The sequence below is a fragment of the Theropithecus gelada genome, chromosome 18 (genome assembly GCF_003255815.1).
Source record: "Theropithecus gelada isolate Dixy chromosome 18, Tgel_1.0, whole genome shotgun sequence".
Lineage (NCBI taxonomy): Eukaryota > Metazoa > Chordata > Mammalia > Primates > Cercopithecidae > Theropithecus > Theropithecus gelada.
The window spans coordinates 43,139,307-43,200,254 of NC_037686.1; the positions used below are offsets into that span (position 1 = coordinate 43,139,307).

Consider the following 60,948-nt stretch of genomic DNA (forward strand, 5'->3'; position numbering starts at 1 on the left):
CTCTACTAAAAATACAAAATTAGCCAGGTATGATGGTGCATGCCTGTAATCCCAGCTACTCAGGAGGATGAGGCAGGAGGATCACTTGAACCTGGGAGGTAGAGGTTGCAGTGAGCTGAGATCGCGCCATTGCACTCCAGCCTGGGCGACAAGAGTGAAACTCCGTCTCAAAAAAAAAAAAAAAAAGAAGGAAATGATAACACATCCCATGACATGGATGAACCTTGAAGACATTATGCTAAGTGAAATAAGCCAGACGCAAACAGATAAATACTGTATGATTCTACTGATATGAGGTATCTAGGATAGTCAAATCCACAGAGATAGAAAGTAGAGTGGTGGTTGCCAGGGGCTGGAAGAGAGGGGAGAGTGGGTAGTTGTTGTTTAATGGGTTTGCACAATAATGTGAATATATGTAACACTACTGAACCGTACATGTAAACATTGTTCAGACAGTAAATTTTATGTTATGTGTATTTGACCAGAATTTAAAATAAAAATTTTAAAAAAGGGAGCAGAGTGGCCCAGGAAGATAAAAATAAGATGTGTCAATTAGGGGGGCATTTTAGATCTTAGGGGTATAGTTTCAAGAGCTAATGGAAGTGCAAGTCAGACTGCAGCAGGTTGAGAAGCAGGTGTGAGGTGAGGAAGTCAAGGCTCTCTCTCTTTTGAGAAGTTTGGAGAAGCAGGGATGGAGAAGTTGTGGGGTGTGGAAGGAGAGGTTGGAGCACGTTAGAAGCTGACAGAAAGGAGGCAGCAGAGGAAGAGAGATGACACTCAGTGGTGTGAAGAAGCAGGATCCTGGGAGGCCCAGGAGGGCAGGTCCTGGCCTTGGGCAGGAGGGACAGTGGCTTCTCTGCTGAGGGGAGGGAAAGCAGTGGCAAGGCTATGGACGTTGCTACATTTATAGGTAGGAGGGTGATGGAGAGAGAAGGTGTGAAGCTCTCAGGCTTTTTCTATGAAATGGGAGGCAATGAGGGAGAGACTCTGGGCAGGGGAAGAATTGAGGGGTGCTCAGGGCCCAGCTGAAGTTGGAGATTGTGAGTGTTCTCAAGAAGACTGAGAAAGTTTCCCCTGGCAACTAAGTAAAGGTGAAGACAGGTTGTAACATCCAGCCAGACTTGGGGTATTGTCTTGAGAGATGTTACAGAGTAACATCTGTACTTCTCCATTGGGGTACTGGGAAATCAAAGGCAAAAGTAGGCTTTGGATAATGAGCTAAGGCATCTGGGGTTATTTGGGGAGATAGAGACGTCTGGAGGAACTAACAAAAAAAAAGACTGGGGCCGAGCACAGTGGCTCACACCTATAACCCCAGCACTTTGGGAGGCCAAGGCAGGCGAATCATGAGGTCAGAAGTTCAAGACCAGCTTGACCAACATGGTAAAACCCCATCTCTACTAAAAAATGCAAAAAATTAGCTGGGCGTAGTGGCCGGTGCCTGTAATCCCAGCTACTTGAGAGGCTGAGGCAGGAGAATTGCTTGAACCCAGGAGGCAAAGGTTGCAGTGAGCCAAGATTGCACCACTGCACTCCAGCCTGGGTGACAGAGTGAGACTCTGTCTCAAAAAAAAAAAAAAAAGAGAGAGAGAGAGAGACTGGGAGAAAACAAAAATTAAAAATATCAAGGGACTGATGTTTCTAAAAAATTAAAAATATCAAGGGACTGATGACTAAAAAGTCAAAGGCATTTCAGTGTTTGTAATAGGAATGAGAGAGCTGGAAGCCTGGAAAGTTGGAGAGTTGTAGACAGAAAGTGAAGTTTTAAGTGAGCAGTTGCCTGAGATGGCCGAGATCCAGTGTGATCCAGAGGGAGTCGCGCAGTGAAGGTCACTGGTTTTTATGTGAGTCAGGTTGGAAAGCAAGACATCAGCCAGGTCAGTATGGAACATCAGAAATTGGATATCCTACCACAGCTCAGATCCAAATCAAAGCCAGTGTATTTCCCCTCTATGGGCCACTCCTCCCAGAAGTGCCATTTCTTTAAATGCCACTACTTTAGATCCATAATGTCATGAAGAGAACATGGAACTTGGAATCAGGATGCCTGGATTCAAATTCTCCTCTACCACTTGCTAGCTTTGGACCATGGCATTTCTCTCAGTATCTCTTACAAAACTTAAATTTATCTCTGTAGGGCCGTTCTGAAGACTAAATTTAAAGAGCACATGAAAGCACTTAAGAATATAACTAGGAATAGAATAAGAGGCCAGGTGCAGTGGCTCACGCCTGTAATCCTAGCACTTTGGGAGGCTGAGGCTGGCAGATCACCTGGGGTCAGGAGTTCAAGACAAGCCTGGCCAGCATGGTGAAACCCTACCTCTACTAATAATACAAAAATGAGCCAGGCATGGTGGCAAACACCTGTAATCTGCTACTCAGGACGTGAGGCAGGAGAATCACTTGGACCTGGAAAGCAGAGGTTGCAGTGAGCCAAGATTGCGCCACTGTACTTCAGCCTGGGCAATAGAGCAAGACTCTATCTCGAAAAAACAAAAAGAAAAAAAGGAAAGAAAAGAGAAGAAATAGAATAAGTGTTCAATAGATGTCAGTGGAATCTGAAAAGAATTTTTCCTTTTTCCCCTATAATGCATCTGTCACCAAGACCTGCTTCCTGTCTTTGCATTGCCATCTCCAGCCCTTATTAATTGTCATACTTCCTAACTGGCCACATTTCTGTCTTCCTCCTCTTCCAATGCTTGCCCATCTTACGAATGGTTGCTTAACTTACCTTTCTTTCGTTCTTTTTTTTCTGCTCTGTTGCCCACACTGGAGCGCAGTGGTGTGATCTTGGCTCAGTGCAACCTCCGCCTCCCGGGTTCGAGTGATTCTCCTGCCTCAGCCTCTCGAGTAGCTGAGATTACAGGTGTGCACCAACATGGCTGACTAATTTTTGTATTTTTGTTTGTTTGAGATGGAGTCTTGCTCTGTTGCCAGGCTGGAGTGCAGTGGCACGATCTTGGCTCACTGCAACCTCCGCCTCCTGGTTTCAAGCAATCCTTCTGCCTCAGCCTCCCGTGTAGCTGGGACTACAGACGTGTGCCACCATGCCCAGCTAATTTTTTGTATTTTTATTAGAGACAGGGTTTCACCATATTGGCCAGGATGGTCTCGATCTCTTGACCTCGTGATCCACCCACCTCAGCCTCCCAAAGTGCTGGGGTTACAGGCGTGGGCCACTGCACCCGGCCAAAGTTTTGTATTTTTTTTTTTTTAGTAGAGACAGGGGGTTTCACCATGTAGGCCAGGTTGGTCTTGAACTCCTGACCTCAGGTGATCTGCCCACTTCAGCCTCCCAAAGTGCTGGGATTACAGGCATGAGCTACCACACCTAGCTAATTTACCTTTCAAAAACAGTACTTTGACCATATCATGTCTCCAGCTCAAGGCAGTACAAAGAGGCACTGCACCTTAAATCAGAAGTCTGGGTAAACATTTCATTTCTTCCATTTCAGGTTCTTCATCTTTCTTGAGTGTGGGGAAGTGCCATACAAAGCCAGTACTGGTGTCATGCCAGCTTAAGTTCCTGGAGCTGGATAGCCCAGATGAGGACCTGGAATTAATCCCCCATCAAGGTATTCAGTTGAGGCATTATTGTTGGGGGGCCTGAAATAATTTGATTCACATGTAGATTGAACCTGATGGCTGCCCCTGTATCTTGCACAATTCTTACCATACTGTGAGGCTCAGATGACATGAGGGATGTTTTGTTCAAAGTCTGAAGTCCAAAGTCTGAACCTCCTTCTTACCCACCAGCCTCCCACTCTGCTCCCTCTTCTAAGTCATGGTCAGATTTCACAGCCTGCCTCTCCAGAGTCTCCAGACTCTCCAGGAGTTGGTCCTGTTTTATTCCCACCCAGTTCTATTCCCCACTGAGCTGTTAATTTCTTTTCAGGTGTTAGTTTTGCCCTGGAAATTGCCCTTAGGCTCTTTTGTACTTCCCAGGGTTGTAAAAAGCCACTTGCTTAGAGTGTTCATTACTAAGCGAATGAATTCCTCTGCCACAGCTTGAAAGCTAGAAAGGGCCTATTGGTTACCTAAGTAAGTTCAACATTTTTCCTTCTTGGAAGGTGAAGTGAGGCTTGTACAGATAAGTGAATGAGTCCCCTCAAGACTGACTGCAGACAAGGGCCACACTGCCGGCCAGAACTTTCCTTTTTCACCCACCACACTGGCAGGGCAGTCATCAGTCAACGAAATGCCTTTCTTCAGCGTCCTGTGTGAGATGCTGCTCAGATCTCATAGTTCATTACTCAGCGCCTTCATAGTTGACTCACTGACTGCTCTGAGACCCAGCACTCTGGGAATATCAATGCAACCCTTCCCTCAACCTTGCAAAGCTCTAAATCTAATCTCTGTCCTCATTTGCCAGGGACCTTGAATGTGTTCCTTTATCCTTCTGGTTTCCTCTCCTCCCCTGACTTACAGGGAATACAAAAGAATTGATTCTTATGAAAAGTGCCAAGTAGACACTACTACCCAGTTATCTGAAATGTAACTCACTTGAATGTATAATGAAAGCTCCTTTCTGCATAGATTAACCTCTGGACTGAGGATATGATTGTATGATAAATGATTAACATCATTTCTGGACAAAACATGTGCAGATTTAAAGTTTGAAGTTGAAGTTACTTAACTATATAAAAAAAGTTGTTGACAACATTCACCACTAGTGTATTAATGAATTTTTCTTTCTTTATTTATTTATTATTTATTTGAGACAGAGTCTTGCTGTGTTGCCCAGGATGGAGTACTGCAGTGCAATCTTGGCTCACTGCAACCTACACTTCCTGAGTTCAAGTGATTCTTGTGCCTCAGCCTCCTGAGTAGCTGGGACTATAGGTACATAATTTTTGTATTTCTAATAGAGATGGGGTTTTGTATTTTTAGTAGAGACAGGGTTTCACTATGTTGGCCAGGCCGATCTCTAACTCCTGGCTTCAAGTAATCTGCTCACCTCAACCTCCCAAAGTGCTGAGATTCCAGGCATGAGCCACTGCACTCGGCTGGATTAATGGATTTAATAAATACTTCATTAAGTAACTTTATGAAAGGGAGTGTGCTAGGCATTGAAAAGGATATAAATTCAATAACACTGTCCTTGGCCTTATGGAGTTTGCAATTTGGAATAAGAAGTAGGCTGTATGCACAAGTTACCGTAATACAAAGTAAAAGGTGACAAATGCTTATAACGGGGAGGTTCACGGAAGTGCCAGGAATAGGGGGAAAACATTTCAGGTAGGGAATATCAAGGAAGGCTTGTGTAGTACATGTTGTTTGTCATTTTATCTGAGTTTTGAAGGATAGCTGTAGTTCTGATAGGTCGAAATGAATTCCAGACAGAGAGGTGGATGTGAAATCTTAGAGCTTGTCCTGTTAGCAGGAATTTGGAACATAAGAATGTAAGCAAGACTAGATTGTCAGGTTGGGGCTCAAATATGGAAGGAAACCTTCAATACCATGCTAAGTAATTTGGTCTTTGTTCTGTAAGCAATGGAGAGTTAGTGAGAGATTTTGGAGATTGCAAAGGAACGGGGTGACAGTAGTGACATGATCAAAATATGCTTTAGAAGTATCATTCTGGAGTGAATCAGGAACCAGATGACCATGTAGGAGGGTAGAACAATACCCTAGACTAGACCAGGGGAATGGGAATGGAAAGGAAGAGATGGAACATAGAGCTCTGCAAGTTTGACAGAGAGAGGGAGTCATTTTTCTACAGTTTTAAGAGTTGTTGGTTTTTCAAAAAGATGTGAGAAAATGGGAAGTGACCATTCTTTGGTCAGGCAGAGTAACAGAATCAGGGAGGCCAGGCATGGTGGCTCAGGCCTGTAATCCCAGCACTTTGGGAGGCCAAGGCAGGCAGATCACCTGAGGCCAGGAGTTCAAGACCAGCTTGGCCAACATGGTGAGACCCTGTCTCTACTAAAAATGCAAAAAATTAGCTGGCCACAGTGGCGCATGCCTGTAGTCCCAGCTACTTGGGAGACTGAGGCAGGAGAATCACTTGAACCCGGGAGGCAGGGGTGGCAGTGAGCTGAGATGGTGCCACTGCACTCCAGCCTGGGTGACAGAGTGAGACTCTGTCTGAAACAACAATGACAACAACAAACCAAAAAATAGAATCAGGGAGAGTCTTAGAAACGCAAACAGACTGCTTGATAAAGGGCAGCCCATGTGTTCTGCAAGCTTGCATTGTCCTGGGTTGAAAGTCAGGTCAGAAGGAAGCAGGTGATGAGGCACTGGTGAGCTTCCCTTTGGAAACAGAAGCAAACTATATCTAGCAAAGTTTATCTATAGTTTACCACTGGTTTCCGTGCTGTGGGAGTGGTGATAAAAAATATCCCTAGGAAAAGGGATTGGTCATTCTTTTCTTTCACTTAACTTTGACTTTGGCGATAACCCTTGGGTGAGGAGGGGAACCCTGGCTTTAACCCTGGAGTTTGCAGCAAAGATGGGAGGAAACTCCAGCAGCTGAGTAGGCCCAGGTAGGAAACAAGCTTTAGGGTTGAGTAGTGGAAAGGTCTGTAAGGCCTCCCAACCTGGGAAATAGATACCCTTGTTAAGGATTGAAAAACCAGCATGTGGAAAGGTGAAGGGTTCTACTTTGGACAAATTGAATTGGAGGTGCTGGCTGTATGAAGACACGGGTAGCCAGGCCTGGACTGATGAGGCTCATTGGTTTGAAGCCCAGTTTGTGTCAAATGAAAATAAGATCTAAATTGGGTCGGGCATGGTGGTTTGAGCCTGTAATCCCAGCTACTCGGGAAGGTGGGGGGATCGCTTGAGACCACGAGTTTGAGACCAGCTTGGCAACAGAGCAAGACCCCATCACACACACACACACACACACACACACACACACAAATCTAAATTAGGAAGGATAGTCTTGATAGGCAATATATGAGTGCTGTGACCTCTAATCCTATCAGAGACAGAGGGTCCTGCCCCAAGGCCCCTGCCGACTCAGGTCACATTTCTGTGTCAACACAGAGTCCTATGTCAGGGATGGATAGTCTGTCATCGTAAGCACTGGCATAGGTTTTCTTGAAGGAGAAATGATTTCACTGAACAAGATGTTCCAGATTCCTGTTGCAGGAAGGATTCTGCTCATGTGCAGTGGGGAGAGGTTTCTAGTGAGCCAGCTGGTTGCTCTCATGCTCTCATACAGACCATATTGACTGACATTTTTTTTTTTTTTTTGAGATGGAGTCTAGCTCTGTCGCCCAGGCTGGAGTGCAGTGGCCAGATCTCAGCTCACTGCAAGCTCCGCCTCCCGGGTTCACGCCATTCTCCTGCCTCAGCCTTCCAAGTAGCTGGGACTGCAGGCGCCCGCCACCTCGCCCGGCTAGTTTTTTGTATTTTTTAGTAGAGACGGGGTTTCACCGGGTTAGCCAGGATGGTCTTGATCTCCTGACCTCGTGATCCGCCCGTCCTAGCCTCCCAAAGTGCTGGGATTACAGGCTTGAGCCACCGCGCCCGGCCCATACTGACTTTCTAGGGAAGGAATTAACATGGCTTCTTGGCGCTTAAGTCTGCCTGTGGTTGTTGCATATGCCTAGCTCAGACTTCTTTCTCTTCTTCTTCTTCTTCTTCTTCTTCTTTTTTTTTTTTTTGAGACAGGGTCTTGCTCTGTCATCCCAGGCTGGAGTGCTGTGGCCAATCTCAGCTCACTGCAGCCTTGACCTCCCAGGCTCAAACGATCCTTCCACCTCAGCCTCCAGAGTAACTGGGACAACGGGTGTGTACCGCCACACTTGACTAATTTTTTTCAAATGCCCAGGCTGGCCTCAAACTCCTGAGCTCAAGCCATCTGCCCTCCCTGGCCTACCAAAGTGCTGGGATTGCTGGGATTACAGGCGTGAACCACTGTGCCTGACCAAGCTCTGATTTCTTTAAGGGTGTCAAGTGAACCCATTCAGTAAGAGGACTTGAAAAGCAACAGGTGAGAGAAGAAGTGGAAGCACAGGCTATGGGGCCAAGTAACACCCACCTGGATAATAGGCTCTTGGCCATCCTCTCATTCCTCTCTGCTCCTTGTTAGGTTTGACACAATCTCTTCTCTTAATCAGTTGGCTTTTAACCCAATTTACTTTTGCCTTCTGCTTCCTCACTTTCTTTCCTTCTTTTTTTTTTTTTTTTTTTTTTTTTTAAAGACAGAGTCTTGCTCTTGTCACTCAGGCTGGAGTGCAATGGCACGATTTTGGCTCACTGCAACCTCCGCCTCCTGGGTTCAAGGGATTCTCCTGCCTCAGCCTCCCTTAGCTGGGATTATGGGTGCCCGCCACCATGTTTGGCTAATTTTTGTATATTAGTAGATGGGGTTTCACCATGTTGGCAAAGCTGGTCTTGAACTCCTGACTTCAGGTGATATGCCTGCCTTGGCCTCCGAAAGTTCTGGAATTACAGGTGTGAGCCACCGTGCCTGGCCTGCTCCCTCACTTTCTCTTGAATATTCTCTTTAAAGACATTTTTCCAAGCAGGGGGCCTCTCCTTTATGCAACAGATTTTTTTCTTCTTCACTTGCTTCATCTCTCCCTTGATTTACTGAGAACCCATTTCCTATAGTATTCGCTGCTAACTGTGTCTGGCTAGACATGATGTCCAAAGACATAATTCCTGTCACCAAGGACTTTACAATCTAGTAGAAGAAATAAGATTTTTACGTATTTCACCATAACACTAAAGTGGAGGAAATTGGAAAGTATCATATGATAGGGTGAAATAATACTCAGGAAGTTCAAAAGAGGGCAGATTGCTTTTGGCTGGCAAAGTGGGGAAGACTTCCTGGAGGAGGAGACCTTTATACTGAGCATTGAAAAATGGAGACAATCTAGACATTTCAGAGACAGAACATTTCAACTGTATTACATAATCAGATGTATGCACATGCCATGTTTCTCAGTCTCCTTTCAGAGTGCATAAATCACTGATACGGGATTTGTAAAAGGGAAGCTGGTAAAATGTGCATGTTAAAATATAGCCGGCTATTATTGTTCCATCCTCCACCTTCAGAACCAGACAGCTCTTTGGCTATCAGCTGTCAGTGTGATAACTGTCTCATGGAGGTATAGTAGAAAGAATGCAAATATCTTTCTGATGGATTTATATTTAATAAACCTTCCAATGCTGATATTTTAGATTTTATAATATATATGGATGATAAAATGGTGAATTTCCTCATATCTCTATGTAGCAAAGGGGAAGCTGGATTTAATCCTAGGTCACACAGAGAAAAAAGTGTTGAATCAGGATGACAACAGAAAGAGCTTGTGACAAAGATTTCACTAGTCTATGGTGAAATGAGAAAAATAAGGAATCTTCCATGAGTTTTTCATTAACTTAAAATGTATTAAACACAAGAATTATCTTTTATCCAGAGATTAAATTTCTGGTCTTAACATGGCTTATTAAAATGACATGATAGTGATGGTTTATAGGATGGTGGGACTAGAAATTAAAAAACTCCTTCTTTTCTCAAAATAGAAGACTTCTGGCCAGGTGCAGGGGTTCACGCCTATAATTCCAGCACTTTGGGAGGCCGAGGTGGGCGGATCACCTGAGGTCAAGAGTTCAAGACTAGCCTGGCCAACACGGTGAAACCTCGTTTCTACTAAAAATACAAAAATTAACTAGGCATGGTGGCAGGTGCCTGTAATCCTAGCTACTCAGGAGGCTGAGGCAGGAAAATCGCTTGAACCTCGGAGGTGGAGGTTGCGGTGAGCCAAGATCGTGCCATTGTTCTCCAGCCTGGGCAACAAGAGTGAAACTCTGTCTCAAAAAAAATAAAAATAACAACAACAACAACAAAAATAAAAGACTTCTAACCCTCTGAAAATCCCACAGAAAAAAACTGGGGACGAGGGAATTTTACTGGCCTATGAAGTCTTAAAACTCAACGCTCAAACTAATAAACTTGTTGATTTAAGGAGCAGAGGGGTAGTTTTTTGCATACGGAGTCAAATGATGTCAGAACTGAAGGAAACACAGAAATCATCTGGTTTGTGCCACCTCTTCATTTTAAGATGACGAATTTGCAGGACATGGTGGCATGTGCCTGTAGTCCCAGCTACTTGGAAGGCTGAGGCAAGAGGATTGCTTGAGCCTAGGAGTTTGAGGCTGCAGTAAACTATGCACTTCACACCACCGCCCTTCAGCCTGGTTTATAAAGCGATCCTTTCTCTCTCTAAAAAAAAAAGAAATGTGCGGCCCAGAAATGTTAAGTGGCTTCCCCAAAGTCATTTGTCCTTTATTTTTGTTTTCAAGTGGCCCTATTTATAGTGACTGTGATTTGTGTGTAAGCTTAACTGACAAAAGAAGGTCGGTGAGCTCGTATCAGGATATTTATTATAAATTCAAATTATGTATAATAAACTTTTTTAAAAGTCTCACATCACTTTCTCTAAGTCTGTGCTATTATTGATAAGTACTCATGAAATAGTTGTGTTTTCTTGTTCTGCATCTAAGAAGGATCTCAAGAACTTACAAGATCATGCAGAGCGCTGACCTGTCAAAATGCCCTTTCTGTGCTTTCTCACCTGTACAAAAGCAAAACATCCATACCACTCATTACTCTATACCAGTAATTATAATGCAATGGGAGATAGGACCTACTCCATGGGCTTCAAGGTTTCTCAATGCATTTGGCTGTAATTTACTCACTACCTACTCCGTGTTACATATTGTGCAGGCTTACAACAGAGGGTCAGCAAGACCAGTTTTGCCATCCAGAAGGAGAAAGTCTCCTGGAGGAAGCTCACTTATGAAGAAACTTGGAAAGCTGATAGTGAACTATAGACCGATATTGTAGAGGTCCCAGGGAACCACCATGCTGGTGTTTGAGCTAAGGAATGACTCAGTGGGGATGGTGTTCTAGGGATATTTGGCAGGGATGTGATGGGCAGATGGAATGCAGAGGAGCCTAGAGTAAGCGATGTTATAATCAGTGTGTGGTTACTAAGGACTGCACTGACTGAGAAGGAAGGGAAGAAGAGAAAACATCACACTTTTCAGAGAAATGATGCCCAGAAGTTGATGACTAATGGGATAAGAGAGAGAAAAAAGAAGAGTGAGTCAAAAATGACTCCAAGTTTTAGAATTTTAAGCTTGACTGATTGAGAAATTGGTGATGGCATTAGACCAAGACAGGAGAATTGGGAAGGAAGCCCCAACCTTAAGTTGAGCTGAAGAAACTGAGTCCTTATTGATATGAATGTGTCCTGTACTTTCAGGATTCTACTTTTTTTTTTTTTTTTTTGAGGTAGAGTCTCACTCTGTCGTTGCCCAGGCTGGAGTGCAGTGGCGTAATCTTGGCTCACTGCAACCTCTGCCTCCCAGGTTAAGAGATTCTCCTGCCTCAGTCTTCTGAGTAGCTGGAATTACAGACGCACACCACCACCCCCTGCTAGTTTTTATACTTTTAGTAGAGACGGGGTTTCGCCATGTTGGTCAGGCTGGTCTTAAACTCCTGATCTCGTGATCCTCCTGCTTCAGCCTCCCAAAGTTCTGGGATTACAGGCATGAGCAACCGTGCCCGGCCAGGATTCTATATTTTAATGAGTTCATCTGAAAACCAATTTATGTTGTTAATGGTAGTATGATGGCTACTTGTATGTGTTAACTTCACAGGGTCATGGGATGTCTAGACAGTTGATTAAACATTATGTCTGAGTGTGTCTGTGAAGGTGTTTCTGGATGAGATTAGTATTTGAGTTGGTGAACAGATTAAAGCAGTTGTTCCTCCCCAGTGCGGGTGGATATCATTCCCCTTTGAGGGCCTGAGTAGAACAAAAAGGCAGAGGAAGGCTGAATTCACTCTCTGCCTGACCACTTGAGCTGGGACATTGATCTTTTACCTTCAGTGCTTCTGGTTCTTAGGCCTTCAGATGCAGACCTGAATGTACACCATTGACTTGCTGAGGCTGTTAAACCACATCACTGGTTTTCCTGGGTCTTTAGCTTACAAATGGCATATTGTGGGATGTCTCAGCCTCCATAATTACATGAACCAACACCTTGTAAGACAGAAAGAGAAAGAGAGACAGCGAGAGAGGAAGGAAGGATGGATGGAAAAAAAGGAAGGAAGGTGAAAAAGAAAAAGAAGGAAGTAAGGAAAGAAAGAAAGAAAGAAAAGAAAGAAAGAGAAAGAAAGAAAGAAAGAAAGAAAGAAAGAAAGAAAGAAAGAAAGAAAGAAAGAAAGAGAGAGAGAGAGAGAAAGAAAGAAAGAAAGAAAGAAAGAAAGAAGCACTGGGTGCAGTGGTTCATGCCTGCAGTCCTAGCACTTTGGGAGCCAGAGGTGGGCAGATCACTTGAAGTCAGGAGTTTGAGACCAGCCTGGTCAACATGGCAAAACCCTGTCTCTACTAAAAATACAAAAATTAGCTGGATGTGATGGTGCACACCTGTAATCCCAGCTACTTAGGTGGCCGAGGCACGAGAATTACTCGAACCTGGGAGGCAGAGGTTGCAAGAAAGAGTCTATCTATCTATCTATCTATCTATCTATCTATCTATCTATCTATCAACTGTTCTACCAACAGAACAGTTGGTTCTGTTTCTCTGGAGAACTCTAATACAGGTAGCTTTTTTATTTTATTATTAATAGATAATTACGTCATAGATAAGCAAAAAACAATCTGTAATTGGCTTAGGTTATTCTTCGTAGCTGCCTATGTGAGGAAGTGACAAGGTTTGTGTTTCTGTTTTGGGAGGTGAGTGTAGCAAATAGGCAGATGCATATACCTGTGTAGCATCCATGTTTTTGTCTAGAATGACAAAGGTTCACATCTCTGGTTCTATTCTTATTTTGAGATGGAGGCTTGCTCTGTTGCCCAGGTGGGAGTGCAGTGGCATGATCTCGGCTCACTGAAACCTCTGCCTCCCGGGTTCAAGTGATTCTTGTGCCTCGGCCTCCCAAATACCTGAGATTACAGGCGCACGCCACCACGCCTGGCTAATTTTTGTATTTTTAGTAGAAACGGGGTTTCACCATGTTGCTCAGGGTGGTCTTGAACTCCTGACCTCAGGTGATCCACCTGCCTCGACCTCCCAAAGTGCTGGGATTACAGGTGTGAACCAGCCGTCTGGTTCTATTCTTGAACCTGAAGAGCTGGAAATTTGGGTGTGGACTGGCTTGTCAAGCTGGAAGGGGAATAAATTGGAATGGGACAAGAGCAACAACTTTGAGCAGCCTATGACTTTTGCCCCAAGAAGTAGTGGCCTGTTCCCAGATTTTAGGCCTGGAATATCCTCGCACCACAAAGCAAAGCCAGAGTGTGGCCCTAAACTGATATCACCGGTAGATATTTGATCTGGGTAATTGAGCTCTCTATTCAGCTTCCAAACCACAGGCTATTCTGGGTTTGCTATGTAATTCTGCAACCCTTTGATGTTAGGGTTGTTCTGATATAATTACAGAGAGGACAAACAATACACAGTTGTGTTTATAACAGTGCAGAATATATTGTTGCTAACTTTTGAGGCCCTTAAATCCAGTAAACTAGGTTCCACCAAAAATACATTAGTCTAGCCTGCTTTCTTTTTTACCAGCACCTACCCTGTCATACAAAATTGTGAATAGCATTTTCAATCCCTTGTAATCTTTGTGTCCTACAATGCTTTCTTCGGGAAACCCCACCTAAGAACAACTTTATTTATTTGTTCTATTAAAACGGTAGTATACCAGGGTGGGTGTCTTCAAAATGTACAGTGATATTGCTTGAAAACTCTGGGGCTAGAGGTTTGTGAGTGACTGCCGAATGCTGTCCTTGAAGTCACTTTAGTAAATAAGTAACGAAAAGTCAGAGTAACCAGTAAGGATGCACATAACTAGGAAGGAAATTCTCCCCTTCTGTTTTTTTGTTTGTTTGTTTTTTAATTAAAAAGTTACATAACCCATTTCATAATTTACCTTGACATTTCGCATTGTCCTTTTTAGATAATGCAAATAGAACTAACTGGCTTGTCTCTTCCAAGTGAGGATAATGTTGGGGCATTTCTGAACAATTAATATTATGGTTCTTTCCTGATATTCATGTTAGGAGCTAACTTTATGTATATGGGTGAAAAGTCAATGCTTTGATTTGGATAACTCTCCACCAGCTGAGAAGGGTGATTTGTACATACAACCAAGGAGTAATAAATAGGACACTGAAGGATATGACTGTAACATGCCGATGAACCAGAGAGAAGAAGCAAATATGTAGCAGCACAAATCATACAGTTGGTATATCTATGGGATATGCCATGGCAAAATTATACAAGTGTAATTTATATTACAGAGCTGGAAAAATTCTTATCTTGACACTTGAAAAAACAGTACAAGCCAAACACAGTGGCTCACACCTGTAATCCCAGCACTCTGAGAGGCTGAGGTGGGCGGATCACTTCAGCCCAGGAGTTCAAGACCAGTCTGGCCAACATGACAAAACCCCATCTCTACTAAAAATACAAAAGGTTAGCCAGGTGTGGGTGTGTATACCTGTAGTCCCAGCTACTGAGGAAGCCGAGGTGGGAGAATCACCAGAGCTTGAGAAGTCAAGGCTGCAGTGAGCTGAGATTATGCTGCTGTACTACAGCCTGGGCAATAGGAGTGAGACCCTGTTTCCAAAAAAAAAAAAAAAAATTCAACTGAGCAAGTGACTGAGTATCTCAAATTCCCCCCTGAAGGAAGCCATGTGGTTTTCCTCTGCTGGACTCTAACTGTGTAGCCTTGGACTAATCTCCAGGCCTCAGTTTCCTCAATTATAAATAGAGTTGTGATCCTCCTTCTTCAGTGTTAAAAACATTGAATTGTACAGTAAGTATTATGGGCTGACACAGGTTCCCCAAATTCATATGTTGAAGTCCTAACACCCAGTACTTCAAAATGTGACCGTATTTGAAGATAGAGTCTTTAAAGAGTTAATTAGGTTAAATGAGGTCATTAGGCCCTAATCTAATATGATAGGCTTCTTTACAAGAAGAGAAGAAGATTAGGAAACAGACAGAGGGAAGACCATTTGAAGACACAGGGAAAAGACTGAAGCCAACGAGAGAGGCTTCAGAAGAAACCCACCGTATGAATACCTTGATCTCCAGTATCTAGCCTCCAGAATTGTGGAAAATAAAGTTCTGTTGTTTAAACAACCCTGTCTGTGGTACTTTGTTATGGGAGTCTGTGATAATCAATTTTATCTGTCAACTTAGCTGGGTCACAGTATTTAGATATTTAGTCAAACCTTATTCTGGATGTTTCTGTGAAGGTGTTTGTTGAATGAGATTAACATTTAATCAATGGACTTTGAGTAAAGCAGATGACCCTCCAAAATGTGGTTGAACCTTATTCAATCTGTTGAAGTCCTTAAGAAAATAAGAACTGACCTCCTCTGAGTAAGAAGAAATTCTGCAGACTGCCTTTGAACTTGAACTGCAACTCTTCCCTGGGTCTCCAGCCTGTCAGCAGATTTTGAACTTGCATATACAAAATCGTGTAAGCCAATTCCTTAAAATATATATTTCTTCCTCTCTCTCTCTCTCTCTCTCTCTCTCAATACACATTTTCTTGGTTCTGTTTCTCTGGATAACCCTAACATATGGACCTAGCTAACTAACACAGTGTGTGAATTATATCTCAAGTCTGTGTTAAAAGAAAACTTAGAAGGCTGCATCCAAAATGTTAACAGTAATTATTTGATGGTAGAATTTGTTTTAGGTTTATTTTTTGTTTAGTTTATCTGTACTTGTGACTTTTTGTGACCATGTGTTGTTTGTGTAATGATCACATAAGAAAAGATTTCCATTCAGAGGAATATTTAGAAGCAAGATTAGCTAATAGAAAGCTCAGAGGACATGGGGGTATGGTGAGACGACATGTAACACCACTTATTATGAAGATTTGAACAGCACCCAAATCAAATTACATCTACTACAGCAAAAAAGAAAAAAAGAAAGAAAGAAAAAAGAAAAAAAGTTCAACATGGAACACAGCTATGATATAGCTACTAACACTCTTCCCTAGAATATATGTAATACAGAAATTTTATTTTTCCTACAAAACCTATTTTTTCTGCCATTTTCAGTTATTTTTTCATTCAATAAGCTAGCAAGCTTTTACTGAACATGTGCTGTGTCCAAGGACTGCACTACATGCCGGGGATTGAAAACAAACAGACTCATTTCAATTAAGAAGTGTACACTTGACCGGGCGAGGTGGCTCATGCCTATAATCCCAGCACTTTGGGAGGCTGAGGGGGGCGGATCACTTGAAGTCAGACCAGCCTGGCCAACATGGTGAAACTCTCTATCTCTACTAAAAATACCAAAATTAGCTTGGCATGGTGGTTCGTGCCTACAGTCTCAGCTCCTTGGAAGGCTGAGGCAGGAGAATTGCTTGAACCAGGGAGGCAGAGGTTGCAGTGAGCTGAGATAATGTCACTGCACTCCAGCCTGGGCGACAGAGCAAGACTCCGTCTCAAAAAAAAGCAGTGTACACTCTAGTGGAGGGGACAATATGGTCCAACGTGATAAGGGCTCCCATGGAGAAGGCGAAGAATGCTGTTTGTGCACAGGAGAGAAGCTGCCAGCCTACAGGGGATGGAGACGGGAGGAGAGGCTTTTTAATCCTTAGGACAACCCTGCAAGCTATAATTGTTACTCCCATTTTATAGATGAGTAAACTAAGTTTCAGAGAGCTTAAAAAATTTGTCCAAATCTCTCAAGAAGTAGAAGAAAGGGATTTAAGCACAATTCTGACACTAAAGCCCATATTCTTTCCACTATACCACATTCTGTGTATCTAATGCATTGTCGAGTGGACAAGCAAACAAGTAGAATACACTGAAATAGAACCAATTTCGTTTTTACTTTGAAGTAAGGATGTAGCTTTGTAGATGCTGTATGGTTTGTTTTAGTCTTAATTACCTTGTTCTGCTCTTTTCACTAATTCTTGTAATTGCCAATAATAATAGTAACAATAGTTAACATTTATTGAGTGCTTCCTGTGTGCCAGATACTATACTTGGAGCCTAACAAAGTTCTCTTAATCAATCCTCGTAACAGCCTGATAAGGTAGGCTGTGGTGTTGTTCCTATTTTATAATCAGGGAGACTGAGGCTTCAAGAGTTATCTGGCAAGTGGCAAAGCTGGGATTTGATCCCAGATCTCATTCCAAGAGCAAGTTTTTAACCATTTTGCTGTAGTACCCCAAACCAGACAACTGGCAGCCTCAAAACTCATTGCTGCTTGCTGGATATTTTTTAATTAGAAGGAAATCCTGGAAAGTAACTGATATTCCACATCACAAGAGATGACCAAGAAGTTCTCTTCTGTCTCTGGATCTCCTTAAGAGAGTTTCAGTGATTGGGCTCTGGAACTCTAGGTTGTTCTGAGAGACAGACACTGGTGGGTGGGATGTTTGGATTTGGGACCAAGGGTAACAAAATGGAGCCTTTTGCAGATTCTGTCTGGATAGCGGCTCTTGCGTCCCATCCCACTGAAGCTACTCATACCCTCCCCTCTCTAACTCTCCCCACAGGAATCTGGTGGCCCCTTGAAGGGCTGTACTCTGTAAACAAACCAAACAGCATCCATAATGATAAACCACTAGGGAGGGTTTGGAAGGGGTGGAAGAAAGAGCCAGTCATGCTTCCTTAGCCAGTACAACCCTTTGCTGCCCACTGACTGTGATGCTCTTTTCCTGAATCTGCAATAGGAATGAGCTCACACAAAGGGCAGGCAACAGAGACAGCCTGTCCTGTAGCCCTGTTCCCGGGGCTCCAGGTCCTGGGGAATTTCAGGCAGACAAAAGGAAGGAGAACAAGCCCATGGCGAAGGCTTTGGTTGAGAGCAAGAGAGAGAAACACCCACAGATCCCCTAAGCTTCAGTGTCAGGTAGATCCATCCAGGACACAGGAAAAGATAACTTTCAGGATGTTGTTTTCTACCTGTGGAAGTAAGTGCTCACCCTTTATCTGACTGACCCAGGTTGGACTTCCACCAGGGTAGCCCAGAGGCTATGGAGCTTAGATTACAGGACTATGTCTGACTTTGGGAGGCGGGGACAGGGGTGTGATAAGCCCCTGCTTCAGAAAACACTTGAACACTGTGGCAGAGGTAATGAACATCACAGAGCCCCAGTTCCCTGTTGATGGGGACAGATGTATTCTCTGTTTTGGTGTAGGGAGGGTGAGGGGAGAAGAAACTTGCCCCACCTCTGATGTATCTGTGGAGCATCACAGTACCAGGCTGTGAGCAGGTCAGAGGCGAGTTTTAGGCATTGGTGCATTCTTCACCTGATGCCCCTGCCCTAACGTGGTTCCCCTGCCCAAGGCAGGTAGAGAACTCTGGAATCTATAGGAGGCTCTACTTCATGCAGACAAAAGAGATGAAAGAGCATTTGGTGCAGCATCTGTGGGCTTGGCCTGGGTCTGGCAAGTGGTAGTCTTCCGGGCATGGCGTGAGACCCTTGGGGCACATCTTGGGCACTGAGAACTGTGATGACTTTGGACAGCGAGGAGCTGTGCCCACTGAGGGGTGGTGAGAATGTGGCCTCCAGGGAGGGCGAAGCCTCCAGTGGCAGCTCTGCTGGCTTGGGAGGGGGCCCAATGTAGTCAGAACAGGTAAGTGCTTAGCACCCAAAGCCTGAAAAAGGAACACTGGGGACCAGGACCTGTGACACCATCTAAGCTGGGATACAGGACACTGTGCCAGCCTGCCCTGATTAGGACAGAGGGGTTTGAACTAGGACATGACTTGTGTTCCTGAGACTAATAAGGATCAGAAGGCTTTGTTTGCTGATAATCCATTGCACCTGATGCTTTCATAGCTTTCTTTTTCCTGGATACCTGTTTAGATATCTCAAAATCTATTTTATACTGCAGGCGGGGGATAAGCTAGATTAAAAATTATGGAACAGTCCTGGTAAGTGGGATGATTTATCCCTAGAAAATATTTACTGAGTCTGACTAACTGACAGCCTGTTGGTGTCCTACATTTTCACAACATTTAAATGAGGGATGGTAATGATCAATGTTGTGTATACAGTCTTAGTAAGTATTTGTTGAATAGATATATAAGCACACATACAAATCAGTTTAATTCAACAAATACTTGCTAGATGGCTAATAAGTGCCTTCATGGGAATTAGTGTCTGATTTTGTGACTTAATTTATTGACAGTGACATAGTAAGAAATATCTTTTATGTTGTGACTCAATACACACACACACACACACACACACACACACACATGCAGACCTGCAACAAAAATTTCATGATCTAACTTTTATCTTACTAGGTGAAATGCATTCTGATATTTTTCTATTCTATTCTTTTTTCTATTTTTTTTTTAAAGCTGATTAAGGCCGGTGTGGTGGCTCACACCTGTAATCCCAGCACTTTGGGATGCCGAGGCAGGGAGATCACGAGGTCAAGAGATCAGGACCATCCTGGTCAACATGGTGAAACCCTGTTTCTACTAAAAATACAAAAATTAGCTGGGCATGGTGGTGCACACCTGGAGTCCTAGATACTCAGGAGGCTGAGGCAGGAGAATCGCTTGAACCTGGAAGACGGAGGTAGGAGTGAGCCAAGATCTTACCACTGCACTCCAGCCTGGTGACAGAGCGAGACTCCATCTCAAAAAAAAAAAAAAAAAAAAAAAGTGCTAATGAAGACCCACTGATTGGATTTTATGATCCATCCGTGAGTCAGAGTCTGCAGTTTGGAAGACACTGGTGATACATGAAGTTACTGAATTTCTAATCTCATCTTTACCTGGCTAAGAGTTGAGGAAATGAATACAGAAGCTGGTGATTATGGTAGATGCTCACTCACTTCCCAGTGTCATATACAAATGTGTCTATCAGCCGGGCGCGGTGGCTCAAGCCTGTAATCCCAGCACTTTGGGAGGCCGAGGCGGGTGGATCACAAGGTCAGGAGATCGAGACCATCCTGGCTAACATGGTGAAACCCCGTCTCTACTAAAAATACAAAAAACTAGCCGGGCGTGGTGGCGGGCCCCTGTAGTCCCAGCTACTCGGAGGCTGAGGCAGGAGAATGGCGTGAACCTGGGAGGCGGAGCTAGCAGTGAGCCGAGATCATGCCACTGCACTCCAGCCTGGGTGACACAGCGCGAGACTCCGTCTCAAAAAAAAAAAAAAAAAAAAAAAAAAAAACCAAATGTGTCTATCAGTGGAGCTAAGTGACCAAGAAGGAAAAAAAATGAGTGACTTCTCACTGAGCCCAAAGGAAAGTAGGGAATCAATACTTTTTCTTTTGGCTATCTTCCCACAAACTTGAGATCAGCATGGTAGGTGATGATGAATGTCTGTGTCATAACTGAAAACAAAGAAATGCTACCCCCCTGATTTACGAATCCTTAATTAAAGAGTTTAGGACATGTGTGATTGTTAACCAAGAGAAAACACATCTGAACAAAACCCTTGAAAATACGATTTCAACTCCCAACTAAACATCTCATTTGCAATATTAGGCAAAACCAGATCGTTTTTATAGTTAGAGCTGACACTGTTGGAGCAATCCAGAAGATGCTAGTTTTGGAGAAAGTCTCTGATGTTAAATCAGATTTTTAGAATTCTGACTCCACCCCATCAAGGATTGACCACTCCTGCCTTGTTATTTCCCCCTTCACCTTTATATATATTTTAAAAATGATTACACCTATGACATCCTATTTCTTATACATTACTAGCTTACAAATTTTTCTCCCTCCCAGATTATAAACTTGCAGATAAGAAATTGTTTCTTTTACATCTTTATATTCCCAGTGCTAGGCACAGAGTAAGTGCTTTGTGAATGTTTGTAGAATAATTGAATGATAATTGGTTCAAATTGTTTGGAATGGTATTAATAACAAAAAGTACAGATTAGTTTACTTATGAAGGAAAATTGAACTGCAAAAAGAGAAAGAGAGAACTTTCTGAAATAGAACTTGGGATTCTTACACATCATAAGTTGAATAAGGTTCAGATAAAGGCATAGTACTTGTGTTTTTACACTTATGTAAGAAGTACGCACAGGACCCTCGCCATTCTTTTTTCTTTTTTTACTTCGAGACAGGGTCTCCCTCTGTTGCTCAGGCTGGAGTGCAGTGGTGCGATCTTGGCTAACTGCAACCTCCGCCTCCCAGGTTCAAGTAATTCTCCTGCCTCAGCCCCCTGATCCTTGCCATTCTTATGTTGAATTTTGCATCATAGGTCTTCGACCTGTGAGAAATCTCAATAAATCACCTAATCCAGCTTCCTACTTTCACAGAGAGGGGTTTTTTTTTTTATTAATAAAGCAAACATATCAAAAAATTAGAGATTTATATAAGTTTAATCTCAATTGTGGAAGTATATCTGAGATATCTATACCTGATGAAAGCTGAGGGTAGCAGACCCAGGACCAAGAATGCTTTAAATTTTTCAGATGACAGATTCATTGAGCAGCAAAAATTCTTGATTTTGTTCCAGGTGGTTTAGTTGATGACTCATTTATTATTAGTTTAAGCAAATTATGGCTATCCATCTTCCTTTTGCTAAATATCTGATTTCCTTTCCTCTCTTTGCAATTGGAAAGAAGTGCCTATGTGGCTAGTTGTAGCCAAAAATATGTAAGAGGAAGTGTGCTGAAGGACTTCTCATAAACACTTGGCTTTTCTGATTAAAAAATGTGGTTAGTGTTGCTCTTTCCCACTCATCCAACCTTGAATGTAGAATGATATCTGCAGACATGGTAACTATGGCAGACAAGCAGAAGGAGGAAGACTTGGCATAATGATGACAGCAGAGTAAGTAAAAAGATGGAAAGAATGGAGATCTTTGATGTCACCCCTGAGCAGCCGACCAATGCTAATGACCCCCATGTTTGGGTTTCTGCATCGTGTTAAAAAACTGAAAATATATAAAAACAAAAACAAGATTCTTCTATGAGTTAGGTATCCTGATACTTGATTGCAGTTAAAACCTTCCTAATTGATACAGCCAGTAGGAATACATCAATGACCAGATCTCAGTCCTATCAAAAGAACTTACTAGGAACTAGGCACAGTGGTTCACACCTGTAATCCCAGCACTTTGGGAGACTTAGGCAGGTGGATCACCTGAGGTCAGGAGTACGAGACCAGCCTGGCCAACATAGTGAAACCCCATCTCTTTTAAAAGTACAAAAATTAGCTGGGCCTAGTGGCAGGCTCCTGTAATCCCAGCTACTCGGGAGGCTGAGGCAGGAGAATCGCTTGAACCCAGGAGGCGGAGGTTGCAGCGAGCCGAGATTGCGCCATTGCACTCCAGCCTGGGCAACAAGAGCGAAACTCCATCTCAAAAAAAAAAAAAAAAAAAAAAAGAACTTACTAGGATGGAAAACAATTGGATTTATCTAAATAAAATATCAATATGAGGACTTTGGTTTTTAAAAAGTAATTAATTCATTTACTTTTCATTCAATTAAAACTGGAATACTAAAGGATCAATCTGAAGATATACACAGAACTTCCTTTGAGAATCACTGAAAAAGTAGGTAAGGAAAAAGAAATTGATGTTCCTTTAGTGCTTACCACTGGCTGGGCTCAATACCAGATATCTTCACGCTCAGTTTTCACAAACCTCACAAGAGCTTCTCCCCATCTTACAAAAGATCACTGAGCCTTAGACATGTTACTATAACTTGCCCAAAGTCACACAGTAAATCTTAGAGCCAGAAATTGGGTCTAGAGAATTATTTTAATGACTTTCAAATGAATAATGTTATGAGCCTAAAGGAAAAAAAAAACTGAGGCAAAATTAATAGAGTTCATCTGGGCCAAGGTTGAGGACCACTGCCCTGGGCACACTTGCCTTGGGGAGTCCTCCATTAACCTTTTGTCACAAGCAGGTTTTCTTTTTTTTTTTTGAGACGGAGTCTCGCTCTGTCGCCCAGGCTGGAGTGCAGTGGCCAGATCTCCGCTCACTGCAAGCTCCGCCTCCCAGGTTCACGCAATTCTCCTGTCTCAGCCTCCCGAGCAGCTGGGACTACAGGCGCCCGCCACCTCGCCCGGCTAGTTTTTTTGTATTTTTAGTAGAGACGGGGTTTCACTGTGTTAGCCAGGATGGTCTCGATCTCCTGACCTCGTGATCCGTCCGTCTCGGCCTCCCAAAGTGCTGGGATTACAGGCTTGAGCCACCGCGCCCGACCCACAAGCAGGTTTTCAAAGGCCAAAAAAAGGGAGAGTTGGGGGACAAAAAGTGGACTGATAAAGTTGTTTGTCAGAAATTCTCACTGGTTTAAACAAATAACATGGATTAGATTGGCTACACATTGTTGAACTATGGGGTATGGGTATGGTGTCCTGTGTGTGGCATTGCTAGGTTAATTTATAGCTACTTGTGGCAATAGCAAGCAGTTTCAAGAGATGATTACAGGCCGGGTGCAGTGGCTCACACCTGTAATCCCAGCACTTTGCGGGACTGAAGCAGGCGGATCACTTGAGGTCAGGAGTTCAACTTTTCCCTGGCCAACATGGCGAAATCCTGTCTCTACTAAAAATACAAAAATTAGCTGGTCGTGGAGGTGTGCGCCTGTAATCCCAGCTACTTGGGAGGCTGAGGCACAAGAATCCCTTGAACCTGGGAGGTAGAAGTTGCAGTGAACCGAGATCACACCACTGCACTCCAACCTGGGTGACAGAGGGAGACTCTGTCTCAAAAAAAAAAAGGAAAAAAAAAAGAGAGATAATTACATAGCTTGGCTGGGGGTGGGAAGAAGTAGGACATAATTGCTGTCTCATTTTAATGCCTCTCTGGGCCTGATAATTTAAGAGGGGTCACATTCCTCAAATAAGAAGTATTCCTATATATATTCTTTTCTTTCTCAATGTCTTCTTCACTTGCGCTAAATTGAAAGCAACCTGACGAAAAAGTTAAATTATTTAATATGTAAAGGAATAGCATTTTGATTACTTTGAAGTATGGACAGTATCTCAATTAAGTTAATAAAATATTTGTAGGTTACTTATGTGAATCTTAATTTCATAAACAGATAAGCTTTGTTTCTATGATCTACATGGATTTTACTTTAGTAAATAGATAAGCTTTGTTTCTATTGGTACACCAGTTTTTTTTTTTTTTCCTAAAGGATATTCCTCAAATACTTGAAGGTGCTAAAAATTTACATCTTTTAAGATATTTACACCTTTCCCACATCAAGTTTGTTTGTATACCAATTACTGCTCTTTGTCAGTTGCAAAAGTCAAACTTCAAATTAATCCTTGTCTGAATTACCATATATTCAAAATTATGAGAGTCAATTAACTTTTATTACATATAAAAGATTATTATTTGGATGAAGATGAGCGTATCTAAAGTGAAGAGATGGAAGCTAATTGGCTCAGACCACGACAGGAGATCTTTGAAATTGTCTTTCATTCTCCAAAACCATTGCTTACATAAAGCTGTCTTGACCTGTACTGTTGTGGTGGTGGTTTATGAACAATAACAGGGAGGCCGAGCTAAGCAGATGGTATTGGAGAGACAGGGAGACCCTGCCTTCGGGGCTGGGGAGTGGAACGTGTGCAGAAGACACGGCCAGGGGAAATAAGTCTAGAAAGATAAAATGGGGCAGAGCTTGGAAAGCTTTGAAGATCTGTATGAGGAGCCTGAACTTAAAAAGTTCTTGAGGATTCTAGGAAGATTGATTAGATGTGAAATGATGTGAAGTGCACAGAGAATAAAATCAGGGCAATTTGTTTTGATTTCTTAATTAATCTATAAACTTCTTAAGGGTAGGGTTTTATTTTTCATCTATTTGGTCTCCTTGGTCACATTATGCCCAAGATGTACATTCAGAAAATATTCTAAAGGCTGGGCATGGTGGCTCATGCCTGTAATCCCAGCCACTTTGTGGGTCTGAGGCAGGCGGATCACTTGAGCTCAGGAATTTGAGACCAGCCTGGCCAACGTGGTGAAACCCCATCTCTGCGAAAAATACAAAAATTGACCAGGTGCGTTGGCACACACCTGTAATCCCAGCTACTCAGGAGGCTGAGGCAGGAGAATCGCTTGAACCCAAGAGGCAGAGCTTGCAGTGAGCCAAGATCTCACCACTGCACTCGAGCCTGGGTGACAGAGCAGGACTGCATCTCAATAAAAAAGTGTATATATATATACACACACATATATATACACACACACCCACACATTTACATGTACGTATATTTATACATATATATATGTGTGTATGTGTGTCTATATATAAAATTGTTTATTGAACCCAAACCAATGAAGTGACAGGATTACCAAAAAACATATGCTTGAGGTTGAAGCCATGAGACTCTGGAATTTTCACAAATCTTCTAGGGTCTCTCTCTGTCACCCAGGCTGGAGTGCAATGGCACAATCTCAGCTCAATGCAACCTCCACCTCCTGGGCTCAAGCAATCCTCTTGTCTCAGCCTCCTGAGTAGCTGGGACTGCAGGCATGCACCACCACACCCAGCTAATTTTAAAATTTTTTGTAGAGATGGGGTTTTGCCATGTTGCCCAGACTGCTCTTGAACTCCTGGGCTCAAATAATCTGCCTGCGTTTGCCTCCGAAAGCACTGGAATTACAGGCGTGAACCCCTGCACCTGGCCTGAAAATCTTCTTGCTAATTGATATTCAAGATAACTTGGAAGACAGAGGGCAGGTGGTTCTTCCTTCCCTCATTACCAGTTCAAATGAATAATGTGGCCCCAGAGCACCTGATGCTGAATAACATCGGTATACGTTCCCCTTCATCACTTTCTCTTTTGTTCAGATCTGCAGGTTGTGGAACCCAAGCCTCAAAGAACTGACTGGCTACTTTTAGAAAGCCCTAAATTCAAAACTTGAAAGTAGAAAAAATAGAAAATGATTTTTCATTTGTATTTCCTGTAAAACAACCAACTCTTATTACGTAACTTTAAAATCTCATTGATTTGACAGAGTTTCCATCTTTATGTCATCTTTCTGGAAGCTTATTGGTTAAACAGTGTGTGTTGTCTTTATTTACCCCCTGCCCACAACCTAGCCTCACTCCACAGCACATCTCCTGGGTATGCCCTGGAGCTTCCAGCGTTGGAAGCTTTGTGGTTGATAATGCCTATTTTGATTTCAGCAGTAAAGTTACCAAGGACCAGAAATCCCCTGCTCCCCACTTTAGCAACTGAAGCTCATTTTGTTTCTAATTGCCAGACATTTTAGGTGGAAGAGGAATGATGACTGGATGTGGGGAGAGGAGGGAGGAAAAACATCATAAAGGGCCCTAGCTAAGAGCTTTCCAGAAAGACAAGGGCTTTCCATTCAGTATTCGGAGTTTACTTGTCTAAAATATTTTAGCAAAATTGCTATAGCTCTAAGCTGCATTGTCAAGTGACACCATGAAGACAAACATCTCATATAGCAGGTTCTTGCAAGGAAACAGCAAAGGGAAGGGGGAAGGGTTACTCCCTACTGCCAATGACTGGTCATAGTCAAGCTTTGGCTATTAAATTAATTCCCCATCAACATCACAAATGCCCAGAGTAGGGGGGCCACTGAAATCATTATGGTAGATCAGTCCCTTTCATGACCATTAGTGCAATTCTGCAAAGGCTCCCAGGCCACTAACTGTTTCAGCACACCATCTCATGAAGTATCCTGACTATACCCTTAGATGACCATTTGGGGTACATGTTTGGGAGGGGAGTTGGAAATAATTTCCTGCATCGATGATGTGTGCCTTGGTGATGGTTAAGGCCATATTTCCATCATCAGTAAAGAGATCATGCTAACATTAGGAGCTGCCCAACTGGAAGAGTGTCGCCACTATAATTCTTTATTAACTATAACTCATTGAATAGTGGTGTTACCCCCAAGAAATTGCTGTGGGGACCCTCACCCAATGAGTGACCATCTTTTGTACCACAGAGAAAGCCTATTGTCATAAACAAGTTAACATCTTACCACACACAAATTATAGTAGTACTGAACAAAATGTCTATTTACTTAAGCTACTATTACATTTAATTAGTTGCTGGGAAATAAGAAATGCATTTTCTAACAAGCTAACTCATTGTAATTCCTGTCTTCCTTCTGTAGAATCAAATTCAAGTGTTATGAAGGCCTCAAACAAATGTTTGCTTCCGTGAAAGTGAAAAGAAACACTAAAAATGTGATAAGGATTTTAAAGACTCAGATAAATGAAGGAATAGTTTGCTAAAAGCCCATCATGTGTCAGGTACTGTGCTAGGGGCCATGGGTTTGGAGTCAGATCCCCCAAAAGCTGGAACACAGGCCTTGCTTTCCACAGGCTCACAGACCAGGGGCAGGAGATTCCCACGTGGTAATTTGAATACAAATTGGTTAGTGGTAAAGGCCTTCTCAGAATTGCAGAGGGCATGGGGAGAGATTGATCAGGCTGTAAGATCTAGGAAGGACGCTCCTTGTAGGGTTTAAACAAGGCCTGGAAAAAATGCTTAAATGGGGTGTGGTAGGGGAGCAATAGAGAGGGTTGCATAGTCCTAGACATGAAAATAGGCAAGAGGCTGGGCGCAGTGGCTCATGCCTGTAATCCCAGCACTTTGGGATGCCAAGATGGGTGGATTCTGAGGTCAGGAATTCGAGATCAGCCTGGCCAACATGGGGAAGCCCTGTCTCTACTAAAAATACAAAAGTTAGCTGTGTGTGGTGGCGGGGGCCTGTAAACCCAGCTACTCGGGAGGCTGAGACAGGAGAATTGCTGGAGGCCAGGAGGCGGCGGTTGCAGTGAGCTGAGACAGTGCCACTGCACTCCAGCCTGGGCGAAAGAGCAAGACTCCGTCTGAAAAAAAAAAAAAAAAAAATAGACATGAAATGTAGACATTTTCGAGGAAGTGAAAGGAGCTGACTGTGATGAAAGTGAGTCTGTGGTGTCTCTGAGCTAGGAGGACAGCAGAAGGGAAGCGGATATGATGTGGGGCAGCCATGTGGCTGGGTTAGGATACTGGCAGCCCTGCACAACCCTGAGAGCGTACACCTCCTAAAATTCTCCTAGGACATATGTCTTTCTGGTCTCACCTTAGTCCTGCCCCTGATTGTACAGAACAAACATCATGATGAACACTGGACAGAAGAGCCCAGCTTGCAACTTCTTTAAGGGCAGGGAGAACCATATCATTTTTTCAAAAAAAAGTTTTTGTTTTTTTTTTGAGAGAGTCTCCCTCTGTTGTCCAGGCTGAGGTACAGTGGTGGGATCTTGATTCACTGCAACCTCTGCTTTTTGGTTCAAGTGATTCTCCTGCTTCAGCCTCCCGAGTAGCTGGGATTACCGGCACCTGCCACCACGCCTGGATAATTTTTCTATTTTTAGTAGAGATGAGGTTTCCCCACGTTGGCCAGACCGGTCTCGAACTCCCTACCTCAGGTGATCCACCTACCTCAGCCTCCCAAAGTGCTGGGATTACAGGCTTGAGCCACTGTGTCCAGCGTTTTTCGATTGTATATTTATCTGTCGGTTCCCTGTGCTCTAGTGCTGAGCGGAGAGACTGAGACCCAGAAGATTCTCAATAAATGTTTATTGAATGAATAAATATTTGTTTAATGACACAGTCAGGGTAACCAAGGCAAATGTGGTAAGCAAATGAATAGTGGAGTTCTAAATAATCAGTCTCCAAATAGAAATTCAGCAATAAAAACGTATTTGTTGTGTTAATGTGTCAAGAGAAGACCTTGGCCTGGAATGAGTTCAGTATTTAAAAGCCATTTTCCAACGGGTAGAAGAATGGAATGTGTATAACTTTGGATCAAAATGTGTGTAAGTTGTAATCAAACTCAAGGTCTGATGCCTTGACATTGGGGCAAATACATGATTCAAAAGGCAAAACTGCAAAGCAGAAAAATGTTTTGCAAGATTTGTAACAGTTAAAGTGCTCTCCTCTGACATCCTTTACTGAAGGGAATTTTTAAAAAGTCATTTAATACAAATACTACATCTTAAAAATAACATATAAATGTCACTCTTTTCTTAGGTTTGAGGTTGCTATGTTACTTAATTACATTAAATGTAATTTCTGCTAATCAAAAGAAATTTTTTTTTTTTTTTTTGCCCAGTTTTTGTGGAATAATGTATGTGTAGTCTAAGTAAATATTCATTTGAGGCCGGGTGCAGTGGCTCACACCTGTAATCCTAGCACTTTGGGAGACTGAGGCTGGAAGATCACTTGAGCCCTGGAGTTTAAGACCAGCCTGGGCAACATGGGAAGACCCAGTCTCTACAAAAAAATAAAAAAAATAGCTGGGCACGGTGGTGCATGCCTGTAGTCCCAGCTACTAGGGAGGCTGAGGTGGGAGGTTCGCTTCAGCCTGGAAGGTCAAGGCTGCAGTGAGCCATGATTGCACCACTGCACTTCAGCCTGAGTGTAGAGTGAGAACTGGTCTCAAGAAAGAAAAAAAATCATTTGAGAGAATATATTCTTAACATAAAATTTATAATAATGAATTCAACTTTACTTTATTGTAATGGTGGTTTACATTTCAGAAACAAACAGAAAGCTAGAATTCTCCTTTATCTGGGGACTGACATCAAAATGAGAAAGGTAGCATATGTCATTCTTCTACAACTACTTAGTATGGTAGAATCAAGGAAGGACAGTAGGTTTCTAACAGCCCCTGGGTTTTTAAGCGATGGGCAGCTCTGCCTGCACTATATTCATACTCCACTAGGACTGAATTAATAAAAAAAAAGTGAGCTTAATAATATTCTTTTTCTATGATTAAATATATTCACTGTCCAATAGATACATGAATACAGTGTCTGTTTGTTTTCAGAAGCGAGAATTGTAAGGTAGAAATGCCCCTAGAGAACAGAGGTGCAGAATGGGTCTGTCTCCCGGGTCAGCACCCAGCCTTCACCACCTGCCTCCCGCCTCCCTCCCTTCCTTGGCCCATTGCTATATCAAAAACCCCTGCAGTCTATTTGTTCATGTATTCTGTTGGGGGCATGTGCACAGAAATTAAAAAAAACACCTCTTAGACTTGTTTTTATTTTTTTGTTTTGTTTTGCTTTTTTGAGACACCTGTAATTCCAGCACTTTGGGAGGCCGAGGCAGGCGGATCACCTGAGATCAGGAGTACGATACAAGCTTGGCCGACACGGTGGAACCCCATCTCTACTAATAATAGAAAAATTAGCCGGGCATGGTGCCACATGCCTGTAATCACAGTTACTCAGAAGGCTGAGGCAGGAGAATTGCTTGAACCCAGAGGTTGCAGTGAGCTGAGATCACTCCTGCCTGGGCGACAAGAGTAAAACTCCATCTCAAAAAAAAAAAAAAAAAAAAAGAAAATAATAAATGCTTTCAGTGAGAAAATTCAAATAACATAGAAAGGTAAACATTTGAACTAAAAGCTTCCTTCTTCACCCAATTACTCTCTTCCTAGAAGGTTCCTGTTAATAATTTCTTAAGTGTCTTTTCAGAAAAAAGGGCTATGTACCAGCATATTTTTCTTTTTGAAATGTACAAACATTGAATTATAATATATTTTATTTTAAACTTTGCTCATTTCATTTAATAAACTTTGAACATGTTTTCATTATCAGTGTGTACAGTATAGATCTTCCCATATTCTTTTTATAATGCTTCCTAGTATTCTATTGTATAAAGGTATTCTAATCTATTTATGTACACTGTGCCCTGCTGGTGGACATTTGTGATAATTTATTTTGCTGTTACAAAGAATACCCTTCAATGAATACCCTTTTACATATAATTCGATATCATCTTTCGTATGAATTCATGAGGTCACTGGGCCGTTACATACAGTGACATAAGTTGTACATTGCATAAAGTGCCTTTTCTATGAGGGCACCATTCGGTTTGTAGACATCATAAATTTAAATAGTTATTATGATACTTTTCTGGCAGATAGACATAAAATCTCTTGATGAGGAGATATTTTATTCTAATTTGAACAAAATCACCATGGCCCTGGGTAAATCAATATTAACAGAACAACTGAGTCAAAGGGCATATGCGGCCAGGCACGGTGGCTCACGCCTGTACTTTGGGAGGCCGAGGCACGTGGATCATCTGAGGTCAGGAGTTTGAGATGAAACTCAAACTCAGGAGTTCGGCAAAAGCCTGTCTCTAGTACAAATATAAAAATTAGCCAGGCGTGGTGGCGTATTCCTGTAATCCCAGCTGCTCAGGAGCTGCCTTAAAAAAAAAAAAAGAAGGCATATGAGGCATATGCACATGCACTTTTGATAAAATATTGTCAACTTTCTCTCCAAAATGGTTGTACCAAGAGAGATTGATTTTTAACAGACAATAGGGATTGATTTCTAAGATCTAAAACATACTGTGTTGTTTTAAGTCATGGTCAACTTTTATTTGCCTGAGATTGTAAGAAAGAATGAGAACAGGAATAGCCAAAAGCTACCTCCCCAAAAATTCCCAATGAGAAAATCAGGTAATTTGCATGTTACCTATTTTCCTTTCCTTTCTAGGGATGATCTAATGCACAGTTCCTTGAAGGATTGGATGCCAGCAGGAGAGAAAATAATCTGCTCTAGTTGCAGGGCACCTGAAACCTGCATAGTTGGTTCCTGAACATATATATGTTGATAAAAATGTTTGCTTTTGTTCTTTTTTTTTTTTTCCGAGATGGAGTCTCGCTCTGTTGCCCAGGCTGGAGTGCAGTGGCACGATCTTGGCTCACTGCAATCTCCTTCTACTGGGTTCAAGTGATTCTCTCATGTTCAAGTGATTCTCCCACGTCAGCCTCCCCAGTAGCTGGGACAACAGGCGCATGCCACCACGCCTAGCTCATTTTTGTATTTTTAGTAGAGATGAGGTTTTGCCTTGTTGGCCAGGCTGGTCTCGAACTCTTGACCTCAGGTGACCCGCCCTCCCCCTTGGCCTCCCAAATTGTTGGGATTACAGGTGTGACCCCTTGTGCCTGGCTGTTCTTTTGTTCTTTACTGGAGAAATTAAATGAACAATAATGGGAAAGGTGCAGTAATGCTGTGATGGAGTTGTGGGAAGCTGGTATTATAGGATCAAAGGCAGGATTGTTGCAATGTATCTGTTGTGGGGTATATTAAAAAAAAGGTTCTACTCTTAGAGTCTTCTTCAATCTCTCAAGGAAGAGTCAACAGTTCCAGTAATAGACTGGATCTTTATGACAGCAGCAGGCATGGTAAAGCACTTTTGGGCATGGGTTTATTGTTTTATTGGTCACATTGTGCCTGACATCACTCCCAGTCTCATCAAAAAATGACTACTCATGATTCTCATCATAAAATGCCTACAGGTTTGTCGCTTTGTGGGATTTGACTGGATTCTACTGTAAGTGTAAAATTGAAGGACAAGCCGTGGAGTGTTAAGACTATGGTTAGTTCAAGAGGAAGGAATATGTTAAGCAATGCTCAAAACAAACTTAAAATAGAAACAAGGCAGGTGGGGGTGGGGGGGGCAGAGAAGAAAACAAGTTGAGAAAAGATTTTTTAAAAAGTGGGAGAAAGGAAGCCCATGGGAATAAGAACTCTGCCTTTAGAGGCGAAAGGCAGAATCCATAGAATAACTCTGGCTGGACAAAGCTCAAGAGGAAGCCAAACATTTAGATCCCAACCCTTTCACCTAGCTTTGAGACTTTGGGGGAAGTTCCCCACTCACTCTTCCCCACTCCCCCAAGTTTCCCCATATGTCAAAGAAGCACAAGAATGACCCCCTTTCCAAGGTTGAGAGGAGAAAATGACAAATAGCCTTAGAATACTTTGAGGTGTTAAGAGCAGAGATCATAGGCAGTGTTGTCTGCAGGATTGGTTTGACGTCTCATGGTGCTGTTTACTGAATCTGTTCTCTTCCACAATAAAACATGTATAGCTTTCTCACTGGGCCCTTGCACAAATAGGAAATGTAACGTGAGAATCTTAGAAGTTTGCAAAACTGCATCATTTAGAATGTATCATTAGCAATTATCAGGGGCAGATAGCAGAGGCCTTATTATGTATTTCTTTCTTGTGATAAAACTCTAATCTGGCCTATGTTTCATCCTCAAGGACAAAATGTGGTTTATTGTTCACTGCAAGCTTGTTTAAAGGACAGAGATGCTTCTAGGCTGATTCATATTCACCCTTCATCAGGATAAGCACAGAGCGAGAAGCTAGCCACGCTGTGCTCCTCATTGCCTAGCTCAGGTAAGACAGCACAGAACAGTTTTCAGAATTCAACTGATTCTGCTAGACATTGTAGTTCAACACAGTTGATTGATTGCTAAAGACTTAACCAGTTCAACTGAAAAATGTTTACAGAAGTTCATCATTACCTTTTGGAAGTGGGGTGTTGGTGATGGTATGGGAGTAATTAATATCTCAGGTAGGAAAGGCATTTAAACTTGAACTTTTTTTTAAATTTTAATTTAATTTAATTTTTATTTATTTATTTTTTATTTTTTGAGATGGAGTCTCACTCTTGTGGCCCAGGCTGGAGTGGAGTGCAGTGGTGTGATCTTGGCTCACTGCGACCTCTGCCTCCCAGGTTCCAGTGATTCTCCTGCCTCAGCCTCCGAAGTAACTGGAATAACAGGCATGCACCATCACACCTGACTAATTTTTGTATTTTTGGCAGAGATGGGGTTTCACCACGTTGGCCAGGCTGGTCTTGAACTCCTGACCTCAGGTGATCCTCCTGTGTCGGCCTCCCAAAGTGTGGGGATTATAGGCGTGAGCCGCTACTCCTGGCCTTTTTTTTTTTTAAACTTTTTTTTTAAAAGACAGTGTCTTGGCTGAATGTGGTGGCTCACGCCTATAATCCCAGCACTTTGGTAGGCCAAGGTGGCCGGATCACAAGGTTAGGAGATTGAGACCAGCCTGGTCAACATGGTGAAACCCCATCTCTACTAAAAATACAAAAAATTAGCCGAGCATGGTGGCACGCACCTGTAGTCCCAGCTACTCGGGAGGCTAAGGCAGGAGAATTGCTTGAACCTGGGAGGCAGAGGTTACAGTGAGCCGACAGCACACCACTGCACTCCAGCCTGGGTGACAGAGCAAGACTCTGTCTCAAGAAAAACAAGAAAAGAAAAAAAGAAAAGAAAAGGCAATGTCTTGTTCTATCACCCAGGCTGGAGTGCAGTGACACAATCATGGCTCACTTTAGCCTTGACCTCCGGAGCTCAAGCAATCCTCCTGCCTTAGCCTCTTAAGTAGCTAGGACCACAGGTACATGCCACCTTGCCTGGGTAATTACAAATTTTTTTTTTTTAACGATAGAGATGGGGGTCTCCCTATGCTGCCTAGGCTGGTCTCAAACTCCTAGGCTCAAGTGATCTTCCCGCCTCAGTCTCCCAAAGTGTTTGGATTACAGGCGTGAGCCACCATGCCTGGCTAAACTATTATTTGCAATTATCTTATACGGAATGTATTCCTAGGCTGTGTTGTTTCTTCAGTTTCTTGTGGGATGCCTTTTTCTTGTGTGTAAATATCTCTTCTGGTTTAGAAACAATTTGTTCCTTTTCAGCGAAGATCATCTCCATGCAGCAGAGGGATCTCTCATATGGGTTAATCTGACCATGAGCTCTGTAAATACGGTGTACATCTTAGCTTTGTTCAACTGAATGTGCTCGATGATCCAAGAATCTACATCTAAACCCTGCAGTTCAGCATTGCTCTCTGCATTTTTAAGCACATGCAGCAAAAATTCGACACTTTTTTGGGGGTCACGAAGCCTGCGTCCAGCCCCATGGTTTGGCCTGGGCACACACGCCAGCTCCACCTTTGTAATGATGGAAAGGCACACAGTGCCTCTGAAAAGTGACATCTTTCAGGTACTTGGTGTTTTTTGGGGTATGTATACCTTGATGGCCTGCACAGTTACATGGGTGTTCTTAAAGGTAACATAAAGATTTGAACGCCTTGGTTTGCATGATTTTGTGGAGTTTTCTGAGTCAAGGGATAGGCAAATCATTTTCAGAGATTACCCCAGGCCAAGAGGCTACAGAAAGAGCTTGAATTTTTTCTCGCATTCTGGCACCAATAGTAACTACCAAGTAATAAAATAGAGAAAACGGAAGGCATAACAGCCAGATGGAGGGTTGGATGAGACAGCTTACTGTTTACAGAGTTTGGAGAACTGCATCTGGGCGTGAGGAGACCTGGGCCATGGGGCACTCCTGTCTCCGTGTGCTGGAGGGTATTTGAAGCCGAGGGATAAACCCCAAAACTTCTTCCTGCAGCATCTATTTCATGCAAAGACTAGCGGCCAAAATACCTGTGTTTTTAGATTATAACGCGTAGGTAGAGGAGTGGGAAGCAAATGTGGCATGAAGTTTGGGAAGGGTCTCCCAAGGCTGTCCACCTTGGAGGCGAGTGGATTGTGGAGGAGTCAGGTTAGGTGGCTCATCGGGGTGGCTAGCTGGCGTGCTTTCATGGCCTCGTGTTCTCGCTGGGCCTGCCCCCTCAGAGGTGTTTCTCATCTCTGTCTAATTGGTTTCTCTAAGCACAGGAGTGGATGCTCCATCCTCTACGAAGGGTTTTCCCCAGTGACTGCCCTTTGACTCATTATCACCTCCTCTCCTTGGCTCTTATCAATTCCTGCCTTGCGCTGTGGGCACATAAGCCCCAGTCCCAAGTCCGCTGCTGGTCGATTCTCCTGGAGAGCGCAGTGTGAGTGTGGGCCCCACCTGCCGAGCACTCTGCCTCCATGGAAGCAGGATCTCAGTAAACACTGGAAGAAGGAAAGACAGAATGAGAAGCTGGTAATCACAACCTGTGGCTAAGGAGGTGGCTGATTTTATTTCTTTTTAGAAGTGAAAATCAGGAGAGGGTTTCGCTTAGCTGGAGGGCGGGGTGCGGGGGATGTATTTCCTGAAAGAAGATGAGAGGGAGGAAACTTAAATCTCTCCCTTTAAGATAAATTTCCTGGCAGGGCGCGGTGGCTCATGCCTGTAATCCCAGAGGCGGGCAGATCACCTGAGGTCAGGGGTTGGAGACCAGTCTGGCCAACATGGTGAAACCCCGTCTCTTTCAAAAACACAAAAATTAGCTGGGCTGGTGGCAGGCGCCTGTAGTCCCAGCTACTCGGTAGGCTGAAGCATGAGAATCACTTGAACCTGGGAGGAGGAGGTTGCAGTGAGCCAAGATACCCCCACTGCACTCCAGCCTGGGTGACAGAGTGAGACTCTGTCTCATTAAAAAAAAAAAAGAAATGAAATAAAAAAGATAAATTTCCTGATTACACATGTGCATGCACACACACAGGGAAGTGCTTCTAAAAGTCCTGAAACCGAAGATAAACCATTCTGATTGGTGACTCTCTTTTGTCCTTATCTGCGTCTAAACAGAAGGTGAATTGTGGATTGCTTTAGCTTTGCCTGTTGCCCTTTTCATCAGTAATGCAGGCTAAATAATTACCCTCTTTGTTTTTTCCAATTGTGTCAGCCCCAGTGTACTTCTGGCAATAAGGAAATGTTAATTGAGAATGAAAATAGAGTCATTAAACCCTTACATTAAATAATTATGGTGTGTTCTTTTAAAGACATCGTGTTATCGGTATACAAATATGTTGCAATCAAGTTATCAAACTTGCCCTCTAATTTCCAAAGAACAGTACTGTGACCCAGGGCCACATAAGGAGAATCTTAGACTCTTGTGGGCATCATGAGTTGATTTTGATGCTTCCCATGTTTGTGCTGTGTCTGGGATTCTCTAGGGGCAGTTAGCTGCATCCAGGCCCTTTATGCGAATTGTTTAGTAGAGCTGAAGGCAGCACTGTGCAATTATCAGAGAGGCTCCTGGACATCAATTCCAGTTCTGGCCCTGATTTTCTTTGTAGTTTTAAGCCAAACAGGAAAATTTATCTGCATATTAGTTCTCCTTTTTAGCAGTAGAGAAGATACTATTTCTCTGTGAAATGTCTTAAAACTTGAATACAAAGAAACTTTAGACACAAGGGATTATTAATAGTGTGCCTGTTGTGTTTCTGTTCGAGGGGAGGAGGGGATGTAAATTTCAGTTTTGATTCACAAAGGAGATTCTGCAGAGAATCTTTACAGTCATACTTCAGACTTCCCTTCTCTAGTCTCCTCTGTTCTTTGGATAATCTTATTACCTTTTTGGTCATTCTAAGCACTACATGGATTAGTTCAGTATATAGATTATGGCCATATAAACCTCATTCTCACTCTTGGCCGATAACCTCACTCTGGTTTTGCTGAAAAGATTAAAGCTATTTTGGAAGAATTGAACTCGCCCATTCCTCTCAGTTTCGTGTTGATGTATCTTCATCTCTGTGGCTGTCTCCCAGTTGCAGACAGAGGCAGCCACCTTTCTTCCTCCTCCAGAGCTAACCCTTTCCTTTGTGCCCTTGATGCCCCCCTCCACCTCTTCCTATTACCACTACTCGGTACCACCCACATATTAGGGCTCCCTTGCAACCACTTTCAAACAAGCCCAGGCTTTATTCCATTTTAAAAAGCACACAAGAAAACCAAAATGCTTTTGCCTGACCTTGCTGTCTCTTCTAGTCTATTTATTGCTTTCCTTTTGCAGCAAGACATCTCAATTTCCTCTTTCCTCATAGCCCCTTAGTTTTGCAGTCTAGCTTCCTTTCTCTATCACTCTATTGAAATTGTGTCCTCAAATGTCACAGTGGTGCCCTTGTAACTTAATCTGAAAAGGGTGGTGTTTTAGCCTCATTCTTCTTATTTTCTCAGCAGCATCGATTTTCTTTCTTTCTGCCTTTTTTCTTTCATGTTCCACTCTGACATAGTTCTCTGGTTTATATTTTTCTGCTTATCTCCTCATTGGGTTTTCTAGACCAGTCCACTGCATAGCATCATGGCTGAGTCCAAGCTCTCACATTAGCCTGCCTGTGGCTGAATTTTAACTCTGCCATGAATTAACTGCATGACCTTTGTCAAGGTAATCTCCCTGTGCCTCAGTTTCTCCAGCCTTAAAATGGAGACTATAGTAGGAGTATTAACTTTTGGTTTGATGTAACAATTGAATGAGATAGTCTATGTAATATTTATCCCAACATTTGGCACATAGAAGTTTTCATTATCTATTAGCATAACAATAAGCTCCTCCATCTTCGAAAATATAACTGTTTTTTTTTTCTGTTAGGACATATTTTCCATATGACCCAAGGCAGAGCGAGACGATAACTAATTATTGATAAATAGATTTATGCACATGGTTGGAGAGTCCGGGGAAGAAGGGATGATGAGGGAGAGAGGCTCCTAAATTCTGCAGGTGCTGTAATTCCCTGATTTTAATTTTGCTTTGCTTTTTACCAACAAATCATTTTGAGAGCTTAAATCGCTCCTTTCAGGACATATGGTGTTTCTTGAGCAGGAAGGGACATCAGCGGTTAAAGCTCTTGTTGTTGGTGCAACAGTCAGTCACGATGAGTCTGCCTGGCATGGAACACAGTGTCCCATCCTTAGATTAAATGCGCTCTTAACAGGATTATGTAAGGAAGGAGGCAGCCACGGCGGCATCTCTGTGCAGAGGCCGCCTGGAACCCGTCCATTGAGTCATGCCGCCATCTCGCGGCCGCAGGGGGAACGGGCCTTGACAGGGCCGTTTGGTTTGGTGCAGAGGGAAGGTCCCAGAAGTGCCGTCTATAGAATTTCTGCAGAAAGTGTGGGTCAGGCTGACATGAGGGAAGAATGACGGGGGATATCACAGCAAGGAGAAGGAAAAACACCTCAGCATGGCGTGGGGAAGCAAAGGGCGCAAGTGATGCTTGTGCCAGCCCACAGTATTCTTGTCGGTTTCATTCCAGAACAATTCCCACTCCCACCCCAATACTCTATAAACTTTGACTTTCCCCTCTTTTTTGATTCTCACTTTCCATCACTCTGTGCCGACCCGCTATCCTGAACAGACCCTGCGTCACCTCCTAATTTCGCTTCTTGTATGTTAGGAATTCAGGGCTGGGAAAATTTAGCCGAGTCATCACATTTGGCCACTGCCCGGAAAAGCAGCCCTCCCGAGTCAGGAACGGGCTCCGGTTCATCACGTGGCAGTCGCCTGCAGGAGCCGCAGGTAAGGGACACTGTTGGCCGGGGCAGCCCAGATGCAGCGGGAGGCGTCCTGGCTGCGCTTGGGTTCCCAAAACCTTTCTGGAATGTCACTCTGGTCACCGGTGTCAGAGGGAGTTCAACCTTTAGGGGATAGCTGTTTGGCAATGTTCTCTTTGTAAAACTGAAGTGGGCAGTGTTGACCAGGAAGCTGATTTTGTTTGCTTTTCACAAACTATGTTAATTGATCAGTAGATGGATTATAGATCATTCTACTGTCAGCAATATAATAGAATGGCAGGGACGCAGGGAAGATATTGACGCTTTAAACTGAAATGTCTATGCGGTCTGTTTTTCCTGGTTCAGCACACAGGACATTGCCTGGGAGCTGAACCTAGGCTTATAGTACAGTGACTGAAAGGATAGCTTTCAGAGTCCTGAAATCTGCTCTGCCACTACTATTTGACTTTGAGTTAATTGTTCAACATTACTTTAAGCCCCAGTTTCTTGTTTTCTAAAATGAAGACGATTTATTTTTATTTTTATTTTTTGAGACAGGATCTTGTTCTGTTGCCCAAGCCGGGGTGCAGTGGCACAATCTCGGCTCACTGCAATCTCTGATTCCTGGGTTCAAGTGATTCTCCTGCCTCAGCCTCCTGAGTAGCTGGGACTACAGGTGTGCACCACCGTGTCTGGCTAATTTTTGTATTTTTAGTAGAGGCGGGGTTTCACCGTGTTGCCTAGGCTGGTCTTGATCTCCTGATCTCAAGCAATCTGCCTGCCTCGGCCTCCCAAAATGCTGGGATTTATAGGCATGAGCCACCACACTCAGCCTACTATTGTGATTTATAAGTTCAGTGTTGGAAGGATTTTTAAGCAATCTAACAGTTTCTTCTGCTCATTTTACAGATGAGGAGATCAAATCAAAGTGTTTTATAATTTTGGCCTTCATAATATACCTTTTGGCTTCAATAAATAGAAGGATTATTGACCAAAAATCTAATATTTTGAGTCAGAATGATTCAAGTTTGCAAAAGCAGATGGGAGTCAGTGTAAAGCATAAAACAGTCTTCTAAGTTACCCCAAATCCACATATCTTCAGTGAGATCAGGTATAAGCACAACATGGCAGTGAACACAAGTCCCAGCTGGGGTCTTGGGGTTGGTGAAAACCAGGGGGTCTGCACATAGCTCACTCAGGAGTATGTTCCAGAGGAAGAAGAATTGGTTGAAGAATGTGTGCAGAGATGAGTAAAACTAGAAGCAGAGCTAGCTGTGTCTTTGGCTTCCAAATGGCCAGGTGACTCCTGGTCTTGGTTATACAAGGCTAGGCACATGTGGTGACCACAGAAACCCACCAGAAAATGTAATTCTCCTAGGAAAGAATGCCTGTCAGTGTACGGGTGAGTGGGCTTGGAGGAGGAGTTAGAACACCCTAAGAAGTCTTGGAATCTGTATACTACCTTAATTCACAGTGTGTTTAAAACGATCCTCTCTGAGATCCTGTGTTGCAACAGATGAGAATGATCCTTTTGTTTTTGTTGGATTGGGTGTAAAGGACTTAATGTTTTAGAAAGGAGGGAGGCACTGCAGGCAAGAAGGAGGGCGTGGGGGTGGGGGGAGTCCTTTAAGAAGCTGCGAGTACAGGAAACACAAGGCTCTGGCGAGGGGCCTTGTGACCTTGATTTAACTCCTAATTTGTTTTATTTTTAAAGGAAACTTTTAACTGAAGAATAGCATCTTGGAAAAGTTGCATAAATCATAGACAAACAGCTGCTGTGATTTTAATTTTATTTTTAAAGTGAAATTCAAAGTGCTTCACAAACATATGGTATCAATCTCTTGTTCTCTGCATAGACACTGACCTCCTTCCCTTTCTCATCCCTCAGCCCCAGCTCCCTCCCTGACTTCCATGGTTTCTACTACTGCATGGACTCAGCCTAGCGGAGTTTATTTAATTTCCAGGATAGAGGTTCTTCTGTATCAGCATGTGTGTAGCATTGCCAGATGCTATATACATATACAAAAAGTGCAATGCTCAGGCCCAACACTCCCTGAGATTTGGATCCAATAGTTCTGGGGCAGGCCTGGAGTTTATTATTATTATTATTTATTTTTATTTTTTAGAGACAGGATCTTGGTCTGTCAACTCAGCTGGAGTGCAGTGGTGCAATCGTGGCTTACGGCAGCCTCGGACTCCTGGGCTCAAGGGATGCTTGGTCTCCCAAAGTGCTGGGATTACAGGTGTGAGCCACTGCACCCACCTCTGGCTTGGAATTTATAACATGTACCCCGGGGAATTCTGATATAGAAGGCGCAGCCAACACTGAGAAATGCTTTACTTTTCCCGCACCCAAGATTGAGATGATCCCTGACAACCTGTGAGATTAAACGACATCACGGTTTTTCTCTTGTGTTGGGGAGGCAGGGTTTGCTAGAAGAGGTAGTGAGCTCAAGATGGAACTCTGTGTGAGTTTCTCTAACCACAGATCGAATCTTCCAGGTGGAGCCACTCAGTTCTCATTTACTTTGCCCCGAACGGGAGCATGACTTTGAGTTCTACTTACGCCTATGAAGGCGAGGCTGGCTGCTTGATTTCTGAAGCCTGGGGAAGCTGCCTTGGCTGGCTAAAGCCCTTAGCTGTTATGCTAATCTTGGAAGAGAAGTCAAGCGGAAAGAACAGGGGAGCAGGTTTGTTTTCCTTCCCAATGGAAAGGAGCTTCAAGCATGATTTTCTTATGCCTTGGAACAGAGATACCAGCTGTTTTATAATGAGGCCCGTGCTCTCCTGGGTGAGTGGGCCCTCAGCTTGAGGGAGTTTTGCTTCTTTTATTTTGATTTTGAAATTTGAGATTTTTTTCATTTGAAGGTAATCTTAATGCTATTAAATTCATAAATATGCTAATTTAAATATCCAATCCTATTTATCTAAAACAGACATTGCAAGCATACAAATATCTATTCTCTCCACATGTCAGCACCCATTCAGGTCATGGTTTGGAAATGGGGAGAATAGAATTCCCTTAAACTGCAAGTCAGCTGGTGTTTCTTTACAGTTAACGTTAGCAAAATTTATGCAAAATAGTAATTCACAATGGTCTTCTTTATTTGTTAACTCACAAGGAAACACCTTCAAAACTGTATTTTGTTAAAGTGTTCAGAGATGTGGAAAAACTGAACTATATAAATATTGAAAACTTAAAAATTCCTTAATTTTTTATTCTTGGAACCACGACCACAATTTACAGGGCAATATACCTGATGTAATGAAAAGAAAAAGAAAAAGCTACAGCAGATAAAAGACCATAGGGATGTGCATCTAGCCAATGCTACATTGCATTATCAATAGCTGCACTTTTTGCAAACTGTGACTATGACAGTCCTGAACAAGAAGGGTTTTCTGTTTAAGCTACAGTAAGTTTTCTAACTATGTGTCATCATTCCTTCCATGGCAGATTCTTACAGTTCCTCTAATGCACTTGGGATGACTGTTTCAAGGTAACTTGCTGCTTTCCCAAAACTTCTCATTCTTTCTTCTGCTAAGAACTGTAGCCCTTTACTACTGTTTTTATTTTTTATTTTTTTGGAGACAGAGTCTCGCTCTATCCCCCAGGCTAGAGTGCAGAGGCATGATCTTGGCTCACTGCAACCTCTGCCTCCCGGGTTCAAGCGATTATCATGCCTCAGCCTCCCGAGTAGCTGGGATTACAGACACCCGCCACCATGCCCAGCTAATTTTTGTATTTTTAGTAGAGATGGGGTTTCACCATGTTGACCAGACTGGTCTCGAACTCCTGACTTCAGGTGATCCACTCACCTCGGCTTCCCAAAGTGGTGGGATTACAGGTGTGAGCCACCGTGCCCAGCCTCCTTTTCTGCTGTTTTTAGAACCTTCTGCTACCATATCCACTGTTTCCACTACCAGATCCATAACCATCACCATAGGGACTCCCTGAGCTTCTTCCACCAAAACTGCCCCCTTTTATGGGTTCATAATTTGATTGCTGTTTCCAAGATCATTATAGTTCCCACCACCACCATAGTTACCGCCACCAAAATTTCCTTCTTCATTATAACCACCATATCATCCACCACTGCCACCATATGGACTACCTTGGTTTCCATATCCTGGTCCACCACCACCATGGTCCCCTCTACTATTATGACCAGGATCACCACCCATAGTGGCTACCGTCACCTCCAAATCCATTCTATCCACCGTCATCTCCTGCATAACTGTCTCTGCTGCCATCACCTTCATCACCATAGCCTCCTTTCTACCAAAGTTCCCACCACGGCCAAAATTACCTTCACCACCTCCAAAGTTTCCTCCATGACCAGCTAAGTTGCCAGATCCACTTCCATGACCTCTTTATGACCCAGTAGACTCCATCTCATTTAGAAAGGACCCTTTTTACTTCACAATTATGCCCATTAATAGCATGGTATATCTGAAAAACAATTTTATCAATTGTTTCATGATCATCAAAAGTTACAAGAGCAAATCCTGTTTTCCACTCTGCCTGGCTTCCCTAACTTTTTTATTTATTATTATTATTTTTTGAGATGGAGTCTCGCTCTGTTACCTAGGCGTACAGCGGCATGATCTTAGCTCACTGCAACCTCTGCCTCCTGGGTTCAAGCAATTCTCCTGCCTTAACCTCCTGAGTAGCTGGGATTACAGGCATGCACCACCATGCCCAGCTAACTTTTGTATTTGTAGTAGAGACGGGGTTTCACTACGTTGGTCAGGCTGGTCTCGAACTCCTGAGCTCAAGTCATTTGCCCGCCTCAGCCTCCCAAAATGCTGAAGTTACAGGCGTGAGCCACTGTGCCTGGTTCATAACTTCTATCGTTTCAATCTTGTCACACTTTTCGAAGGAGTCTCTCAAATTATATTCTTCTGTCTCTTCCTTATTACTCTCAACAAATATTTTCTTTTTTTTTTTTTTTGAGATGGAGTCTTGCTCTGTTGCCCAGGCTGGAGTGCAGTGGCGTGATCTCGGCTCACTGCAAGCTCTGCCTCCCGGGTTCACGCCATTCTCCTGCCTCAGCCTCCCGGGTAGCTGGGACTACAGGCGCCCACCACCAAGCCCGGCTAATTTTTTTGTATTTTTAGTAGAGACGGGGTTTCACCGTGTTAGCCAGGATGGTTTCAATCTCCTGGCCTCATGATCCGCCCACTTCGGCCTCCCAAAGTGCTGGGATTACAGGCGTGAGCCACCGTGCCTGGCAAACATTGTCTGTACTGTTGGATGAGCACCAGGTTTTACAGAACCCTCTCTGGAAACAGCTGTCTCTGGTTTCGCTACATGCCCATCAACCTTGTGTGCTTGAGCACACTTTGCTGCACCAGCGTAAGTCACAAAACCAAGGCCCCCGAGATGTTTTGTTTGGGAGTTTCTCATAATCACACAATCTGTGGGTGTGCCCCATTCCTCAAAATGGTCTCTTAAACTGGCCTCTGTAGTTTCAAAGCTCAGGTCACCAAGAACCAGTTTTCTCAACTGCCCTGATTCCCACGGGTCTTCCCCACCCCCACTGTCACTGGCTTCAGGGGCAGATGGTGATGGCCTGAGTCAGGCTGGGGGCAACTGAGTCACAGCTTTACCTCCACTTTGAGCTTTTTTTTTTTTTTTTTGAAGGTAATCTTAATGCTATTCAAATTCACAAATATGCTAATATAAATCACCAGTCCTATTTGTCTAAAGTAAGATTGTGTTCAACCCCTCCTTCAACATGGGACAGGAGTTTTGCTTCTTTTAGGCTCCCTGTACCCATTGTCAGGCACCTGTTGGCTCTGATCCGGAGCATCTGACCTGAGAATCTTTAGGTTCTATTGAAACATAAAGTTGTTAAAAGAAAAGCCCCAGAAAGAAACAACCAAGCGTGTTTTCTGACTCTATGTGAATTTTAAATTTTTTTTTATTATTATACTTTAAGTTCTAGGGTACATGTGCATAACATGTGGGTTTGTTACATATGTATACATGTGCCATGTTAGTGTGCTGCACCCATTAACTCGTCATTTACATTAGGTATATCTCCTAATGCTACCCCTCCCCGCTTTCCCCCTCCCCACAATAGGCCCTGGTGTGTGATGATCCCCTTCCTGTGTCCAAGTGATCTCATTGTTCAATTCCCACCTATGAGTGAGAACATGCGGTGTTTGATTTTCTGTTCTTGTGATAGTTTGCTGAGAGTGATGGTTTCCAGCTGCATCCATGTCCCTACAAAGGACACGAACTCATCCTTTTTTATGGCTGCATAGTATTCCATGGTGTATATGTGCCACATTTTCTTAATCCAGTCTGTCACTGATGGACATTTGGGTTGATTCCAAGTCTTTGCTATTGTGAATAGTGCTGCAATAAACATATGTGTGCATGTGTCTTTATAGCAGCATGACTTATACTCCTTTGGGTATATTCCCAGTAATGGGATGGCTGGGTCAAATGGTAGTTCTAGATCCTTGAGGAATCGCCACACTGTTTTCCACAATGGTTGAACTAGTTTACAGTCCCACCAACAGTGTAAAAGTGTTCCTATTTCTCCACATCCTCTCCAGCACCGAATTTTAAATTTTTAAATTTTATTTTAGTTTCAGGGGTACATGTGTGGGTTTGTTATAAAGGTAAATTGTGTCTTGCAGGGGTTTGAAGTATGGGTTGTTTTGTCACTCAGGTAATAAGCATGGTACCTGACAGGTAGTTTTTCGCTCTTCACCCTCCTCCCGCCCTCCACCTTGGTGTCTGTTGCCTTTTGTGTGTCCACGGGTACTCAACGTTTGGCTCCCACTTATAAGTGAGAACATGTGGTACTTGGTTTTCTCTTCCTGTGTTAGTTTGCTTAGAATAATGACCTCCAGCTCCAGCCTCAGTGTGAATTTTAAAATCCCTTTATTCTGGAGAGAAGCAACACTGTACTGCTGTGGTTTCTTTCTGTTAATGCAATGGTTCTCCAAGTGTGGTCACCAAACCAGTCACATCCCAGTGTCACCTGGGAGCTTGTTAGAAATAGAAATTATTAGGCCCTGCTGCCGATGCCCAAAATGAGAAACTCTGGGGCCTGGGCCTGGGAATCTCGGCTCACTGCAGCCTCTGCCTCCCGGTTCAAGTGATTCTCCTGCCTCAGCCTCCCGAGTAGCTGGAATTACAGGCGCCCGCCACCATGCTCAGCTAATTTTTGTATTTTTAGTAGAGATGGGGTTTCACCATGTTGACCAGACTGGTCTCAAACTCTTGACCTCAGGTGATCCACTCACCTCAGCTTCCCAAAGGGATTAAGGGTGTGAGCCACCGTGCCCAGCCTCCTTTTCTGCTGTTTTTAGAATCTTCTGCTACCATATCCACTGTTTCCACTACCAGATCCATAACTATCACCATAGGCACTGCCTGAGCTCCTTCCACTAAAACTGCCCCCTTTCATGGGTTCATAATTTGATTGCTGTTTCAACAATCAAAATGTTTTAACAAGTCTGCTGGGTGATTCCGATGCACACTGAAGTGTGAGAGCCACTGGTTTAATGAGGAAGCCTGTGGGAATACCTTGAAGCAAACAGAGAATCTCGGTTCAGCCAGGTAACTGATGGAAAGAGAAACTCTCGCTAATTGGTGGGGATGCAATTTTCTGGGGTTTTATTTTGGTTCCCCCTTGCAGTGGTGAGAAGATTCCTGTTGGCCAGATATGAAGGAGATATAGGTCCTGGAAGTTATGGGGTGAGGGAGTGTTTTCATGGACCTCTCCGGAATGGAGCAAATCCACCTGGGGTTTCATTGACCAAATCCACCTGGGGGACAAGGACGGCAGAGAAATCAAGTCCCCATGCACCTCCAGATCAAGGAAGTCGAATGTTCCAAAGTACAGCTGTTGAAAAGGGTCAGGTTGTATCAGAGAGGAGTGTGTCTTGGTTTGGCCAGGAGTGTGTCTTGGTTTGGCCAGAGAGGAGTGTGTCTTGGTTTTCCAGCTTTAGGACTGAAAGTCCCATGTCCCTGGAAGCTCCCCAGCCCTGGGAAAACCAAGACAGTTGGTCACTGGTCACTGTAGTTCAGTGACTGCCTGCTGGAATTACTTGGTGGGCTTTAAAAAATACTGATGCCTGGGCCCCTCTCTGGAGATAATGGTAGACCTGGTCTGGATGTTTAGAAGTTCCTCAGGTGATCCTAAGGTAGCCGGGGTTAAGAATGGTTGCAGCTGCTTGCCTGCCATTTCTCCTATTAAAAAAAATAAAACACAAAACATATACAAGTCAATGGTTCTAATGAGGTTGAACCCCTACCACACATTATATACAAAAATTAGCTCAAAATGGATCAATGACCTAAAGAGAAAGGCTAAAACTATAAAATGCTTAAAAGAACATAAAGGGGTGAATCTTCATGACCTTAGATGTGGCAATGGATTCATAGATATAACACTAAAAGCATGAGTAAGAACAATAAAAATACACAAATTGGACTTCGTCAAAACTTTTGTGCACAAAGGACATTATCCAGAAAGTGAAAAGACAGCCCACAGAATGGGCTAGAATATTTGTAAATCATATGTCTGATAATGGTCTAGTATTCGGAATATATAAAGAATTCTTACAACTCAGAAAAAGACAACCCAACGGAAAATGAGCAAAGGATTTGAACAGAAATTTCTCCAAAGAAGATATAAATCACCAACAAGCACACGAAAAGATGCTTAGCCTCATTAGTCATTAGGGGAATGCAAATAAAAACCACAAAGGACAGACCACTTCATACCTACTAAGATGGATCTAATAATAAATAACAATAATAATGGAAAATAAAAGTTGGTAAGGATGTGGAGAAATTGGAACCCTCATGCATTGCTGGTGGGAATGTAAAATGATGTAACCAACAGTTTGGTGGTTCTTCAAAAAGTTAAACATAGAATTACCATAGGATGGCTGGGCTCGGTGACTCACGCCTGTAATCCTGACACTTTGGGAGGCTGAGGTAGGGGATCACTTGAGGTCAGGAGTTCTGTACAAGCCTGGCCAACATGGCAAAGCCCTGTGTCTACTAAAAATACAAAAATTAGCCAGGCATGGTGGCGTGCGCCTGTAATCCCAGCAACTAGGGAGGCTGAGGCAAGAGAATCCGTTGAACCCAGGAGGCAGAGGTTGCAGTGAGCCACTGCACTCCAGCCTAGGAGACAGAGTAAGACTCTGTTTCAAAAAGAGAAAAAAAAGAAAAGAAAAAGAATTACCATATGACTCAGCAATTCTACTCCTAAGTATATACCCCAAATAACTGAAAGCAGATACCCAAACAGATAGTTGTGCACAGATATTCATAGTAGCATTATTCAAAATAGCCAAAACAGGGAAACAGCCCAAGTGCCTATCGACAGGTGAATGGATAAACAAATTGTGGTATAACCATACAATGGAATATTATTCGGCCGTAAAAAAGAACAAAATATTGATACATACTACAACATGGATGAACCTCAAAAACAATATACTAAGAAAAAGAAGCCAGTTATAAATGACTACAATAATGTATGATTCCATATATGTGAAATATTCAGAATAGGTAAATCCATTGAGACAGAAGGCAGATTAACATTGCCCAGGGCTGGAGGAGGATGGGATAGGGAATGAATGCCTAATGGGTGCAGGGTTTTCTTTTGGGGTGATGAAAAAGTTTTGGTATTAGACAGAGGTGGTGGTTGCAGAACATTGTTTATGTGGCTAATTGTATGTTACATGGATTTCACCTAAATTAAAAGAAAATCATCAGGGTACTCATATCTACAAAGTACATTTGAAATCAAGCTCTTTAGAAGTCAGAGTCTTCCACAGCTGGCCTTTAACTAGCCCCTGTAGCCTATGTTCTACCTCTCTCCTACTATTTTAATCGTTATTGCTACCATCACCATGATACTGCATGGGATCCCATTGAATCCCAAAGTGTCATATATGCTCTGCCTCTGCTTCCAAGCTCACCAGTGTGCTTTGGGAAGTCTCCACCAGCTGTTCCAGCCCATGGTCCTCTCTCGGCTCCAATGCTCTTAACTTTATGCCCTTGCCACTCAAAGCATAGTACCTGCTTGGCATCCTCTGGGAGCTTGGAAGAAAGGCGGAAATTCGAGTTCCCGCTGCAGACACACTGAACAAGATCTTCAAATTATTTTAGTGCATATTAAAGTTTGAGAAGTGCTGGTTTGTACTAGTTGGCCCCAAGTCAGGCTGTGGATCAGAATCACTTGGTAAGCTATGCTTATGTATATTATACTCTTTCAATAATACATGCAGATGGTAAAATTACAAGCTGTACATATACAAAAAAGGGTGAAAAAAGTAAGTTTCCCTCCAATTTCAATTCCTCGGATTTCCAGCCCAGAAGTCATCTCTCTTAATGTTTCTTGGGTATTTTTCCTCCTTCTATGCATATGCAAGCATATATGTACATATGTATTTCCTGCCCTCATTTTGATTTTACTCAAGTGATAAAATACTGTACACATGGATTTGCACTTTTCACTCAAAATTTTATCATGGAGATTATTTTAGCACATGTTGATCTACCCAATATTCTTCTTAGTGACTGCATAGCAGTTTTTGTAAAGTTGTATAGTTATAATATATGTAATTTATTTATGTTCAAACCATTGGCTGGGCACAGTGGCTCAAGCCTATAATCCCAACACTTTGGGAGACTGAGGCAGAAGGATTGCATGAGCCCAGAAGTTTGAGACAAGACTGGACAACGTAAAAAAAAAAAAAAAATTAATTGGGTGTGGTGGCATGCACCTGTGGCCCCAGCCACTCAAAGGCTGAGGCAGGGGGATTGCTTGAGCCTGGGAGGTGGAAGCTGCAGTGAGCGGTGTTCCTGCCACTGCACTCCAGCCTGGGAGACAGAGTAAAACCCTGTCTCAAACCCCTGCCCCGCACCCCCTTCCCCTGCCCAAACCATTAAAGAACACCATATTGTTTATTACGGCGCTATGGTGGCTATCCTTTGTGTATATCTTTGAGCATATGATGTGCTAATTTCTATAGGATTAAAGAATTGCCAATTATGTGTGCTTTAAAGTGGTAAGAGATAGTGCCGAATCCTCTCTAAAAAGAGGTACCAATTTACATTCTTGGAGAACTTTTAAAAACACAAAATTTGAGGCTACTCTGCATTTCAATTCATGAGAACTCTGTGGGCAGAGCCTGGGGATCTGCATTTTACTTCTTTGGTGATAGTGATAAAAGAAATCTGCAGAATGGAGTGGGGAACCAGAGGGCAGATCTCCCTTCACCCCCAAGCTGCTATTCCTCCTGGGCTGCCTTGGGTTGCTATTTATCTATGTGACTGTTCTATCTCCTCACCACGGTGGAAGGTTCCTAAAGACAGGTCTCAGGATTGCTGCCTCCTTATGTTCTTACCCCAGCACAATGCATTGTACAACAATGTTTGTTGATGTTGAGTGTCTGTGGCTCATGTGATTTTTTTTTTTTTTTTTTAGTTCCATGGACCAAAGACAGAGGAGAATCCTGGGCCAGCCCCTTTCCATCCCTACTTCCCAGCCCAAGCAGAAAAGGACATCACTGATATCTTTCTTTTCCAAGGTCTGACACAAAATATTATGAACACATTTCTCCTCCCAGCAACTGTTTTGTAAGACGTATGTTTGCTTGGTCTGCGGTTAGTTAGTCCTGCTCCCCTGAAGTTCCTTCTGAAAAAACTTTGATGACAGTTCTTTTAACATGGATAGGATGTTTACAGGATGACAAGAAGATTAGTTGAGAATAACTTGCTGCTAACTCAATAATACAAATATGGTGTGGTGGCTCATGCCTGTAATCCCAGCATTTTGGGAAGCTGAGGCAGGTGGATCACTTGAGCTCAGGAGTTCTAAACCAGCCAGGGCAACATGGCAAAACCCTGTCTCTACCAAAAATACAAAAATTAGCTGGGCATGGTGGCATGTACCTGTAGTCCCAGCTACTCAGGGCTGAGGTGGGAGGATCGCTTGAGCCCGGGAGGTAGGGGTTGCAGTGAGTTGAGATCGTGCCACTGCACTGCAGCCTGGGCAACAGAGTGAGACACTGTCTTTTTTTTTAAAAAAAAAAAAAATTAGATAAAAAAGGAATGAGCTGTAATGAAAATCCAGGAATACTAATGAAGCTTGGAAATCACCAAATCTCATCCATAGCACTACTGAGATAGCTGAATCTCAAGCCAGTCTCCCGCTCTAGGCCCCTCTCTAAGGATGGTGGGGAGGTGGCTTTTGTCTTCTCTGATCTTGTCCGGATCTTTCAACATCTTGATTCTGACTCTAGTACCTGTTGCTGTGTTTTGGGTCCTGCTGCACACCAGGGTCTTCCTGCATGAGAGCTCACAAGCTTACTACAAAGGCTCAGAGACTAGCTTATCTCTTGCCCCATCCCTGGCCCTGCAATTACTTCGAGTTCAGTGTTTTTGTTTGTTTGTTTGTTTTTGAGACGGAGTCTTGCTCTGTTGTCCAGGCTGGAGTGCAATGGTGTGATCTTAGCTGACTGCAACTTCTGCCTCCCAGGTTCAAGCAATTCTCCCTGCCTCAGCCTTCCAAGTAGCTGGGATTACAGGCATCTGCCACCACGCCCAGCTAACTTTTTGTATTTTTATAGAGATGGGGTTTCGGGGTTTTGCCTTGTTGGCCAGGCTAGTCTCGAACTCCTGACCTCAGGCGATCCGCCTTCCTTGGCCTCCCAAAGTGCTGGGATTACAGGAGTGATAGAGTTTAGTTCTTAAAGTACAGGTTTCTGCATCAGACACACAGTGTTCCCCAATTTGCATTATTCATGAATTTCTCTTCCTGCTCTTAATTGCATGTTCAGATGCATGCATTCTGGAGTTGGGACATCCTTTAAGTGCCCTGAAATGTTCGCAGATGTGTACTAGATCAGTCCTGAAATGTTCGCAGATGTGTACTAGATCAGTCCTGAAATGTTCGTAGATGTGTACTAGATCAGTCCTGAAATGTTCGTAGATGTGTACTAGGTCAGTCCTGAAATGTTTGTAGATGTGTACTACGTCAGTCCTGAAATGTCTGTAGATGTGTACTAGGTCAGTCCTGAAATGTCTGTAGATGTGTACTAGATGTTTGCAGATATGCTTTGCTAATTATGTCAAGTGCTATTGAGAGTTTGAGTAACATGACTACTGAGAACTGACCCTTGGAATTAGCCATATGGCAGGGTAGGGGTGAGGGGACATTAGCCTGATTGCAGAGGGTTCAAGAGGCAATGGGAGGAGACAAATGGGAGAAAACAAGTATAGAAGTCTTTCAAGGCATTTGGCTACAAAGGAGAGAGAAAAATGGGAAAGAGCTGGAAAAGAAGGGGTAAAGGGAGCTCTTTGAGGAGTAATGGCACTCCTTTCCCTGTGAAACGGATCCCTATTCCCAGGTCACATCAACACTGATCAAGTCTTTCTTTCTTTCAACTTCTGTCACGCCCATAGTTGCTCTAGAGCCACTCCCCTACCTTACCACCAGCCTGCATTATCTTTATTGCCCTCTTTCTCCATCAATTTATTCATTATGTAGACCAAATGAGTACATTTCCAACAAAACTCAGGCATTTTTAGTAGGAGAATGAAGGGGTAAAATTGAGCAGGCAATCGCGGGATTTTCTTTAGAGGGAGGGATTGGGGTTGGGATTGGGTATGACTCTAAACACTCCCAAATTAATACATTTTTGACCCATCACCCAGGTCTCTTGGAAACTGAGGTTCCAGAAGCGGGAGCCCCTGAAGAATGTGCTTTTCATCTTGGCAGAAAGAGCTCGGGACCCCAATGCTAAAAAGCGTCACATGGCAATGAGAGGCCTGGGAACCATGGCCCGTGAAGCCCCTGACAAGGTAGGGAAGGAGAGTGGGGCTCAGCCAGCCCCCCAAGCCTCTCCAACCCTCTTGGTGTGGAGACTCCAGGGCTGGAGTATGGTCTCTGAGGTATTAGTTATCTATCACCCCGGAACAAACCACCGCACACACTTAGCAGCTTACAGGAACACATGTTGATTATCTCGGTTTTCGCTGGTCAGGAGTCCAGGTGTAGCTCAGCTGGGTCCTCTGCTCAGGATCTCACCAGGCTGCAATCAAGTGTCTGCCAGACTGCATTCCTTCCTGAAGCTCAGGGTTCGCTTACATAGTTGTTGGCAGAATTCAGTTACTTCCCGTTGCGGGACAGAGGTTTCTGTTTTTTTGACTGCTGTATGCTGGGGGCCACTTTCAATGCCTAGAAGCCACTCTCTCACAGCATTATGTAGACCAAATGGGATGTTCATAGATGTGCACTAGATCTTTGTTTGTAGATGTGTACTAGATGTTTGTAGATGTGTAGATGTGTACTCGCTTCCTCCAGGCCAGCAGGAGGGTGTTGCCTCCTCCTGTCTGCTAAGATAGAGTGTTATGGGCTGGGCTGCGGTGCCTCACGCCTGCAGTCCCAGCACTTTGAGAGGCCAAGGCGGGCGGACCACTTGAGGGCAGGAGTTCAAGACCAGCCTGGCCAACATGATGAAACCCCATCTCTTTTGTATTTTTGTAAAAATACAAAAAATTAGCCAGGCATGGCTGCAATCTCAGCTACTCGGGAGGCTGAGGTATGAGCAGAGATCACCCCAGGCACTCCAACCTGAGCAACAGAGCGAGACTCCATTTCAAAAAAGAAAAAAAAAAAGAGTCTTATGCAATATAAAGTCACGTCTGTAGTCGGGAAGCGAGTCACAGGTTCCTTCTGCACTCAAGCGGAGGAGACTTACTCAAGGTGTCACTCATTCAGGGTCATCTTAGGCTCATGTCACCTCAGCAATATCAGTTGTGGGAGACAGAGCTGCGGGAAAGATAAACTCACAGCTGTTACCCTTCCTGATAAATTTAAGTGATTTTTTTCTAGTAATGTATGTTTGTTTCATAAAAGATGTTTTTTTCACCTCCTCCTTTACCATCTGCCAACTTCAGTGCTCATTTTGTCTCCTCCCCACTATACAGGTACCTAGTTCTCCCCAGGCCCCGAGATCACCCAGGTCTGCCGCCCTATTTGAAGAGCCCTACCCAGCTTCACCCACACACATGCCACACTCCAGATCACTCTTTCTGTTTTCCTTCCTAGGCTGAGTTGGGCTCTTGGGTTGGGTTAATGGAGCTTTTCTATTTTAATGAGAGTTGTGCAGATCTTGAAAAAAAAGCCTTGGTCTCTTAATTCAAGTCCTAGGTTATTAGTAGCCTAGATGTGGGGTTGCTTTTCAACCCATGGGGAGCAATGCCTGTGCTATTAATGCTTTCAAACATTGGTGACAGGTGAGAAAGCATAAGAAAATTGTCCTCGACCTGCTGGTGTACAGATTGTATGACCCTGTGAGTTTGGAAGTCATCCATGAGAGTATGAAGACTCTGACCGTCGTTCTGGGCAAGATCCAGGGGAAAGGTTTGGGTTCCTTCTTCATAGACATCACACTTCAGACCAGGACTTTATTAGATGATGTAAGTAAATTAGAAAAATTCTGCTTTATTGAAATCAAAGTGGGATTAGAAATGTGACTGTGGGGCCGGGTGCGGTGGCTCATGCCTGTAATCCCAACACTCTGGAGGCCAAGGTGGGTGGATCGCGAGGTCAGGAGACAGAGACCACCCTGGCCAACATGGCGAAACCCTGTCTTTACTAAAATACAAACAACTAGCTGGGCCTGGTGGTACACGCCTGTAGTCCCAGCTACTCAGGAGGCTGAGGCAGGAGCATCACTTGAACTTGGGAGGCAGAGGTTGCAGTGAGCCGAGATCGCACCACTGCATTGCGGCCTGGCAATAGAGCAAGATTCCATCTCAAAAAAAAAAAAAGACATGTGAGCTGTGGATGGTTTGTTGCTGTGGGAACAAGGTCTCTATTATTCACTTATTTGTTAACACATCTTGTTGAGAGACTAGTGCTGTGCTAGGGTTGGGAGGACATATAAAGATGCATAGAATTTTATCTCTACCCCTCAAGGGTTTTTTTGTTGGTTTGAGACAGGGTCTCACTCTGTCGCCCATGCTGGAGTGCCATGGCTTGATCTCAGCTCACTGCAACCTCCGCCTTTTGGGGTCAAGTGATCCTCCCACCTTAGCCTCCCAAGTAACTGGGACTATAGGCACATGCCACCACGCCTGGCTAATTTTTGTATTTTTGGTAAAGATGGGTTTTCACTATATTGCCCAGGCTAGTCTCAAACTCCTGGGCTCTAGTGACCTACCTGCCTCGGCCTCCCAAAGTGTTGGGATAACAGGTGTGAGCCACTGCGCCTGGCGAGTATTCATCTTAACAGAGAAGTGGGTATATGTACACTGATGATGATGTACACTGATTGACTAACATGTAGTCAATGCTCTCTTATAAATGTGGCAATAGCAATGATTAGCATTTAGTGAGCCCTCACTGTGTGCCAGGCACAGTGCTAGGCAGTTTACATGAATCATCTCATATAATCGTCACAATAACCCCGTGAGATGGGCACTGAAATTATCTTCACTTTGTAGACAAGGAAACCAAGGCACAGAAAGGTTAGAACTTGCCCAAGTTCACAGAGCCAGGAAGTAGCCATGTCGCCAGCTCCTCTGACTATAGGGCTGCACTCTAACTCTCAGATGACAAGTCAGGCTAAGCAAAAAGTGCACCGGCACATTGTTCAGTCCGAAACTGAGAAGTGTCAGAGACCCTGACTGCAAGCTAACAAGTTAGCCTGCCAGTTATTCTGTCCCTGAAAGACAAGACCTACAGAACAGCGAACAGACCTTTTATTTACTCCCAGAGAGATTTGCAGCATGTCCCCAAGCCCTAATTCTCTCTGGAGCCACATGGCGAGAGCCAGATGTGTCAGCAGCACAGGAGGGGAGAAGAGGCCTTGACCTTATGTAACTTGGAGCTCATATAGGAGCTGGGCACCTGTGTCCCACCTGCTCCAGAGACACAGCGGGATTTTTGCTCTTGAATGTAAGCCAGTTCTCTCTGGGGAGGGAGCGAGGAAAGGTCCCTACTTACCACACTGGAGTGTAAGCAGATGTCTCTGGGGAAATGGCTCTAAATCTCTTGGAGGTGCCATCTGAACTTCCAGAACGTGTTTGTCGTTCAACCACTTTTTTTTTTTTTTTTGAGACAGGATCTCGCTCTATTGCCCAGGCTGGAGTGCAGTGGCCTAGGAACACAGCTCACTGCAGCCTCAACCTCCCAGGCTCAAGCGATCCTCCCACCTCAGCCTCCTGAATGGCTGGGACCACAAGTGCATGCCACTATGCCTGGCTGATTTTTGTAGTTTTTGTAGAGATGGGGTCTCACTATGTTGCCCAGGCTGGTCTCTAACTGGGCTTAAGCAATTCTCCTGTCTTAGCCTCCCAAAGGGCTGAGATTTCAGAAATGAGACATGTGCCTGGCCTTCAACCATTTTTAAAAACCCTAGTTGCCTGGAATTTTTGAGCAGAAATCCCTGGCCACATAGAAACACAGAAATTCTTATGCAGAGCTGTTTGCTGACAGTTTATATCTCGATTACAGATAGCACTCTCTACTATCTGAGGCCCGTCCCTAGGAGGACGGGCATCTGTTTTACATGTCTATACATCTGTTTTACATGTCTATACATCTTATAGCATTAGGGTGTGGCTTTGGATGGGGTACATTCTCCATTAAAATTAGTTAAACACACACACACACACACACACACACACACACACACACCCCCTCACTGATAGAGCAGTGAAGATAATACAACCCTAAGCCAGGCATGGTGGTGTGTGCCTGTAATCCCAGCTACTCAGGAGGCTGAGGCAGGAGGGTCACTTGAACCCAGGAGTTGGAGGCCAGCCTGGGTAATATAGCAAGATGCTGTGTCTAAAAAAAATAAAATAAAATGCAATCCTAAGGCAATTTCGGTATGCATCATGTGCTAAACTTTTAAAATATACTTCACGATACCATTAGTGGTCCTCAGTCTTGCTGGGTCTCTGTGACCCCCAGTTCTTGGTGCTCCTTCCCCCCTGTGAAGGTCCACCCCAGCCCTCCTCCCTCTGGTTTACCTGGAGGAGGACTTAGACTACAAAACCCGTGCACCAGGAGTCAGGTGTTTGGGTTACTATACTGTCTCTGTTACCTGACAGTGTGATTTTGGTCAAGTTTCTTAAGTGCCTTGGGCCTTGTTCTCCTCACCTGGAAAGGTAATACTTGGACCAAACAGCTCACCTTGGAAAGAAAGAGAGGGTGGAGTCCACTGAAATGCACTCAGGGACAAACCCACCAATCAGACTGGAATCAGGGAGAGGTGGGAGGGTGTTGGGGGAAGAAACATGATTATTATATCCACTGCAGATAGGAGAAACTCAGACCAAAAGCAAAGAGGAGAGACTTGGCAAAAATGCTGGAGTAATAAACAGGGAACTGGTTGAATGAATTTTGGTGCAGAAAAGAAAAAGAGAAAGAAGAAAAGAAAAAGAAAAATGAAAACTCCTTTGTGTATTGACATAGAAAGAGCTCTCAGACTGATGAACACTCAAGGTGCATAACAACAGTGGCATGAGGGAAAGGATCACATGATATACATCTTTCTTCTTTATTTTCGGGAGAGATATACACAAAACATAACTTTATTAGCTTGTGGGGAGGAAAATTTGGTGGCCGATGGAGAGGAGTGGGAAGTAGATCTACTTGTTCTATAAAGCTTTTTGGTTATTTTGAATTTTGGGAACTTTATAAATGTATTCTATCTCCAAAACACGAAATAATGAACAAAAAATCTGGGAATGTGGGAGTAGCACTAGTGATTTCCCAGGCTAGCCCTCTCATCTGCTGGAAAAGAGGTTCATTGAAGCCTTTGGGCCCTCTTCAAGCCATCCCCACCCACCCAGTTAAGTGCTTTAGACCAGATCTCACTGCCCACCCTGTAATGTACAGCCAAGATTGACGGCTGTGATGTGTTCTGATTGACGGCTGTGATGTGTTCAGATGCAATTGCCTTTTGATAATGATCTGGCTTTCTTATTGTTTTGTCGACGGGGACCACAGGAGAATGACAGTCTGAGATACTCGGCCTTTGTTTTGTTTGGGCAATTGGCTGCCTTTGCTGGGAGGAAATGGAAAAAATTTTTCACCGGTCAGGTTAAGCAGACACGAGATTCCCTCCTGATCCATTTACAGGACAGAAACCCCCAGGTTGCCAAGGTAAGACCTTGACTCTGCAACCAACAGAGTGACATCTCCATGCTATTCATAAAGGGAGTTGCGAGTTGAGACGCCAGACCCTGGGGTTCCTGCTAGCACTGCTGTAGATACTTAGCAGCGTTTCTTTATGCATCCTAGACAAGGTGCCTCTTCAGTGTGTAATCTCTCTTTGAGCAAGAGTGTTATTTTCCATCTGCCCCACCTGCCCAAGCCCAGTACCTGTCAATGCTAGATAAGCTCAGGGTAATGGGGTTGGGGGCAGAGAGGCACAGATTTAATCAATGGTGCAGCAGCCCACATAATGAGGATATTTATTCATGCCCAATTAGCTTTTGTCATTGTGCTTGGTATAGATTTCCCACCTATAGCTGCTTTTCTTTTGTTTCTTTTCTTTCCTTCCTTTCTTCCCTTTCTTTCTTCCTTTCTTCTCTCTCTCTTTCTTTCTTTCTTTCTTTTCTTTCTTTCTTTCTTTCTTTCTTTCTTTCTTTCTTTCTTTCTTTCTTTCTTTCTTTCTTTCTTTCTTTCTTTCTTTCTCTCTCTCTCTTTCTTCTTTCTTTCTCTTTCTCCTTCGTTCCTTCATTCGTTCGTTCCTTCCTTCCTTCCTTCTCTCTCTTTCTTTCTTCTTCTTCTTCTTTTTTTTTTTGAGACAGAATTTTGCTCTTGATGCCCAGGCTGGAGTGCAATGGTGGGATCTCAGCTCACTGCAACTTCAGCCTCTGGGGTTCAAGTGATTCTCCTGCCTAAACCTGCTGAGTAGCTGGGATTACAGGTGCCCGCCACCATGCCCTGCTAATTTTTTATATTTTTAGTAGAAATGGGATTTCACCATGTTGGCCAGGCTGGTCTCGAACTCCTGACCTCAGGTGATCCACCCGCCTCAGCCTCCCAAAGTATTGGGATTACAGGCGTGAGCCACCTCGCCTGGCTCCACCCATGACTTATTAATTTCTTCTGGTAGTTTTGTTTTATTCTTGGAGAAAATGTGTCCTAACAAGGTTGGATCAACTTCAGGCCTGCTTTGGAGTGGGACTTGGTGAACGTTTCAAACCAATTGGGAGAAAAGCTTTCTATCAAACCACTTGCCTTCTTTAAGTTACTGAGAGAGAAATTAAATTTCGGAATCCAGTACTACTTTTGATGAGATAATAACAAGGGCTGTGCTAAACTATAAAGCTATGCCCTTCCCGCCAGTCCCCAAATTATAGACATGGCCGTCTTATAAGCATACATCCTTTAAGATTCAAATGTTGAAACTACCTGGAAGTTACTTTCACACTTTCAGTGGCCCCCTGACCACAGATTGGGTGCAACCTCTGGGATACTTTTCCTTGCTTGGGATTATAGAATGCTCTAATAAATAAAATAGTAACATTATTTTTCTCAGGCTTGCAAAACAACATTTCGAGCCTGTTCTCCATATCTGAAACTAAGGAAGGAATACAGCTTCCAGAGCGAAGAAGATCAAAGGAACACTAAGCTCTACCGGCAGCTGGTGAGTGAGCCAGGGTAGGAGAGAATTCTCTTCCGGTCCCTGCCCTCCTGGTGGTTAACACGGAAGGTGGCCAAGCACAAGAAAGAGATACCCCCCATAAAATGACTCAGGCCAACTATGTTTTTTTTCTTTCTTTTTTTTTTTTTTCTGGACAGAGCCTTGCTCTGTCACCCAGAGCAAGTACAGTGGCACCATCTCGGCTCACTGCAGCCTTCACCTCCAGGTTCAAGCGATTCTCATGCCTCAGCTTCCTGAGTAGCTGAGATTACAGGCGTGTGCCACCACACCCGGTTAACTTTTGTATTTTTAGTAGAGATGGGATTTCACCATGTTGCCCAGGCTGATCTTGAACTTCTGATCTCAAGTGATCTGCCTGCCTTGGCCTCCCAAAGTGCTGGCATTACAGGTGTGAGCCAGCATGCCCAGCCAAGCCAACTATGTTTTGATTGTAATTGACCCATCATACAACGTAAATGACAAAACGCCTAGAGGATCAAGCACGAGATATATTGGCAGTTCCAGTTCAGGTCACTAGCTGGATGCAGGTGATGCCTCCACCTGTCCTGCTTATCCACGTGCCCTGCACTGACCACTGCCTACTAGTTACATAGTCAAGGAAGTTTGCTGAATCCCGCCCTCACGCGTACCTTTGCTAATTTCTTTCAGAGCCATTATCATCCAGAGATCCTACAGTTCTTCTACGCAAATAAAATTCTGTAAGCGCAGAGCAGCAGGGAAATGGTTCTATGTGAGTGCATTGCTGAGCCATGGTGTTCCCCTGTTTTATCTCACTGGATGCCTCTTCTTGCCTCTTGGGATTGTAATGGAAAAGAGGGTGCTGGGAGAGCAATCAAAGGCAAAAATAATACATGGAATTGTATGATTATATCTAAAGTAAAATTCTAGACTGCTTTCACTTATTTCATTTCCTCCCCATACAAATTTGATGAGCAGGTACACACTTTCTTTAAAACATTCCAAGTGTATATAGATTCAGTGCTTATTTCTCAGCTTTTTCTTCCTTAGGTTCATCTCTGTCACCTAGCTTTTATTTTTAACACTCAATTTCTGAGGCTTAGGAGAATACTTGTTACCTTAAGGTTTTTGTTTTTTGTTTCTGTTTTTTTTTTCTGGTTTTTGTTTTTGTTTTTGGTGTATTTGCTATTGATACCTTTTCTTGCCAAGATTTATTTAAAGTTGGCCAAGATACCAAGAAGGTGGCTTGCAGGGGTATCTTTAGCGTCTCATAATTGTAAATAGTCATTGCTTTCAAGATCATCCAAAACAAGAATTAATAGAGAGAAAAAAATATATAAAGCATGTGTTGAAAA

General features: G+C 43.5%; 1 protein-coding gene across 5 annotated transcripts; it reads left to right on the plus strand.

Moving 5' to 3' along the window:
* Nucleotides 1–33,052: 33,052 nt before the first annotated feature.
* Nucleotides 33,053–60,537, plus strand: MRO (maestro). Of its 5 annotated transcripts, XM_025365376.1 has the most exons (8): nucleotides 33,053–33,128; nucleotides 38,860–38,981; nucleotides 50,428–50,530; nucleotides 52,659–52,805; nucleotides 54,243–54,425; nucleotides 57,970–58,125; nucleotides 59,510–59,617; nucleotides 60,284–60,537. In XM_025365376.1, exons 3-8 carry the CDS (start codon nucleotides 50,432–50,434, stop codon nucleotides 60,335–60,337), a joined length of 747 nt encoding a protein of 248 aa, XP_025221161.1. In that variant the 5' UTR covers nucleotides 33,053–33,128; nucleotides 38,860–38,981; nucleotides 50,428–50,431; the 3' UTR covers nucleotides 60,338–60,537. The 5 variants fall into 5 exon arrangements, with proteins under 5 accessions (XP_025221161.1, XP_025221163.1, XP_025221159.1 ...); XM_025365374.1 differs by lacking the exons at nucleotides 33,053–33,128; nucleotides 50,428–50,530 and adding an exon at nucleotides 38,647–38,668; XM_025365375.1 differs by lacking the exons at nucleotides 33,053–33,128; nucleotides 38,860–38,981 and adding an exon at nucleotides 42,440–42,453.
* The last annotated feature ends 411 nt before the right edge of the window (nucleotides 60,538–60,948 follow it).

Bases quoted from the DNA above. Each gene is read 5' to 3' on its own strand.
- MRO (XM_025365374.1), top strand. From the start codon at position 38,647: ATGGCGTGGGGAAGCAAAGGGC. The intron at 38,669-38,859 runs GCAAGTGATGCT...CTTGTATGTTAG, and splicing joins GGCGTGGGGAAGCAAAGGGC to GAATTCAGGGCTGGGAAAAT. The intron at 54,426-57,969 runs GTAAGTAAATTA...CGGGGACCACAG, and splicing joins CCAGGACTTTATTAGATGAT to GAGAATGACAGTCTGAGATA.